General features: G+C 33.7%; 1 protein-coding gene across 3 annotated transcripts; it reads right to left on the bottom strand.

Annotated features, from left to right (window-relative positions):
- Positions 1-24,476: 24,476 nt before the first annotated feature.
- LOC143239063 (iroquois-class homeodomain protein irx-4-A-like) lies at positions 24,477-70,877 on the bottom strand. 3 transcript variants are annotated; one of them, XM_076479853.1, is made up of 6 exons: positions 70,283-70,877; positions 66,442-66,705; positions 51,827-51,933; positions 46,957-47,420; positions 40,027-40,720; positions 24,477-35,597 (listed from the first exon to the last, which is right to left on the bottom strand). In XM_076479853.1, the coding sequence occupies exons 1-5, from the start codon at positions 70,331-70,333 to the stop codon at positions 40,029-40,031; spliced, it is 1,578 nt and encodes a 525-aa protein (XP_076335968.1). In that variant the 5' UTR covers positions 70,334-70,877; the 3' UTR covers positions 24,477-35,597; positions 40,027-40,028. The 3 variants fall into 3 exon arrangements, with proteins under 3 accessions (XP_076335968.1, XP_076335967.1, XP_076335969.1); XM_076479852.1 differs by having other exon boundaries at positions 24,477-35,594; positions 70,283-70,875; XM_076479854.1 differs by having other exon boundaries at positions 51,827-51,921; positions 70,283-70,875.
- Positions 70,878-72,089: the final 1,212 nt, after the last annotated feature.

Below are 72,089 nucleotides of genomic sequence, written 5' to 3'. Positions count from 1 at the left end.
AAGAGTGAAATATGTTAAATATAAACATGAATTAATGATACAAATAGTATTCATATATTTAAAAATTTCGCCTGGAATGTACTTTAAGTTTCTATATTCATAAACGCATAATACTCGAAATTCTATACTACACATACATCTTACATTTTCAATATCATTTTAAAACACAAAAAAGGTTTAAGATTGAATATCTGATCTTAATCAACTGCTGTTACTGTTGTTGTTTTTTTAACAACTTTGACTCACCCGAAACAAACATATTGGGATTACGGCCGAAAATATCTCAATCTCTAGAAGCAAGATATGAACAAGGTATTTTATTCATTATAAGTCCTTGTTTTATTTTGCTATATACTTTCAGTTACGGCATATTATATGACTTAACGCTATTAATTACTAGGTTAACTTATAGTTCTGATCTATGTAGGCAGCTTGCTTTCATAAGACCTTAATGGAAAACTTAGCTCATTCCACTAGAAATATTTTTCAAAACTTCCTTTAGCTTACACTAACCCCTTTACTTACATATCCAATGCTGTTTCTAACTGATAGTTTCATTGAGCTTCAATCAGTTATTTCATTCTTTGTGAGGATCAAGTTTTACTAAAGCTATAATTTATATATAAAGTGATTAATTATAACCGATGGTTAAGAAATATGCTAGACAGAATTCTAAACAAACACCCGAAATACATACTTAAATATAACTTAATGCGGAAAGATGCCAAATACCAATAACCAGTATAATTCGTCGAAGAACATTACGTGATACTATATGTTTATAACAGGTAGCCCCTCCCCCTCCAGTTGCACAGTGGTATTTCTTCGGACTTATACTGCTAGAAACAAGGTTTGGATACTCGTGGACAGAGCATATATAGCCCCTTGTGTAGCTTTGAGCTTAAATACAAACGAAAACAAAACAAACAAAAAATTCTAAACATAAATATAAGAGACACTATTATGAAACCCTAATAATATATCCTTTAAGTTATGGGAAATCAAGTAACTTATCTATGTCTGTGAATCATTATCTATGTGTTTATCTGTGAACGTTTTCCTTTCAACGGCATTGCCAGTTACTAAACAACACTGATGTAATTGCTTTTTATCGTGGCAAAACTTTCTGTAATGCATAGTTCGTTTCATGAAAAGTAAGTTGTTTGGATGAGCGGTGGTTGTTTGGATGAGAAGTATTTGGTTGGATGATAGTTATTTCTTTGGATAAGAGGTAGTTGGTTGGGTATGTGATTGGTTTTTGGATTAGAGGTAATTGAAGCATTAGTAGCTGTTTGCATGAGTAGTAATTTGGAAAAGTGATAATTGTTTGAATGAATGGTAGTTATTTGGATGAAAAGTAGTTAATTGGATAATAGTTATTTGTATGGATGAGAGCTGGCTGTGTGGATGGAAGATGTTTGGTTGAATGGTAGTTGTTTAGATGACAGGTGGTTGATTAGGTAAATGGTAATTGTTTTCATGAGAAGTAGTTGGATGATTGGTAGTTGTTTGAAAGAGAGATAGTTGTTTGGATGAAAGGTAGCTGGGTTGCGTGAGTGGTTGTTTTTGGATTAGGGTTAGTTCTTTAGATGAGAGGTAATTATTTGGATGAGTGGTAGTTGTTTAGATGAAAGATAGTTGGTTGGATGAATGGTAATTATTTGGACCAGAAGTATTTGATTGGATGATAAGTATTTATTTGGATAAAATATAACTGGTTGGATTAGAGATGGTTTATTATATAAGACGTACTTGAGTGAATGAGCGATAGTTGGTTGGATAAGAGGTAATTGGTTGTATGATGACTATTGTATCATATCACCACATTCCTTCAGCTGAAGACACAATCATCCAGTTGACTACCACTGTATGGTGCTGTCACAGCCACTTAGTTAGTAACAACTATACAGTATTGTCACGCCAATCAGCTGATGATTACTATGTGATACTGAAACAGCTACTCAGCTGATGGCCACTGTATGATACTGAAACAGCTACTCAACTGATGACACTGTATGATACTGAAACAGCTACTCAACTGATGACACTGTATGATACTGAAACAGCTACTCAACTGATGACACTGTATGATACTGCCCGAACCACTCCGTTTGTGACTACTTTATTATCATTCCATGAATACTCAACTGTCGGCCTATGTTTATAGTATCATTGCTATTTAACGAACTGGTGGCCACTCAGCTAATAAGTACTGTGTAGTAACAACACAGACACTTACTTGATTGCCACTGAATTATAGTGTCATATCATGTCTCTAGCTTTCTGGTCACTCTATTTTAGTATTGCAGTCACTCAGCAAATTGTCACTGTACTGAAACATCAAATTGGCTCAAATAATGTTCAAAATATTGTTATTACATATTCAAAACTACCCGGTTGATGGCCACTATAATAGAGCATCACAACTATTATTCTTAAGTTTAGACTCTTAAAGGATCTAGACACTTAAATTATAGTATATTATAGCATCGCACTTACTCAATGGAATTTCAATATATTGTAAATCAGATCCTCTTATCTTATGGGCACCGAATTATAGTGTTCCAGCCTCTCAACTGATAGTCAGTGCATTGTAGCATCAAAGATACTCATCATATAGTGAATGTATTATAACTACTTCCTTATAAAAACACATACACTTAGCTCATAACCACTTTTACAGCGTTAGAGACATTCAACTCATAATTACTCTAATATAGCATAACAGAAACTCCGCTGATGGCCATTCTAATATAGCATTTCAGACACTCAGCTGATGGCCAATTTAATATAACATTACAGACACTCTAATTATGACCATTATAATACATTACTGACACTCAGCTCATAATCAATTACTACAGTGTATATATAGTAATTAATGGTTTTTTATGTTTTGAATCACTATAGTTATAGGCACAGCACCGTGTTATTATAACCTCTGAAAAAAAAACACGTCGTATAGTCTGTAGACTATTAAACGTCAAAATGATATGTTTGTGTTTCCAGAACTTACTGAAAGAATTTTATTTGAGGGGATTAAAAAATTCATTATCTTTCTTGTCGATGGAACCATGCTTGTCTGTTTCAAAATGTCCACAAACACTCACCAGGTGGACCTTGCGACCTCAACTTCTTTCCTATCATTGTAAAGTATTTTGATTTTTGGTGAAGTGTGGATAGTTAACAGTCCAAAATTCCCGGATGTTACTTTCATAACAACACAAAGAATGCTGCTGAAAAATTCTTGAGGATGTTTTATGAATTGATGTTTTGAGGAAACCATTCTGAAAAATATTTAATATTCGTTTGTACAGATATTGTTTCTGAAAGGATCAAGCAAGTATGCTGAGTATACAATTAACGCACTTAATATCAATAACTGTAGACAGATACCCTTTGTACTGGTTGTTTGTTTTTGGCTTTCGTGCAAAGCTACACGAAGATTATCTACGCTAGTCATCCATAATTTAGCAGTGTAAGCAATTAGTCATCACCCTCCACCGCCATCTCTTGAGCTACTTTTTATCAACGATTGAAAATTACATTATAACGCTCCCACGGCTGGAACGATGAGCATGTCTGGTGTGACGGAGATTAGAACCGGCGACCTTTGAATTACGAGTCGAGCGTTCTAAACACCTGATTGTGGTTATGGTACTAAACTCGTAATCTGAGGGTCGCGGGTTCAAATCCCCATCACACCAAACATACTAGCCCTTTCAGTCGTGGGGGCGTTATAAAGTGATGGTCAATTCCATCATTCGTTGGTAAAAGAGTAGCCCAAGAGTTGGTGGTGGGTGGTGATGGCAAGCTGGCTTCACTCTACTCTTACACTGTTAAATTAGGGACGGCTAGCGCAGATAGCCCTCGAGTAGCTTTGAGCGAAATTCAAAACAAGCCAAACTAACCACCTGGCCATGCCTTGTCACCCATTGTATATTAACGTATTATATGTTTTGTAGCTTTGTTTTATACTATTGATTTTTTATCGGTTATTGTCAGTAAGTTTGTTGTTTTTCTTCATTTGAAACTGTGAAAATAAGACCAAGGAAACAGGTAAAATGTAATAGTCCGTGACTGAAGTATAAATACATTTCAAAGTCCATATTAAAAAGAAAAATTAAACATAGAGAAAATAACATAATCCCAGATGTTTTATTTTTATTTCAGACATCCAAAAATGGAGGCAATATATCACCGTCACTCTTGTTCGGAAGTTGATTAAGGTCGCACAAGATTACCAATGGTCTGAAGTCTCGGTTCCGTGACGTAACTGTAACTGGAGAGAAATCCAATATACATAATCCACAAACCGCAATCAGGGTTCTTATGACTCAATAAATAAAGTCCTGGCTTCAAAAATCCCTTAACAAACAGAAAATTAATCAATAGAACCAACATATTGATCAGTCCTTTTTTTTAACGCTCCCCAGTGGCTCAGCGTTATGTCTGCAGACTTACAACGCTAAAAACGGGGTTTCGATACCAGTGGTGGGCAGAGAACGCATAGCCCATTGTGTAGCTTTGTGCTTAATTCAAAACAACAACCTTTTTTTTATAATATTGTAAATCTGCATCCTTGGACAACTGATTGAAATAAAACTACCTCAACTAAAGATATGTCTGCCCTTTTATAACCAGAAATCTGAAAGTATGGTTGTTTACCAACTCGGCATCTTGTCGGAAAAATAAAACTACTTGAACTAGCGATATGCCTGCCATTTTATATCCAAAATTCTAAAAGTATAGTTGTTCACCGACTCGCATGGTCGGAGAAATAAAACTACTTCAAATAGAAATGTCCCCCGCTAGTACAACGGTAAGTCTACAGATTTTTAATGCTAAAATCAGGGGTTCGATTCCCCTCGGTGAGCTCAGCAGATAGCCTGATCTGGCTTTGCTATAAGAAAACACACACACACTCAACTAGAGATATGTCTGCCCTTTAAAAGCCAAAAATCCGAAAGTATGGTTGCTCACCGACTCAGCATCTGTCGGAGAAGTTACACTACCTCACCTGGAAATAAGTCTGCTTTTTCCAAACCAGAAATCTAAAAGTTTGGTTGTGCATCAATTTCCACCTTATCGGAGAAATAAAACTGCCTCAATGGAGACATGCCTGTCCTTTTCAAGTCTGAAGTTTGAAAATATGGACTATGGACCCAAAAATAATTTTAGTCCCGTTACATGATGAAACTTTTTTATATACCTGAACAAAAAACAGTTCTTGCTTTTAGTAAACTAACTAATCAAACACTTTATTAATTCCAAGAGGTGTCCATTTCCATTTTGTATCTCGGAATTCAAAGCACAGTAATTGGATTAATTTACTGCATATTAAGGAAATTTATTTCACTTTGTTTTCGAGGCACCATTTGAGCTCACTCAGATAATGTTCACACTTATGTATTTAAAACATTTTAACATTTTTTTTATCATTATTACGGATGTCGATAAATATTTATTCAAGTATGCATAACATCGCTAAGATAGGCTTTAAAATTATTTTGTAATTTTTTGTCTGTCTACGCTCCCTTCCCTTATTTTCGGAACTTTTAGTTGTACACAAGACGAACCTTACGTGTGACAAACAGCGCAAACAAACAAAGAAAGAAAAATGTTCTCGTTGATTGATGTAATTGAGTGAAACCAGTTAGTAAGTGAAGAGTTTCTTTTTCCCGGCATGGCTAGGTGGTTACGGCGCTCGACTTGTAATTTGAGGGTTACGGGTTCGAATCCCCGTCGCGCCAAACATGCTCGCCCTTTCAGCCGTGGAGGCATTACAATGTGACGGTCAATCTCACTATTCGTTGGTAAAAGAGTAGCCCAAGAGTTGGCGGGGGGTGATGACTAGCTGCCTTCCCTCTAGTCTTACATTGCTAAATTAGGAACGGCTAGCTCATACAGCCCTCGTGTAACTTTGCGCGAAATTCAAAACAAACAATTTCTTTGATGGAAAAAAACGCGTCCTAGTTACGATGGTGTTCGTTTTAAAACAAAGTAAAGAACATTAGTCTGCGGAGTTGACTTCAGAAAAGTTTCGTTAAAATAGACCTTGGTAATCACAAAGTTTGTTTGTTTTGTTGTGGTTTTTTTTTGTGTATTAGCTCAAACGCTGGCTGTTCTCTGATGCTATAATTTGAACTTGTATAACAGTGGCACACGAACACACTCGTGATATCATGAAACATAAAGTTATGTATTTCTGTAAAATGATTACATGTCCTCCATTTCAGTTATCTATCTACAAGGTTTATAGCTTATCAGAGTACTTCAGTTTGTCATCTCTGAGAGGCGCATATTTGTCACAGTTGTGTTGTAAGAGTTGCTATGGCAACAGTTAAATTCTAATTTCTATAGTAACAGCCGAGGCCCTGTCAAATTAGTCAGTTATAACACATGGTAACAGCCGAATATCAAGTGATAAAAGTTTGATCGCTAAAGAAATACCCATGTAAACAATATTTAATATAAAGTCGAACTCTTGTGTCGCAAAAAACACGTAAATGTTGCATTTAGTAAATATTACACTGAGTGTCTGCAGACAATCAAATACACAGACATATTAGAATTATAGCAGTGGGAAGGCAGCTAATCATTACAACTCACCGCCAACTCTTGGGGTATTCTTTTACCAACGAATAGTGGGATTGACCGTCACATTGTAACGTCCCCACGACTGAAAGGGCAAGCATGTTTGATGTGCCGCAGATTCGAGCCCGAGTTACTCAGATTACTTTAGGTAGAGAACATATACGGGTTGCAAGTTCGAATCCCGTGACCGAACATGTTCTTCCAAAATTAAACAAACACTTAACTATTGTATTAGCGTAGCCTGCTTCCATTTATAAATACTCTTTTTATTCCACCGAACAGCGGAATTTCGTTTTTATAGCACGCCCATAGCCCCAAAGTGAAAAACACCTCACAATACTGAGACACAAAGCCCCAAAGTGAAAAACACCTCACAATACTGAGACACAAAGCCCCAAAGTGAAAAACACTTCACAATACTGAGACACAAAGCCCCATAGTGAAAACAACTCACAATACTGAGACACAAATCTTGGATCATCGGATATACATACTAGGTAAACCTTAATCAGAATAAGACTGATTATTCTTGAAGTAAAAGTTACAACAGACAATCTAATGTAATTGGGTATCACCTCCTTTTCAGTGCTTCGAATTAGATTTTTATTTGGTTTTACAAGAATGTTCGAACAGTAAAGACCATTCGCACTTTCAGTAACCAAAAGTACTTATCTTTGAAATATTATATAAGTTTAGTTGTACTGAGAAATGAGTTGTAGAGAATATTACGTCAGTTTTATGGAAACCAAAATAGCAACAATAATGAAAGGATAGGAAGGATCTGATGGCATTGAATAGAACATATAATGCTTAGCAGCAGCCAACTTTCAATGTTTTTTTGATAAGTAATGACCAAATGTTATATGTGGCTCCATCTGTCCGTAGCTAAAATAACATATACAGACGGAATGAAGAACAAACGATTGAGCAGCGTTTCTAACAAAAAAAAAACATTGTACTCAGAAAACAGATAACATACAGAAGAGGAAATGTCATTCTTCATTAAAATCAAATAAATTCTCAAAAATCTAGCGTATACTTCAGAAGTTCTTTTTGAATGGTGTGTTTATATGTTTATTTTAAGTATCGCTTAGGAACGAGTGTGGTGTATGGTGATCTCGTGCCCCTTTCTGTAAAACCTAGGATTCGAGCTCCCAGTTATAGTTGCCTGTAAAAAGACAAAAAAAAACATGTTCCATACCCTGGGGCCGTGACCGTGGTTGTTACCTAAACGTTCCAAGCAAATTCTACTGTTGTCAGGCAAAAGTATGTTTGACTTCCCTCTTGTCTGTCAGTTGAAAATTAGAGAAGGCCGTGTAACTTCGCGCAAAAATCTAACCCAAAGAGTCAAGACTCCTTGTACGTTTACGAATTACGACGCTATTTTTTCAAATAAAATGACCTCGTGCTCTAAAAGAAATTATGATTCGTAAAAAATTCCATGTTTTTGAGAAGAAATGATACATATATTCATATTAAAACTCAAAAGGAAAACAAGCTTTATTAGCAAGTCAAACATTATTATTCATCAGGGTAGCATGACAACGTTTCTGAAAACGTTGCCATAAATTCATCCGCCACAGGTGATTCCTCAAAACGTTAACGTCAAAATCAGGAACACGTTCCTTTCTTATACGCCAGTCTGACGTAAATCTTTTGTTTCTCTTTATTTATTTTCACTCTATCCGATGCAAATTGAATTGCCTCTAATTACAACCCCCATAACATGATGGAGTTAATAAATCTGACAGCATGTTTGAAAATTGCGGCGTCTTTAAAGTTGAGTTGGGCTGGTTTACTGTGGGTAATTTTTAACGTGTTTCTTTGACCTTTAATTGGTAGTTGCATTGTATAGTCAGATAGCATGAGAAGTGGCCTTTTTAAAAAAAAAGAATATTAACACCTATTGTTAGACAAATCGTTTCTCAGAATATGTTTTGTAGGAATATAAGTTTACTTCTTTGGAAGGTGACATACGTTCGTGTTAAAGAAGGAATAGAACCAGAAGACCAACACAGTATGGTAAAGAATTAAAATAAACACTATGTTATGTAGGCTTTATTTTCTCTTTGTTTATATATTCATTTATCGAAGGACCAATCCACTGACTAATCTATTTATTCAAGATTCGTAGTCTGAGGAACATTTGTAAACTACAAACACAAACCTGCGTTTCTAGAGCTCAAAGAAAGTCATATAATCCGGTAGTTTAGGAATATTAGAAACTTACTATAGTCCTGTAAAACCAATAATTAAAATGTTATATTTTTGTTGCGAATAACTGAAACATTTGTGTTACTATTTACCTTACTGTTGCTTCTAAAATAGGCTACACAGTGAACTATCTGCGAGGAACCGCACTACAGATTCTCACCATTGTAACTCTAGTAAACTTGTCGCTGGCCCACTAGGAGACATTAGTGTTAGACCTAGCGCTCCCTTGACATAGGAAGTGTTGGATGAGAAAGTGTTAGAGATAAGTTCCCACAAAAGTAGTAAGAATCGGACTCCAGGATTATTCTATCCTAGAAGCGTTGATTTTGGGATAAACCTCCATACGAAAGATAATTATTGGTCTAAGAAATGTCAAGTTATGATGAACTTATTTAATAAAGTAATTTTCAGACTTCTTGATCGATACAGTGTTCGTTTGGGATAAATTTCAATAAGATATTTGGTTTATTTAGAATTAAGTACAAAGCTACACAACGGTTTATCTGTGCTCTGCCCACACAGGTATAAATACCCTATTTCTGGCGCTGTAACTCAGTAGATATACCGTTGTGCTACTGGAGAACAATTCCAATACAAAAGGTAGTTATCAGACTTTAGACTTTCATGATGTAAGAAATGTTAGTTTATGATAAACTGCAACAAGAAAAGTAGTTATCAGACTACTTTCTTTGTCTAAAAAGGTTTAGTTTAGAATAAAGTGCTAAATGATAACTGAGCATCTGACTTAATCACTCTCTTGATCTGGGAAGTGTTAATTTTTTAAAGTGATTATCAGTTTTCATTTGTTCTATTCATTTGGAATGTGTTTTCAAAGAAAAAATAAGGAAATTGTCAGACCTCAGAATCTTCGAAGTCTAAGACGTGTTAGTTGGGGATAAACCTTCACATGGAAGATAGATCCAGACTTCAGCGCCTTATTAATATAAAAAGTGTTGGTTCGTGATGAACTACCACTAAAAACGTAGGTATCAGACTTTATTATTCTCTTCGTATAGTGTCATGAATCAAACTTGGTACAGGATTTAAAAGAATTACACAGTAGTATTGTAGTATGAAGAATCGCAATGTTATGTATCTCACTAGTTTCACAAATCACAGTCGTATAGTGTGTATTAGAATATGACAGCTTACTACAGGGAGTTATTCGTGGTATATTGTGTATTGTTTGTTTGTTTTTTTAATTTTGCGCAAAGCTACATGAGGGCTATCTGCCCTAGCCGTCCCTAATTTAGCAGTGTAGGACTAGAGGGCATGTAGCTAGTCATCACCACCCACAGCCAACTCTTGGGCTAGTATTTTACCAACAAATAGTGGGATTGACTGTAACATTATAACGCCCTCTCGGCTGAAAGGGCTAGCATGTTTGGTGGGACGGGGATTCGAGCCCGCAACCCACGGATTGCGAGTCGAACGCTTTACCCACCTGGCCATGCCGGGCTGGTATATTGTGTAAAATAGTTAAGTAGTTTACCACAGAACTTTCGGGACTCATAAACACATTAAAACCAAAAACACTTTTTACTTACACGTTCACTAAACTACTGAAACTATTTGAAATGCATAAAACTAAAAGAAAGTGATAGAGTTTAATAAATAGTTTTTGATATACTTAACAATCATGTTTCATGAATGCGGTTGTTCCTGTCTTTGGTAGGAAATTTAAGATGTGTATGTAATAATTAAACTTTAGATTGAAAAAACTACGAAACTTTTGGCTATCATCAGTGGTCACTTAGATCGAAATCTTCATTATCAACACCAAGATGTATCACTTGATGACGCTTCGTACTGGCTTGTTAGTGTGTGTGTGTGAGTGTTTTCTTATAGCAAAGCCTCATCGGGCTATCTGCTGTGTTCACCGAGGGTAATCGAACCACTGATTTTAGCGTTGTAAATCCGTAGACTTACAGTGGGGGATGGCTTGTTAAATAATATGAAGGGATTCTATGAGTATTAATCTCTGTTTCGGCCACTGCTATGGAAACAGTTTAGAAAGGTTAACAAAATAGTCTAATTTTGTGCTAGACTGAATTGCACTTAAAAATCCACATGAGTTCAAAATATTGTGGAACCTTTTTTTCGAACAAGATAACTGCAATACCTCTAAGGATATTTCTTTGGTTCTTTACCTGTTCATTTTGTGTTAAGTATCTTTGAAATGTTTAAGACTCCTTTCCTGACATAAAATATCAATTATTTCCCAAGGTGCAGTAAATATCCTCATTATGTCTTTAAGCAGGATGCTTCAAACACTAGAAATAATTGTCCATCTCTTAAAAACGTGAATGCTGATTCCGGAATGCTTTCTTACAGAAAAGACTGTTACATGTCCAAAATTCCTAGTCTCACGCGCCCTTTTCATTTTTAGCCTTTCCACTAAACTACAACCCTTCACCGCTGTGAGGCGCTGCCCACTGAGGTCTCAAATGTTTGTTTAACCTATATGATCACTAGCCACCCCTTGTTTCACAGAAAATTGATTCACCTGGCGCGTGACACGGTGTTGTCCCACGCAGAGTAAACTCCACCTTATCGCAAGCTTCATCTCAACGAAGGAAAACAATTTATAAAACTGCACTCTCCCCACTGAGTCTTGGTAGGGAAGCAAAATTTTGGCCCTCTTGGAAGGTTCAAATAAATCCTCCGCCGAATAAAGACGATGGAGCTAAAACTGGTAATGAAGTAGCGAAACGCCCTTGTTGTCTCGCTCCGTAGGTGACTCAAAATTATTGTCACTGTAGATACGTCTGAGGCAGATCGTGAGATTCCTTAGCGAATCCATATATTGATTGAGCTGTGTTTTTAGTTTACTGTTTGATATTACTATATAATTATATGTTCATTTCTTAATATCATAATTCATGGGATATATACAGAATTGAGGGTAACTGATCATCCTCAGACAACAGAAATGGGTGTATGTGTTACATTAAAAATTGCTTAGACAGAAATAAAAAATCACCTATTTCAATGAATGGAATTACGTGTTGTTAAGATGTCAAATTCAGGAAATGTGCAATACAACGTTTTACGTTGTAGGAAACTTAAGACTTGAGATCCTGATGAAACTTCATGTGCTTTATTTCGGAAAGAAAATTAGTGTCTAGAAAGAGCGAAAAAACAGGAACAAACAGTTATACGTTTTTAGCTATCTCTAAATTCTAAACCTAACACTCCGAGTCACATCTTCTCATTTCCCATGATGAGCCGATTCAGGAGGCGACAGTTAGTCTGAAGGAAAAGATAAATGCCACCATAGAGGGCGTTTTTCCCACCGTCCCTTGTGGCTGCTTCTGAAAGGTCAGAAATGAGTGATTAATCATGGAACTTATGACGCTCAGCAAGGAGCTCTTTTCGCACTTTAGTGTATGCAGATGGTTTTGTCGTTTAAAGAAACGATGTCAGTAGATGTGAGGAGGTGACAAATTATAGATAAATCCTCTAATAATTCTATCATGAAGATCCGTTTTTATTGTTTATAAGAAGAACACGAGAACAATGCGTGACATAATGACCAAGATCTTTATAAATAAAGGAAAAGAGTTACGTCGACAAAGCTGATTAAACACGATGAAACTTCGAGTAAAAGTATGTTAGCATTGTGAATAAATAACAAAACCATTTCTCATTTACATAAACGAAGGGAAAAAAAACCAAAATGCCATTATTTTTCAATCTGAATAAACTGAAACGAATAGCTTTAGAAAATTCGATTAAATCACGAGAAAATTATTTAAGAACGAGAGTGTGTTTGTTTTGAATTTTGTGGAAAGCAGCACGAGGGCTACCTGCGCTAGACGTCCCTAATTTGTAAGACTAGAGGGAAAGCAACTAGTCATCACCACTCACCGTCAACTCTTGGACTACTCTTTTATCAACGAGTAAAGGGAATGAGCGTCACATTATAACGCCCCAACGACTGAAAGGGCGAGCATGTTTGGTGCGACGGGGATTCGAACCCGCGAGTCACGGATTGCAAATCGATACCCTATCTACGTGGCCATGCCAGACCAAGAACGAAATTGAAAGAAACATTTGATAAGAAAATAAGAAGTGTATGAGTAAAACATTAATAATAAGAAGTGCATGAGTAAAACATTAATAATAAGAAGTGTATGAGTAAAACATTAATAATAAGAAGTGTATGAGTAAAACATTAATAATAAGAAGTGCATGAGTAAAACATTAATAATAAGAAGTGCATGAGTAAAACATTAATAATAAGAAGTGCATGAGTAAAACATTAATAATAAGAAGTGTATGAGTAAAACATTAATAATAAGAAGTGCATGAGTAAAACATTAATAATAAGAAGTGTATGAGTAAAACATTAATAATAAGAAGTGTATGAGTAAAACATTAATAATAAGAAGTGTATGAGTGAAACATTAATAATAAGAAGTGTATGAGTAAAACATTAATAATAAGAAGTGCATGAGTAAAACATTAATAATAAGAAGTGTATGAGTAAAACATTAATAATAAGAAGTGTATGAGTAAAACATTAATAATAAGAAGTGTATGAGTAAAACATTAATAATAAGAAGTGCATGAGTAAAACATTAATAATAAGAAGTGTATGAGTAAAACATTAATAATAAGAAGTGTATGAGTAAAACATTAATAATAAGAAGTGTATGAGTAAAACATTAATAATAATAAGTGTTTGAGTAAAACATTAATAATAAGAAGTGTATGAGTAAAACATTAATAATAAGAAGTGTATGAGTAAAACATTAATAATAAGAAGTGCATGAGTAAAACATTAATAATAAGAAGTGTATGAGTAAAACATTAATAATAAGAAGTGTATGAGTAAAACATTAATAACAGAATCAGTGCAGGACGTAGCTTAATGAATAGCGTGACAAAATTCACGGTTCGCATCCCGTAATTCTTTGGTGTCGTAAGTGAACTGTAAGAATGACAGTCAAATCCCGTTATTCGATCAAGGTAGACAAAGCTAGATAACTAGCGGAGATAGCTTGTATGTCGCAAGTAGAAACACGAAACGTATGCTGTCTCTGTCTGTCAAACTTAAAAAATAATTGAAAGTATCTAAGCATTTAGCTGTTAGAAAGTTGATTTGTATCCATTCTTTCTAAAATCCAGTAACAACATATCTCGATGTTCAATAGCTCGTCCAATTTCAAATAAAAAAAAAAGACATAACTAAAGGTTTTCGATTAGTTAAAACAAAAAGCAATAGAAATAAATATTTCTACTTCAAAGGTATTTTAAAATAAACTCGGGTAAATCCATAGCCATAGACGTTTGAACTACAAACTTAAGTCAACATTTGTGTGGAAGCACTTTAAGAAACAACTATAACACCTATAGTCTGAGTATTTCATAAACACATATATAAGTAAATAGTTGCTTTAAAATACTTTTAATATAGAAAAGAAACGTTTGCAATATGATTTTATTTTAATTATAAAAGCAAAGGTAAATATTGCGTGCCAGTATCATGGAGAACGCCGCATACATGTGTAAACGTTATTTATTAGGAATGGTATAAGTACAAGGATATGTTAACATTTGTATTTATGAACCAATCTGAAATAATCGTTTCTTGTACCTGTGAAAAATAAAATATAGACGTTTCATTCCTCTTGTTATTTCTAATCATATTATTAAACCAAACATTAAAATAATTAACAAGGCTTTCTGCTGGTCAAAACGAGCAAGACGAGTTTATTTAATTCGTGATGACAAGAAACCCACTTGAAGTAAAAATATATCTCAGGACGGGTGTTGTGGGTATTAACACTTTTACTAATAAAGCAGAGAACAACGTTTCGACCTTATTAGGTTAACCTCAAGATGACCTAAGAAGGTCGAGAAGCTGTTCTCTGCTTTACTAGCAAAAGTGTTAATACCTATACCAGCGGTCCTGAGTTTAGTTAAACCTAATTCTCATGCAAAAAACGAAACAAAAGACGAAACTCTATACTTTAAGTGTAACCCAATTTGGCACTCTCAAAAATGTTAAAGCCTGAACAAAAAATCGGCTTTTAAAAGTGACTTTGTGGTAATGTAATTGGTGAAAATAATAGTCCCAGTGAAGCTAAAAGTAATACATTGGGTCGTTAAAAATGTATTTTGATGGACATTTTGAGACCGTTGTGTACACAGAATGAATGAGTTTGGTTGTAAGACATGACATCAGTTCCTTTGATTAGTGGATCCAGGTGGCAATGGTTGTCAACTAGATTACTTATCACTGTGAGTCAAATCTCAAGGAAGTTCTGGCGAGAACCACAGTTTTGAAGCTAAATAATGAGTTTGCTACCATAAATTCAACAACAACTGGCGTCTAAATTAATTTCCTATTTCTGTACCCAAGAATTCGGCGAAATTTTAGAAAGACGATTTGGATACAAACATAGAAACAAAGGGAAAGCTGAAACACCGAGAGACTAAGAAAAAGAACCGAAATAGCAGAACAAACAAGACAGCTTCTAAACAAATAGGCCTAAAAGGTTGAGGTTAACACATTTGTGCTCCACTTAAAACTTCTGTCAAACAAACCTAAATGGACTAGTTGACATATGCAGTTGTTGAAAAGCTTTCACGGCTAAGGCATCTTCAAAGAAATGAAAAACTGGTGATTGTGAAAAGCCATGAAACACTGCTACATCATTGTGTTCCAATGTTAAACAATAACTATATTAACCTAAGCCTTAAAAATACAAATTCTTGCTTGAATCGAAATCGTTTCGCCCCTGTCCCTCAATGTACTTTATTATATGATTCAGTCAATTTTTTCATTGCATTTAGCATAATTTATTCAAATATGTTTATTTTAATGATTGTAATTATGATTTTGCGATGTCCTTATTTTCAGTCCCAGAGGGAACCAAGTAAAATTTAATAAAGCTTCTAATTTTCTGAACAAAAACGATGTCATTGTTTTTTGGTTTATTTTCTAAAGTAAATAAATATTTCTCGTGGTCTTACCAAAACTAGTATTTAAATTACTCATATCAGTAATGACAGTTATAAGATATCATTGATTTATAGCTTTTATCATAATGTTTAAAGTACTAATGCTTAATTCAATAATCATTTTAAAACCTGCAATTCTGTTTAAGCATCAAGTTATCTTTAGAATAAATAAACCTCACTTTCTGCTGCAAATATTCAGATGAGGCCAGGAAAAAAAAAGAATTAAAATAAACTTAAGGTTTCGTGATGATGAGAAATCCATTTGAAGTAAAAATGTATTCTCAAGACAGCTGGTATGAGTATTAGCAGTTTTATTAAAATAAAGATGACCTTAAAAGGTCGAAACGTCGTTTGTTTGTTTTTACTTTATTTTAATTAAAGTGCTCATACTCATATCAACCGTCTTGAGAATACAAACTTAAGATTTGTTTCTTTCACGACAGAATATTTAGTTTCTAGATACGATAGAAGCATTGTATTTCAAACAATTTCAGTTTTTTTACTAGATAAAATTGGCCCATTGTATTTTAAAACAAGTTCAGTTTTTTTCAATAGATATGATGGAATTATTGTATTTCAAATAAGTGCAGTTTTTTCACTAGGTAGGATAGGATCATTGTACTTCAGAGAAGTGCAGTTTTTCACTAGGTAGGATAGGATCATTGTACTTCAGAGAAGTGCAGTTTTTTTCACTAGATAGGATAGGATCATTGTACTTCAGAGAAGTTCAGTTTTTTCACTAGATAGGATAGGATCATTGTACTTCAGAGAAGTTCAGTTTTTCACTACATAGGATAGAATCATTGTACTTCAGAGAAGTGCAGTTTTTCACTAGATAGGATAGGATCATTGTACTTCAGAGAAGTGCAGTTTTTTCACTAGATAGGATAGGATCATTGTACTTCAGAGAAGTGCAATTTTTTCACTAGATAGGATAGGATCATTGTACTTCAGAGAAGTTCAGTTTTTTCACTAGGTAGGATAGGATCATTGTACTTCAGAGAAGTTCAGTTTTTTCACTAGATAGGAGAGTACCGTAAAATTTTTATTTTAACACTTTTATTTTTTTTCACTAGATATGTGACAATTTTCCTTTTACCACGTTCAGTTTCCCACTGGGTGGGATAGGACAACTGTACTTCTGATTACTTAATTTTTAGCACACTGAGGGAAAAAAAATTTTTTTTGGATGGAAGTAAAATCCAGTATTTTAAATCTTGTCCTTTAATACTGAAACGGTGGACAAGAGAAACGTCACCAAACCTGAAATTTAAATTGTCCTTCTCTACATTTGTCTGCGTGTCTGCGCGATTATTTTAAGACACAAAATAAAAACAAGTTTTTGAATATATTTTTAGGGAAGTGAGCCAAGATTTCATCTCGAATGCCAAGTACGTTGGCAAAGTTTCAATTTCTTTAAGGCAGATTCTATGTAGTGATTAGTAATAATTCGTTTAGGATAGTGTAACGAATCTCATCCGCCCTGAGTAACTGAAAAGAACGTTTCGCACTGTTAGCTCCTAACTTCATCTGTTACTGATGATCGACGTGATTATAATTAGGGCTAGTAATTCAAAAATTCGTCTAAAAACGCCACGCGAGCGGTAGAGGCAGTTAAAGCGTCATAGATAAATATTCAAGGTTATTTAAAGAGTAGAGTTGTGATTTTATAGATACTTCACAATTTGACGACCGGATTTTTTTATTTTTTTTAGTTTAGTAACTCGTAATATTTGTGGATGGAACAAGTCTATAAGCTGAAAACGTAAAAACAGCACTGCTATAAAAAAAAAGTAATTGTTACAAGTCTATAACGGCATTGCTACGAACTGGTATTGAAAAATTAGCGCTGCCATAAGCCGTTAACAGGAAAATTGCACTGTTATTAACTGGTAACGACAAAATTATCACTGCTATAAACTCATATTAGAAGAATAGTACTGATATAAGCTGGCAAGGTGAAATTAACAGTTAACAAAAGAATAACACTGGTACAAGTGTTTGTTGTTGGTAAACACAAAGTTATACAATAAATTATCTGTACTCTACCCTTCACAGATACTGATTTTTTACCGTTGTAATCTAGGGTGTGGGGGAGTATTAGATGTAAAGCTGGTATTTGTAGGAGGAAGAGATTTCAATACAATTGATTTATGTCATATAGAAGACATTTTTATATATGTAATAGAGGCCCAAGAAACAAATAATTATTTTAATATTATACACACATTTAGGTTCGCGAAATATTAAAATATATAACGAACCCTAAGTCCAAACACCTTCAAATGTCATCTTCTCTTCGTAAATAGTAAATACATGTAGGCTTCCGTTTTCAAGTCGTGGTAACTTTCTAATGTATGCTGTACATTTGCGGGCCTGGCATGGCTAAGTGTGTTAAGGCGTGCTACTCGTAATCTGAGGGTCGCGGGTTCGCATCCCCGTCGCGCCAAACATGCTCGCAATTTCAGCCGTGGGGGCGTTATAATGTGACGGTCAATTCCACTATTCGTTGGTGAAAGAGTAGCCCAAGAGTTGGCGGTGGGTGGTGATGACTAGCTGCCTTCCCTCTAGTCTTACACTGCTAAATTAGGGACGGCTAGCACAGATAGCCCTCGAGTAGCTTTGTGCGAAATTCAAAAACAAACAAACAAGCTGTACATTTGTCATTCTGTTCGTGACAAATGGGAGGATATTCAGAGAATTTTTTTTAACGTGTAAGTTCATGCGCTACCTATTGACTTAAAATTGTAACCAAATGAACAAGCAGCATGTAGTCATGATGTCCGTGGTCATTAAGGGATTTATTTGGACCTTCCAATGAGATAAGTTTCAAACCTGCCAAATGAGTTCTAACTTTCGCTTTTAGTAACTTTCTATTGTTCAATATTTATATCCTAATAACTTCCTGTCAGGGTCTAATATTAGAATATTTTAATCATAGATTACAAAAAAGAAGCAACTGAAGTATTAAAGGTATTTTATAACTTAATGTGTTATTTGTATTCTTTATCAAGGAAACAAATCACGTTTCGAATATTATAGAACATAGCAGTAAAGCACTTGTTTAATGTTGCGTGTTTTAACTGTTTTTAACGATTAAGATGTGTTATTTAGTGTAGTTTAATGGAGTGGTACATATGCAACTTACTGTAATAATTACGTATCTAAAAAACTTATGGCTATTTCTAAACATTTGATATCTAATGTACTTTTCTTTACAGCTTAAACCAGAAATAATTTATAAGAACATTTGAAGTTCGTTCAGTAACATTGTGGCTTAACGCCAGTATAAAATAGCGTATATTCAACCTTCTATATAATCGTCAATACATGGTTGCTTTTGTGTGAATTAGAATAAAGTTAGCATATGTATTTGAAACTTTATAGAACGGATGTTAGGCTTAACATTATCTTATCATAAACATATTATTTGTTACTCATACATAAGACTGAGTGCGTAATATCAAAACGGTTCTGAATATTTAAATCAGCAAGTCGCATGATAATTATAGCCGATTTAAAGTTGTAATGGGACAGAATGTACAAGAACTACATCTATGAGTTGCAGGTTCGACTCCCATCGCTGAAAATGATCGTTTTTTCAGCCGTGGGGTCGATATAATGTAAAGGCAAATTCAATATTCGATAGAGTAGTTTGAGAGTTGGTGGTGTTGACTACTTACTTTCCCTCTAGTCTTTCACTGCTAAATTATGAACGGCTAGCGCAGATAGCCCTCGTGTAGTTTTGTGCGAAATTAATATCAAACCAAACCTCTAATCTATCATTTCAAAATTAGGAATGGCTAGCACAGATAACCATTGAGTAGCTTTGCGTGAAATTAAAAAACAGCAACAAACAAACAGAATTATATTTCGACATTGTTTTGTAGGTTTGCAAATAGCACACAGCAATCCTTTCCAACTAGAAATATTCCTACACTCATACCATAAAGATGTATTTAAAGATTTAGAATTTAAAAGATGGAAATACACTTTGTACTCAATGACAAAACAAAGGAATATCGACAATTCAAAACAGACCTGCTACAAGTTGTATACCTACCGTGGTTAAGTAAAGTTCAGCGCCTTGTAACAGGTGAAAATCCAAGAAACACAAAGGTCAGTGGTAAAAGCTGTCCACCTACCTGAGGCAACATTACGAAACATTGCCACGAAAAATCTCATCTGGGAAAGCGATACAGGTCACGTGTACACGAACTACTTCCACGAAAGTTCGAGCTTAACATATCTCAAGTAATGGGAGAATGAAACAGGTATCCACGCTATTCCATACGAAGACATACTAATGAATGGATGTCTTGTGACTTTTGAAATTGAAACTTGGAAACCATCGTCCTAGTACACTGGAACCAATGTGGACCAACATGGAAGAGGAAGAGTGAGTTTTGGACATAACAAAGTGTGTCCACGGAGTGTCCACGTGGTGAAGCTCTAATACCGATTTAATACAAAGTATTCAGTTCTCAGACATGGTTATTTATACTCGAAATTGACCATTAGTAATCCTTGTACTCTTGGTAAATCGGGGCGGTTTCGAAACTCATAAGACTTGTTTGTTTATTTTATAATTAAGCACAAAGCTACACAATGGGCTATCTAGACTCTGCCCACCACGGGTAAAGAAACCCGGTTATAAGTTCGCAGGTATACCGCTGTGCCACTGAAGGGTACTCATAAGACATTCTTCTGCATTCTGAGCCACTCAATGGCACAGCAGTATGTCTGCGAACTTACAACACTAGAAACCGGGTTTCGATGCCCGCGGTGAGCAGAGCACAGATAACCCATTGTGTAACTTTGTACCTAATTTCAAAACAAACAAACAAATAGTATTCTAAAAATCTCTAAAGTAGAAACAAAACAAAAGTTATTAAAAGATACCCAGTAAAATGTTAAATTTTAAATATTTAGAAGTAGAAAAAATCCTAATACAATATTTTGTGGTTACTAAATATATCTGTATAATTATTACGAAGTAAACAAATTAATACATAAAGTTTAACATTTTAATGATAAGGCTGTACAGCATTCTGTCATTTAAATTTATGTAAGAAAGTTCAGTTGTATTAGAATGAAGACTTTTACTACTGAAAGACCGTTTTATTTTGTTTGACCTCCCCAGGCGACTCAGCGGTAAGTCTGAAAACTGATAACGCTAAAACAGGGGGGAAGAATACATGAACACGTGTAAATAAAGAATAATATTGTCTGAATGTATCTGTGTTTATTTCATATTTAAAATATATAAATTAGAAAAATTGATAGTTTTAATGAAAGGTAAGGATAATATGACGGCATTGTTATGAACAGTTAAAATAACTGAAATTAGAATATATATACAATTAAACGTAAGTTTTAAAAAAAAGTTAAACCTATTGCAAGTTTAATTAAATTAATAAATGTTATTTTTAAATTCTGTTAATAACATAATATATCCATTCTCATAACCAGATTGGAGACTAACAAGTAGAATAATTAAGTTTAAAAATATAATCATCCACATTTTTATCGAATTTAGAATGTCTCTTTTATGTTTACATTTTGTGTCTATTCTGTATTTAGCCCTTTTTTTCCATGATTCTCCTTAAAGAATTATCTTTAATTATATCCAAATATCCACTAATAATACGCTTATTAAAAGAATCTGCTAAGAAATTTAAGTAGCATTCACATGATAAACTTTTCACATTATTTGTACATGTTATTTAAAATGTCGTATTTTGAAGGAAAAATATTTTTTATTACAGAATCACACACAATTTTAGGTAAATCATTAACAATTTTATGTTTAAAATTGATTAATATATACGATGATTTTTTTATAGATAATTTTGAATATATCATTTTAATTAATTACTTTAAGCCTAAGTTTCATAATCCCGGAAATTTAGTCTTTAGTATGATTATTTTGAAAAATTAAACTTCATCAGTTGAAGTGTTAAGTATATATATATATATATATATATATATATATATTCTTGTAGAAATAACTACGAATATTAGCTATGGTACAAAATATATTATCTAAATCTGTACAAAAATAAATAAAATTAGCCCATTTCATTTTTATATATTCCTCTACTTTTGGTTTCCTATTAATACTAGCTAAAAAATTTACCAGTGTAATTACTATTAATTAAATTTATAGCCGTAGTACCATTATATTATTAATTCAAAGAATAAGGACGTAAAGTTTATATATAAGAATGTAAACACTTTCATTTTGTTATCTATTTGTATCAATATTAACGATTTCTGAAACTCTAATTACTGCTTAAAAAGGATAAATAAACTCTGTAATGTTCTAATTCTACCATATTTGTCACATTATTTTTAGTTAGAGATTTATCCAGATTCATGCAAATATGTAGAGGATTAGAAATTTGTTCCACATATTGCATATCACATGCTAATAAACCTTTTCTTTGCAAAAGGAATAGTTATAAGTAATTGGATGAAAATGCCTAAGAGAAGAACATATGAGACATCGCTTACTATCACATTTTATAACATCTGTAGCTAGAATACAAAGACAATAGACAGCTAGCTAGGCTAAATACAGTTGACACATGATGTATAGTTAGTGTTCATAAATTAAATACAGTTGTATATAAATAATATGTAATAAAATTAACGTGTGTGTAAATTAATACAGCATCACACAACATTCATTGGTACTAATTATTTATGTAAGCTAAAAATTAAAAAAAAGAGAATACATCAAAAGGAAAGGTAGAGCGAATCTTAACTTTTACAAATATGTGTGTGTGTGTGTATTTAGTCCCACAATAGAAAATCAATTGAGTTAAGTCATTCAAAATGAAACACAAAAATACGGTAAGAAGCTTAAACTTTGAAAGGCAGAAATGAATTATTTTAGTATTTTTAAAGGAAAATAAATATTTATCAAAGTTTCTAGTAATATAATATGAAAGTTGCGTTTGGATTGCTATAGAACCGGGGCGTAATAGAGATATGAATTATAAATGTGGACAACTGGATTCGTACTTCTATGTGGTTTTACAAGATATTATCCGCACTTCAAATTGTGGGTGAGTTATAAGAGTGACAATCAATCCCTTAGCGTGATTTTGATAGGTCACTGGTTCAAAATTAAGGCCGATGACTGACAGTCTTAGCAGCTTTGCTATAAATACAAGATACAGATAAAATACCAGTGTTTGCACACTTTTAATTCTTCAAAATTGTCTTTCTCTTTTCCTTTTTTGCTTTATTTATTTCGAATAATAAGAAAGTAGTGACATTTTTCCATGAAAGTAACTAACCATTTAATAAGCTGACCTAAGTCAATAGTTTTTAAAAGTTTTTCACGCATTATAACATAAACATCAAACCATGTATTTCTTTGCAGCATATAATGAAAACGAAAAATTAGTCAATATTTAACATGTAAAGCTCATTTTAACATTTTTTTTGCCATTCTACTTTTGAGCGTAGAATGATAGGTCGTGTAACTTTTCTTGTGAGCCTGCGAATATATATTTTTTCTTTCTTTTTTTTTTACTTTTAGATGCTAAGCCTAACACATTACACATTTAAAACATAAAAATAAATATTTGATAAACTTAATTTGTCGGAATAGCAAATAAGAAATGGTTATTTCAGTAGTTACCATAATAAACCCTTTTGTACATTTTAATATTTCAAATTTTGTTTGTAGTTAAATTACATAATAAACTCTTTCTGCTGTGATCACCAACATATCAAAACTCAGATTTCGGAGTACAACTCCGCAGAAGTTTCGTTGTGCCACTGACGTTCAGTGCCTAAACATTAAGTTCGTGTAAAACAGAAAAAAAAAACTTGAAACTTTTAGTTTAGGGCATAAAAATAAGTAAAACTAAATTGAAAAAAATTGAATAAATCCACAAATGTTTGTTAAACTACATTTATTTACATAAATATAAAATTTCACTAATATTGAATAGTAGATTTAAAATAAAAAATGAAAATGATAACTCCTACTTCAGACGTATTGTTCAGTTTTAAAACAAGTTCGCTGTAAAATATATATTATTATCAAATTTGAAATTTTCTTAAAGTGTTTCTAATTGTTGTCTTGATGCAATGATAGTGACGGAGAAAGAGGTTTAAACAATATTGTTCATTGGACATTTTAATAGTAACTGAGTTGTTATAAGTTATATAGTCTCAGTACTACAGTAAGGTTACCAAAACGTTTCACATTTATATTGTAATACCGTCAGTTTTGACTTCAATCCACAATTATTAATTTTTTTATAAATTAGGATGGATTAAAAAATCGAAGGTGAAATTAAATATTATTACATTACTACGTCATTAATCTTACAGATATATATATATAATACAAAATTATGTACTTGTTTTAGAAGAATATATATGGTAAAAACTGCTTACTTTTAAATTTGTTGTATAGGCCAAAAATGTTTTTATTTTCTGAATGATGTAAATCATTTCACAGCTTTTAGGCAGTAACAAGATATGTATCTATATATTTTCCACAATTTCAATTATTAATAACCATGAATATACATATCTGTAGCACAGAAACTCTTGGCCAACAACAAACTTAGCGATGCCACAGACATTCTTGGTCAATACAAAACGTAACGTTGGCACAAACAGACATTTTTGGTCAATGTTTTATAAGTAACAGTGGCAACTACAGAAGGTACTGAAACTCCCTTTATTAAACAGTCACAGATATACAATAAAGTTCACCTCAGATTGATACCCTGAACCATAAGTATGTTTTATGTTTTGTTGGGTTTTTTACTCCCTGAATATGTACAACGTGACAGAAATACACGTTCTGATACAACTAGTATATAACAAAAAACCCTATCAACAATGTGAAATACTAGACATTTTGTATGACAAATTAAAACAAAGCGATGACAGACAAATGACATAACATTAGAAGATAAATGCTAATATTTATGAATAAACATGATTTTATTATAAACACTATCTGAAAGCAAATACTAGAAAATATTAACAGTTGTATCATATGAACATAAGTTACCGATATGAAATCACATGTAAAAAAAAGACAAAATGAATGCTAAAATTACATCTTTAATCATAATTATAAAGAGTATCCAATAGTAAGTGTTTCAAAATGCATGAACTTGTGTCATATAAATCCTTTATAGCTTGAGGTTTATATGTCGTCGAAGTGCATAAACTTTCCTAGTTATAAAAACAGTAACGACATAATTCAGTTTCTGTAATAATAAAAATGATTCACTTCTAAATCACTGACATTAAGCAACCATTACTGTTAAAACTCTTCATATAAAGTATGTGTATATATATACGTTGTGTGTTTACAATCAGCGTAACATAAAGTAAATCATATCATCCACTTATTTCATCCCTACAACAAACTTAAGTTTGATATTAGCAGCTTCGAACCTTGCAGCGTTTCATACAGTTGGATATTTATTCTATGCAAGCGATGCTTATAATTCAAGATATATCTAGAAGTATAACATACATTACCCCATATTCGTTAAACATGCCTTCAAATAATTACACTAAATAAACAGATAACCACACTAAATAAACATATAATTACACTAAATAAACAGATAGTAACACGAAATAAACAAATACTCACACTAAATAAACAAATAACTAAATAAACAGATAATCACATTAAACAAACAGATAATCACACTAAATAAACAGATTATCACATCAAATAAACCAATAACCACACTAAATAAGTAGATAATCACACTAAATAAGCAAATAATCACATTAAATAAACAGATAATCACATTAAATAAGGAGATAATCACACTAAATAAACAAATAATTACACTAAATAGTTTGATTTTACCCAATACAGAAGAGTAAAGTCCAAAATAATACAAAACCTAACTAGTTCATGTTAAAATATTTAATTTCCAAAAAAATAGAAAAATTAATTAGTTATTCAGTTTTGTTGTTTATCGAATTCCTACTTACGTTGATCGTGGTTATCACGTTTTGTAAAAATATGAGGAAAGTAGCACACACAAATAAGTTTGTTTTTTGAATTTCGTGCAAAGCTACACGAGGGCTATCTGCGCTAGCCGTCCCTAATTTTGCAGTGTAAGACTAGAGGGAAGACAGCTAGTCATTACCATCCGCCGCCAATTGTTGGGATACTCTTTTACCAACGAATAGTAGGATTGACCGTACCATTATAACGCCCCCACGGCTGAAAGGGCGAGCATGTTTGGTGCGACGGGGATTCGAACCCGCGAACCTCAAATTAAAAGTCGAACGCCTTAACCCACCTGGCCATGCCGATCCTCCACACAAATAAACTTTATTGGAATCACGGGTAATTAAACATGTTGGCGGGTCAAATAGAAATTGGTGTCTTCTAAAAGGAAAAACAAATTTACATTTTGTATGTACTCAATAAGGCTTAAAACTTACGCATTTCAACACCAAGATAGCTGTTTTAATAACTAATGCATTGTTCGTTTCAGCTTCTCGGGTTATTAAGTATAGTTTTCAAAATATTAAATTAATATGCGCCACATTATAGAAACTTTGATAATTAAATGTTTGCAGTTTGATAGGAACAACATACTTGTTCGTAGATTTTACCTACCACTGCTAATACTCCGCAGTGGGCTGTACCTTTGTGATTAGCAATAAACAAATAAATCACTGCTAGTAAGCGAATTAATATTATTTAGTTTCTTTATAGGCGAATTTGATACTAAAATTTCACATGGATAATTCTCAAAAATACACAAAACGCATTTTGTAAAACAACAAACGATCACAAATATATTTATGAGGATAAAAGCATTGCACTTCTGCAACGTCCTAAACTGAGGGGAAAAAATGAACTTTGAAAGACATATGACAAAACCTAGAGGTAAATACAGATACATGACCACTAGGGACTCTCATATAGTCATTCAAACTTTTATTAATAGGCTTATTAACAGGCTAGTAGATACAGTACTGTGCAATAAAAGTGTTAGGACAGGAGAATATTTTATCATTATTTCCCTTTTATGGAATTAATTCTTCCATGCCATTACAGAATGTAAATTTTAACATTATCTTAATGCTTTACTGATCCCTGTTGACAACTGAATGGGCCAATGTTGAGAACGATTATTCTTCAGAACTCTTACACACATGTACCAAGAGCATGTCATAATGGTTCTGTTTGATGCATGTTTCCTTATAGCATAGCCACATCTGGCTATCTGCTGTGTCCACCGAGGAGTTATGCTTAAATGAACATAATTATCAAGTTTAGGGTCTGAGATAAGTGTCATGTCTTAACTATATAGAAAGAAGCTAGCATAAAAATATCGGTATATGCTAGAAGAAATCAATTTAAAACCACTCCACAAATAAACTTTTATAAAAACATTGTTTTATACTGTACATTAAATTTTATCATGTCACGACCCCAAAAGCATAGATAGTTGTTAGTATAACAGAGAGTTCGCATAAAGCTTTACGTGATGTTAGTTGGACTCTCCGATAAATTGCTACAGACTTGAAAGTCTTCCCAAATACTGTCAAGTACTCCCTAGGTTGTGAGACCGAAACAGGTAAATTTGAAAATAAAAAAGAAAGAAACACAACACATAAACTCATTGATATTGGTGTTTAATGTCCTCGTTTATCCAGCTTTCAGGACATAAGGAAGACTGCCACTGATCTCAAGCATGAGATAAACAACCATGTACCAATTGACAGGAAAGTGTCCAGATCTACAATATCAAAAAGAGCCAACGGGAATGGAATATTTGATCATGTGACAGTTAAAAACTTTTACTTGAATCTTCAAATATTGTCAAGAGATTAAAAGTTGCTTAAAAGTACAAAAATTGGATTGTTGATGATTGAAAAAGGGTGTTATGGACGGATGAGTCCAAATATGTAATATTTGTTTCAAAGCGTGAATTGTGTATCCGGCGGAAGAAAGGTGAAAGATACTTACTTCAATGTATAGTACCTATCAAGAAGTATGTGTGATGCAATGTGATCGTTTGAGAGACTTTTTTCTACCGAAGTTACAGGATATTGTAAAAAAAAAACTGAATAAAGAGCCAGCGAAAGTATCATGAATTACTGATCCGTCATGGTATACCCAGTGGTTTAAATATTGTTAGTAAAGGATTCTACTACCAAACAGATAATGACACCACACGCTCGTCCAAACCATGCAGAAATTACTTAGCTAAGATAGAAACTACTGGAGTCATTTAAATGATGTAATGACTTCCACAAAGTCCCAATCTCAACTCAATTGAGCAGATTTGGGACTAGAGATACAAAAAACTTGACAAATCAAAATTTATTTTCAAAGAAACTTTATGGGAGTGTATTAGAAACATATGGAGTAAAATTCCAAAAGATACTTTGATTAAATATGTTACAACAATGACTGAAATACTGTCTGCAGTTATTAAAACAACAGGGAAACACACGAATTATTAACTGTTTGCTGAACTCAAACACTTACCCTGAGTTTTTGTTCTATTAAATATGAAAATTTAATAAAATGTTTTACACGTGATTTACCTTCCAATGTTGATGTTTCACATGTGATTTACCTTCCATTGTTGATGTTTCACATGTGATTTACCTTCCATTGTTGATGTTTCACATGTGATTTACCTTCCATTGTTATTTGAAAGTAGCCTAAAATATAATTTTGTATTCTGTCTTAAAAACTTTTTTGTACAGTACTGTAGTTCTTTAAAATATCCCACTAGAATAATCAGTATTCTAAAATACACTACTAGGATAGTCAATTTTCAAAAATACCCCATTAAGATAGTCAGTTCTCTGAAACATACCACTAGAACAGTCAGTTTTCAAAAATACACTATTAGTAGAGTCAGTTCTCTAAAATACACCACTAGGATAGACAGTTCCTTAAAATATTCCACTAGGATAGCCAGTTATCTGAAACATACTACTACAATTGTCAGTTATCTAAAATATACTATTATGATAGCCAGTTCAGTAAAAAAAATTAAAAATACTAGCATAGATAGCCTAGTTGTTTAGCGCCATAAAACGCCAAAAATATACTACTATGTTGGTCAGTTCTTTAAAATATACTACTAGGCTAGTAAGTCTCTGAAATACAACTAGGTTAGTCAATTCCCTAAAATATACTACAAGGCTGGTCATTTCACTAAAATATACTGCTAGGTTAGTCAGTTCTTTAACTTTAGACAGAGTTCGACGTTGTAAAACACTGAATAAACGTATAACATTGATAACAACCCATAATTATATTATTACACATACATATGATTATGTTTCACGACAAATATGAGAAGGGTAAAGCACTTACAAAAAAGTAATTAGAAATATCCGAACAAAAGTCGTGTTTCAAATATCTTAGTGCTGAAATAAGTACGTGTGATTATTTGTCGCTGTTGTTATTAACATGAGACAGCAAGTAAGAAAGAAACAATATGAAAACTTAAAATATACTGAATGCACTTCGGACAACTAATTTAGCTGGCCATTAGGAAATAACGTGGTTACTCACGTAAATATAAGTTTAGTTTTGCTATGTCTTGTATGTTGTGAAGTCAGTGGGTAGATTTTAATGAAAATCGAATTAAAATTTGTCTGTAGATATGCATTTTTTTTGTTGATTTCGTTGTGCTTTGAATTTCGCGCACAGTTACACGAGAGCTATCTGCGCCAGCCGTCCCTAATTTAGCAGTGTAAGACTAGAGGGAAGGCAGCTAGTCACCACCGCCAGCTCTTGGGTTACTCTTTTACCAACGAATAGTGGAATTGACCCTAACATTAAAACACCCCACAGCTGAAAGGGCAAACATGTTTGGTGCGACGGGGATTAGAACCCGCGACTCTCAGATTACGTATCGAACGCCTTAACCCAACTGGACTGGGCCTGGCATGGCCTAGCGCGTTAGGGCGTGCGCTTCGTAATCTAAGGGTCGGGGGTTCGCGCCCGAATCGCGCCAAACATGCTCGCCCTCCCAACCGTGGGGGCGTTATAATGTGACGGTCAATCCCACTATTCGTTAGTAAAATAGTAGCCCAAGAGTTGGCGGTGGGTGGTGATAACTAGCTGCCTTCCCTCTAGTCTTACACTGCTAAATTAGGGACGGCTAGCACAGATAGCCCTCGAGTAGCTTTGTGTGAAATTCCAAAAACCAAACCCAACTTGACATTCCGGGCCTGACTTCGTTGTGAAAGTTACTCAAGTTGTCACCACGCTTGCTTTTTTTTTACTAAACAACACTCTAAATAGAAAAGTCTCAAACAGGTGATCCCTAAATATGGTATAAAAAACTTTAACAGTTCAGTAAATCTAACACACTGTTTACAGGCAGTAATTTTTATTGTACGAGTTAACACTTTCTGATAAAACATCAATATTGTGAGGTAGTATTAAATGTAGTTATTTTTTGGCAGTAATTTGTAGGACTACAGAAAACTCAATACCATGAACATTTCTTCTAAACCATTCATTTTTATGTTAGTCCTGTAGTTCCTAACTTGTAATATGTAAGGAACTCACTGAAAAAAAAAGGCACTTTTCAATTATTATAAGGCAAGTTTGTTTGGTTTTTTTTGTTGGGGTTTGGGGGGGGGATACGTGTTAGAGGAAACTATGAGAGACTGTAGGCTACCTTTGGTACACACAAGGTAAAAGCAATAGAAGCAAAGATTCTCGTTTAGTTCTACTCAATGAGTCGTACTAGCTACTCTTAAACAGTGAATTATGGCGTATTAAAAACTGATATGATATCAAAATTATTTATTTACATTTAAGACCCCCAAGTCTCAATGTGTCATCCATTTTAACACTGAAATCTTTTATTTATTCATTTTTTCATAATAATTCGTAGCAAGGAAGGTACTGAATCAGGTGTATCACTTCATAGTTGTTGAACATTTTTTATGAAAAGAGGAACTTCAAGGGCACAAGTGCAGACAAAGGGTTTTAAGCCCTCGTCACCTGTATACAAACCCGACATCTTTCAATAGTAAATATTTCTCACTTTACAAAACTATTATGAAATACCCCAAAAATTCTCTCTCTTCACCTTTCTTGAGTCACAAGAATAGTAACAATATTATAAAACATACCGGCATCAACTAATTCATTAAAACTGTATTACAGTTAGTGATGATATAAATATATAATATCAGTATATAATATTAATCTATCTAACTTACACAAACACTGAAACTGTAAAGAGCAAATATGTTATTTTTCCGGATTTTACACCCAAACTTTCTCCGTGAGATATAATGTGAATGAATATCATTCGTACATACATGCATCTTAAAATACTTGCATAAAGGGAAAACATGGGGATTTTTAAGCCTCCATGTTACACCTGCCTAGATGTTTAGCACCATAACATGTCAACACGTTTCTGTCCAAATTTGGACAAATTAAGAAAAGAGTTTTGGTTATTTTTTTAAAAATACCTTCAGTTAAATGTAGTTTCCATCACATATTTTAGACCTAGTGAATACTATAACATTAAAACTTTTGCTTTTCAAAACTTTACGCAAGAGGAATATGAGAAAACATCTGCAGTCAAAATGTCATTTTTACCTCATTTTGTGAAGTCTAATAAGACTCATTGATTAAGCATGTTGGACTTTTAACACTTTAATATTATTAAACATTCTTAAGCATTGGATGCAGATAGCATAGTTGCTTTGCGCCAATAAACGCCAAACAACCAACTTAAGCTTTGCAGAGAAGTGTAACGCCTGGGTGATGTTTAATACATTCATACAGTCAACAATGTTCTATATGATGAAGGTGGCTTATTTAATCATTTTCTTTTTTGTAATACATTACAGGAAAAACTTACAATGTTATAATGTATGTTTAGAATTTTATCCTTAACTAAATATAGAAACACTCTACACAAATAAATATGACCCATATATATAATTTACCAGCTTAATTGTAATGGAAAAATTAAAAACTAATCGCCAGCGATGGACGTCCCTTATTCACACCTTACAGCTCATCAGGAAATATTCATGCAGTATTTTAGCCATGAAATCAGCGTGTCATAAAAAAACACATTAATTTGAGTCAATAGTTTAACTTGTTCCCAGTTTCGATACGTGTTTATTACAAGACAAACCAATAGTTTGTTCGTTTCAATTTCGCGCAATGATACACGAGAGTTATCTGCGATAGTGGTCAATAATTTAGCAGCGATATAATAAAGGGATGACAGATAGTTAACATCAATCACTGCCAATGAATTGTGGGATTGCCCGTATTTTATAACATCTCAAAGGCTGAAAGAACGAATATTTTCGGTGACGTAAATTCGAACGGACGATCCTCAGATTGAGAAGCAAGCGTCCTAACCATCAGGTTATGCCAGCTCTGAAAAGCCAATAGAGAAAATCTAAATTAAGCCAATTTCTTGAATATAGTAAGTACATGGTACATATGTAGCTGAATGTTTACTTAAACACAAACGGTTCTGGTACAGTGATCTGAATAACAATAAGTAAGCTTGAACTGGATCATAACTAGAAGTATTAGCTTAATGTCTCCCTTTGGTTCAACGGTAAGCTTCGGGAGTTATAACGTCAAAAATCATGGTTCGATTCTAGAGATGAGTACAGTGCAGATGGCCTAATGTGCTGCTGTTACATTTGAACAGAAACAAATGAGCTAATTTAGACAAAAACACGTCTGATGCTGAGAAATTTATAGTAAGAGCTCAAAACTTTAAAATCACAATTTTTGTGTAATATTAAAAAAAACTTCAAAACATTTTAAAAGATTACATGCGGAAGTCTGCGATATGCACATGGAACTAAGTTAAATTTTCCTAAGTTACTAACAGGGCTTTGGATAAAAAATTACAATTTTTAAAAGACATAATTAGCAGTTGTAAGTTTGTCAAAAATAGACATGTTCAATGCTTAGTGAATAAATGACAGAAAAAGAGAGATGACGTTTCGATGCTCTGAAGAAAACTAGTAGCACTTTACTAATCGGTCGTCCTCCAGGTCGTCTGGTCAGTTTCTCAAAATAAAGATTTTGTTAGCTCTATATTAAGCTGGCTTTGAAATGCAGTAATCTATAAGCTACCAAAAGCTCTAATGAAAATATGTGTGCTAATTAAATCAATTTTCTCTCAGAAATAGGCATGAAACTTATTTTCTGGCAAGCTGTAAACTGTCCTAAACGTCGAATATGACGTTTTAATTCACAAGAGCCACTCGGAGCTCTTTATACATGTTAACCACTTAATATTGGTTGAAATGTTAGGGTTACAATCTGACAGGATGTTACCTGATTGGGTAACTTTGTGAATGAATAATCATGAAGGCTATTTTAGTTGAATGTTATACATCTTTCTCAAGTAATGAAAACAAATGTTTGTTTTAATAATTTGTCTCCTGTGCACATGGTAAATGGCAAAACAGTGTCACCTAAACTGTCTCCAATCTGTTTACAGAAATGATCTCTCTCATCTACAGATGGCTCACTCAATCCCATAAAGTGGGGACAACTTCTGCTCCAATCTGTTTACAGGAATGAGCCCTCTCGTATAATTATGGCACACAGAATCCCATAAAGTGGGGGGTAACATCTTCCCGAATCTATTTACAAAAATGAATCTCTCACCTAATGATGGCACACAGAATCCCATAAAGTGGGAGTAACTTCTTCCTCAATCTGTTTACAGGAAAGAGTCCTTTTGTATAATTATGGCACACACAGAATCCCATAAAGTGGGAGTAACTTCTTCCCCAACCTGTTTACAGGAATAAATCATCTCGTACAAAATTATGACACACACAGAATCTCATAAAGTGGGGGTAACTGCTTCCCCAATCTATTTACAGAAATGAGCCCTCTTACTTAATCATGGAACAAAGAATCCCATAAAGTGGGAGTAACTTCTTCCCCAATCTGTTTACAGGAATGATCTCTCTCATCTACAGATGGCTCACTCAATCCCATAAAGTGGGGACAACTTCTGCTCCAATCTGTTTACAGGAATGAGCCCTCTCGTATAATTATGGCACACAGAATCCCATAAAGTGGGTGGTAACATCTTCCCGAATCTATTTACAAAAATGAATCTCTCACCTAATGATGGCACACAGAATCCCATAAAGTGGGAGTAACTTCTTCCTCAATCTGTTTACAGGAATGACTCCTCTCGTATAATTATGGCACACACAGAATCCCATAAAGTGGGAGTAACTTCTTCCCCAACCTGTTTACAGAAATGAGCCATCTTGTACAAAATTATGACACACACAGAATCTCATAAAGTGGGGGTAACTGCTTCCCCAATCTATTTACAGAAATGAGCCCTCTTACTTAATCATGGAACAAAGAATCCCATAAAGTGGGAGTAACTTCTTCCCCCATCTGTTTACAGGAATGAGTACTCTCGCATAATTATGGCACACACAGAATCCCATAAAGTGGAAGTAACTTCTTCCCCAATCTGTTTACAGGAATGAGTCCTCTCGTATAATTATGGCACACACAGAATCCCATAAAGTGGGAGTAACTTCTTCCCCAACCTGTTTACAGGAATGAGTCCTCTCGTATAATTATGGCACACACAGAATCCCATAAAGTGGGAGTAACTTCTTCCCCAATCTGTTTACAAGAATGAGCCATCTCGTACATAATTATGACACACACAGAATCTCATAAAGTGGGGGTAACTGCTTCCCCAATCTATTTACAGAAATGAACCCTCTTACTTAATCATGGAACAAAGAATCCCATAAAGTGGGAGTAACTTCTTCCCCAATCTGTTTACAGGAACGAGTACTCTCGCATAATTATGGCACACACAGAATCCCCTAAAGTGGGAGTAACTTCTTCCCCAATCTGTTTACAGAATCTCATAAAGTGGGGGCAATTGCTTCCCCAATCTGTTTAAAGGAATGGGCCCTCTCAGCTAATGATGGCACACAGAATCTCATAAAGTGCGGGTAACTGCTTCCCCAATCCATTTACAGGAATGAGCCCTCTCACCTAATGATGGAACATAGAATCCCATAAAGTGGGAGTAACTTCTTCCCCAATCTGTTTACAGGAACGAGTCCTCTCGCATAATTATGGCACACACAGAATCCCATAAAGTGGGAGTAACTTCTTCCCCAATCTGTTTACAGGAACGAGTACTCTCACATAATTATGGCACACACACAATCCCATAAAGTGGGGGTAACTGCTTCCCCAATCTGTTTATAAGAGTGAGCCCTCTCACCTAATGATGGCACACAGAATCCCATAAAGTGGGGGTAACTTCCTCCTCAGTTTGTTTACAGGAATGAGCCTTCTAGTATAATTATGGCATGTAGAATCTCATAAAGTGAAGATAATCTCTCTTTAGTCTGTTTACAGGAATAAACTCCCACATCTAATGATGGTTTACAAAATGCCATAAAGTGGGGGTAACTTCTAAATTACTTCATGTTAAATACATTCAAATATTTTTCCTTGTCTAACTAATTAGGTAAGGGATTTTTTATGGAAAACATCATTGAGAAAGGGATATTCTAGGAACATTCTCCTTCAACAAACACTGAACATTTTCTACAAAATTGCAGACCTATTCAGTTTCATGTACTAACACGTTTATTGTGTCTTTACATTGAAGTTCAGTAGTTTGCACAGTCCGAACCGTCGTAGATCATGAGGTCTCTTGCTTTATAGGAACGGTACGCTCTAAATCTGTCATCACTTTTAAAATCCTCAGCAAGTGGTCGTGTTTGTCTTACTGAATCTACATCTGCTGGAAAAACCAAGAACAACAAAAAATTAAGAATAATTAAGAATAAAAATATTTTTGTTTAATTTTGTTTTAACCCTAGTATTACAACCTTGACACATTATTCTGAGTTTTCAGAAAACATTAAGCTCTTTAGTACTATTCTTCATTTTATCTAATATATAATATGCATTTATATTACTATCAAGATGTAGTATAAAACAAACGAGATGGAACTCTCGCCAAATCAAAATAACTTTATGGACGAATACGAAACAAACATGAAAATCGAATGGTTTTTATAACAAATATAAACACAAATATAGTGATAATAATTATTTGGTTAAATTGGAAGAAATAGAAAAATCATTAGAAAAGACAGTAAATTAGAGTAATGGCATATTAAACAGGTTACTACTACTATTCCAATTAAAATATAAAAAAAAGCAATCTATAAGGTTCCTTCTTGCTCCAGCCCATAAACTACATGTTTGTAAACCACTGAACTTCGAATACAAAAAGCAGTGATCTCACGGTGACTGAAAAGTTTCATGTCTTGTCTAATGACGCCACTGATATTACTAGCATAAGGTGCAACTGAAATTTATTCATAATCTTGGAAGAAATTGGAAATAGCTGAACAACCATGAACAATGTAAATATTATCATGTTTTCTCATGACGAAAAACCCACTTGAAATAAAAATGTATCTCAGAACAGCTGGAACGGGTACTAACACTTTTAATATTAACCTGTTTGTTAACCTGAAGATGACCTAGGAAATTCGAAACGTTGTTCTCTGCTTTAATATTAAAATTGTTAATAGCCATACCAGCCGTTTTGAGATACATTATCATATATGTTCCAATATGAAATTATATAAATTTGAATGAGATTCATATGTAACTTATAAGCACCGTGCAGTATTGCATAAGTCTGTAATTCATATATGAACTCCAGCTAAGTATTGTACAAGTCTGGTATTCATATATATATGCCAGCTCAGTAATTTATAAATCTGGGATTTATGTACATACACCAGTCTAGTACTGTATGTGTCTGGAAGTGATCTATTTAAAGCATATAGTTATTCCTAGTATCTTATAATATAAATTTATAATTGGTATACATACGTACATACATCATCGCCGGGACTCATGTCGTCTATACACCAACACAATGTTTTTAAAATTGTATATAATCTATCCGATATTGTTTAAGTCTGAAATTTATGCCCATTTAGGTGTATACGTATTTTTATCAGACTGCTAATAACTCTTGTTAAAACATTACAATCACAAAATAAGAAGTGAATGAGATGGCTAGTTTTTAATATAGGTAAGGTCACATTTTTTATAGACTAAGCGAACTGTTGTTTGTATCATTGACCTAGAAAGTTCTCCCTTTTCAAGAGAATCATTATTAAACGTTTAGCTCCAGACAATAAATTCATAAATCCAAGGAAACCCACCAATGCCAGAACTGTTGTCACAAGCAAAAGACTTATAAACATTAGTTAACTCATTGATATCAAGTGTTTTGTCTTTAGGGGAATATTTATAAGTATTAAGGTAACACATAAATAATAGCACTTTTGCCTTTGGGGAAGGTTTATAAAAATCAGATAGCCTCTTGATACCAAAACATTTGTCTTTGAGGAGATAATTATAATCTTCAGGTAACTCATCAACAACAGGACTTTTATCTTTTGGGAAGATTCATAAGCATTACGTCATCAATTAATACCAGGACTTCTGTCTCTGAGGAAGATTCATTAGCATTATGTCATCCATCAATACCAGGACTTTTATCTTCGAGGAAGAATCATTAGCATTATATCATCCATTAACACGAGGAATTTTGTCGTTGGAGAATATTAATTAGCATTTTGTCATTCTTTAATACAAGGGCTTTTGTCTTTGACGAAGATACATTAGCATTATGTTATCCATCAATACCAGGACTTTTGTCTTTGAGGAAGATTCACTAGCATTATGTCATTCATCAATACCAGAACTTTTGTCTTCGGGGGAAAATTATAAGTATCATATAACTCATCAAGAGAAATTACAGAGAAAAGGTTCTAACGTTGGGCACTGACGTAACCCACTGGTAGTATTAATCCAGTTTAACTAAATCAATTTTTGACAACCTTCTGCTTTCTTCCTTTCAGCTACTATTCCATCCAATGAGACAACTTATCCCCTGCATCTTGTCAAATGTTTGCTGACGTTCCACATATGTTCCCATCGATATAAGAAGTGATCTCTTCAGAAAATGTCAAGATATTTTTGTAAGGCAAGATATTCCCCTAATGAAACTATGTTGATCATTAACGACAATTTTAGTCTTTGTTAAATGGCTTTGCAAAGGATCGTTATCAGACTTTTAAAGCCGTTTCCCAACAGTGGTGTAAAACTAATAGGTCTCTTATCACTGCGACAACTTTATCACCCACTTGATAGAAGTAACATAAGCCAACCTCTAATCTTCTGGGGCATGGCTCCTTTTCAACGTTTTGGAAAAAACAGTATCAAGTGGCTCGTATATCGAATCCATAACTTCCTTTAAAATCCCCGAGGAAATATTATGTGGCCCGGAAGCTCTAGCGTTCTTTAAACTTCCTAAAATCTATATACACATGGCCGAGCACCACCCTGTGGTTAGCGTGCTCTACTGTGGAGCTGAGGTTTCGCGATTCGCTTCTTATTACCGTTAAAAGTAAATCGTGCTTGCACGAACTACAGGGCCGTAAGGTGCGTTAAGATAAGAGTAGCCAAAGAAATGGTGATGGGTATTGTTGACTAGCTGCCTTACATTTCATGATGTCGAGAAAACCCACTTGTAGAGAAATATATATGCAAAAACGGCTCGTTTGGGTTGAGAAAATATTTTACATAGAAGAGCGAACAACGTTTCGACCTTCTTCGGTCGTCGTCAGGTTCATAAAGAAAGAGGTAACTGACCGGAAGCTGACCACATGTTTGGAAGGGGTTGTGTAACTGAGTGTCGGAATGTAGAGGGCGGTGTTAGATGTTTAAATATATAATTATATATTCGTAAAATGTCTAGAATAACGAATAATACTCTTAAAAGGTGTAAAGGTAATTAATTAATAGATACCGTGAGTGTTAACAGTGTTTGTTTGTTTTGTAGTTAGAAGTTCTATCACTATACACTACAGTTAACAGTTGATAACTCTAGCAGTTTATAAATATAGTGTAGTAAACATAAAAGTTACAAATTTGATATGGTAAGCATATAACTAACAGGTAATAACTGAAAAAAAGAGGTAAACATGCTGTTTATAAATATAGTGTAATAAACACATAGTAACAGTGAACAAACAGGCGATTACTATAGCATGGTAAACAAGTAGTCGATCTCTCATTGTGGTAAACAAATACTTTATACCCCTTGTATGGTAAATAAATAGCTGATAGCTGTATTGCGGTACATAAATATTTGGTAGTTCTAGTACGGTAGTTAATAACTGTAGCTCTTATGTGACTAGCAAATAGTTGACAGTTTTATTAATATTAGAAAAAAGTTGATAGCTGTCGTATGGCAAGGAAATACTTGATAGCTCTGGTACGATCAATAAATAGAGAATATGGTAAATATACAATTTATAGATCCAGTATGGTAAATAATTTACAGATTTAATATAGCAAAAATATTTAATGATGATGACCTAAGAAGGTCGAAACGTTGTTCTCTGCTTTATTTTGGTAAAAGCTTTAAAACCGATACCAGCCGTCCTGAGGTATATTTTTACTTGAAGTGGGTTTCTCGTCATCACGAATTCTCAAGATTTGGTCTTAACCCTAAGAATGACTTAATCAAAGAAATTTCAAATAAAAATCACTCTCAGATACTAGGTAATGCACTGATATCGCGTTTTCATTTACCATAGGTATTTATTGCGAGACAAGAAAACTAATTCAGTTAACTGCTCATTAACTCTGAAACTTATTTAAAACACGCGGGATACGCAAGTAACTGACCAGAACAGCACAATTATGTTGTTTCGTCATCACATTCTGACTCGTACAAACTCAAAATTGCATCGAAGGAGAGCAGACGCCTAGTGATAGTGCGCGTGACAAAAGTTGCAATATTTCTGTGTTCTTAACAATTATTATGGTCACTTTCTTTATGGTTCCCTTCTTTCTATTTCAGTCCAACCTAGGAACCAGTCTGAATGAGTACTGCCCCTGCAATCAAAGGCATGATGTGGTAATGCACACAGAGTTAACTGTATTATACACAAGGCAGTCTTATAATGTAATATTAATGAGCATGTGTGTGGCAGAACAGTTTTGTCACCAAGAATTGTAAGGACCACAATTCGCAAAATAATATATGTGTACATAATGTTTGTTTATGTAGCTAGTGATTTTGTAATAGATCCGCCTATCGTTTTTTGTTATTAGTTTTCATTTACACTCACTTTTAGTTTGAGAAAAAACGACCACTGTGAGGCGCTGACTGTCCAAATAAACTATGTTGGGATCCCATGAAACTGGAAGGAAAAGATGACCCCAGCTGTAAGGATAAAACCAAGTTTGGGGGTGTCTGAGGAGGAGTATCAGCTGGTGAAAGTACGGGGTTAAAGATATGGGCTGGGTTTGCTCCACTGTAGGCCACAATGTTGCACGAGTCTGGCTGGTCACTACGTGAACAACTAAGTTCGTGAGGGTACCCACTAGTTAGATATCCGTTTATTGTCGTGCTGCGAGCTCGGAAAGTAACGCTTGGTAAACTCTTTCTATTTCTAGAACTGCATTCGACCGACATAGTCTCGGACACGTGACTGCGCGTTTCATTAAGATTGGGAAGTTTTTGCTGAGGTGGGGTGGGATGTTTACTAGTGGCCGTGTCTGCAAGAGACCAAATCCTAGGTTTGTTAAGAGAGAGAAATCTGCCTTCGTCATCAATCGCTTTCTCGTGGGGACTTTCTTCACGTCTCAAGAGGGTGGTCAAGTCGGGAGATGAACTTTCGGATGACACGGAAGGGGTGAAACTGGTGGAGACGTTAGCAGAATAAGGTTGACACCTAGTGTAACCCTCAGAAGAGACGCAGGAGTCCAATACACAATTATCAATTGCATCTTCTTGGCTGTTCGTCCCAGTTTTCTTTTCTTCTGAAAACAAAAATAGTTGATTTCGTGTAAAATATAATATATATATAATAGAGTAGTCCTCTACTCATGAGGACGACTATATATACTTAACCAATAAATAATTAATTTTAATAGTGAATCAATACAGTGATTCAAAAATGGTTAGTTTTAATGATGTTACAATGATGTTAGTTTTAATGATGTTTCCCCTCGGTGGGCTGAGCAGATAGCCCCTTGTGGCTTTGCTATAAGAAAAACACACACACACACACACACACACACTTTAATGATGTTACAACAAAATCGATAATTGTTTTTAATCGTAGTGTTTCTATTTACAGAAAAAGATGGTTTTTTTTCCATTAATCCCTTGAGTTATTTTTGTTGGTTTAGTCTTCATTACATGTTGTTCATTAAAACTGTGCAAACTTTCGTGTTTGTTTGATTTTTTTGTTTTCCATATCACAACATTACTCAAATTATCCAGTGACATACTTCTTCAAAACCTGTACAGGACTCTTAGTTGGCAAGTCATTTATATAATATTAAAAAAAATTAACTCACTTAGAGGTTACTGAATCATTCATATTTCATTTATTGGATAAAAATAATTTTAAAAACTTCCTGAAAAAAAAAAGCTTGTGTTCCTTAAAGTTTTCAACTTTATACCGAAAAGGATTTGCCAAGTTACCAAAGACGCTAATTAAATCTCCGCGTGACATAAAAGAAAAAAGAAAAGAAAAGAAGGCCATTTCTATTTCCTATGGCAGCAATAGGCACATCCGTCATGTTCACTAATGGGCTAGTATCTCTTTCTTTCCGACAATGGATATACTATTTGTTATTTTTTCTCCCCCCCTCTGCTACCCCCTGTTATCGGTTTTAAAGCTAGATAACCAATAAACGTACTCTTTCTCTAGTACATGTGCTCCGAATGTCAATTCATATTCAACGGTACAGAATTTAAAGAAAAGGGAAAAGAATATGTAAGATATTTGAGCAACAGGTCCAATCTTCAGCCAGAATAAATAGAATAAAACATTGTCTTGGTGACCTCTTCCAACAGGCACGGCATCATTCATAATTTAAGGTGGAAACAAGCTGAAATGGGGATTTTTGTTTCAGAGGTGCCAAACAATCTTTTTTCATTTACATTTAAATTAGATAAAAGGCGTTTCGAATACTTGTCATTGACTTAAGTGGTTTGTTAACTTCACATTCGTCGAGCTAAGTCTAAAAAACATTAATCATGGTGACAAGACGGCAGCTCAACCACGCACTTAAATCGGAGGGAAGTTTCCAGCAGCCTTGTGGGTCATTAATTTTCTTCAAAATCTTTACTTTTTTCATTTTATCTTCTTTCTGTCAACAGAATATTAGAGTAAGAAGCTACTTAGACATACAGAAAAAAAACAATATCTATTTCAATTAGGTAAAAAAATAGCTTTCTGAAAAGTCGAAAAGTTTCAAACCATGGTTTTGGTTGAAATAATGTATGTAATAACAATAAAAAATTTCATTATCAAATAGACTTAAATCCAAACATTTCTGAATTAAAAGATAAATTCTCAACTAGAAGGTCCCCGCTGAAACAGCGATACGTCTACAAACTTACAACGCTAAAATCAGGGGTTCGATTCCCCTCGGTAGACTCAGCAGATAGCCCAATGTTACTTTGCTATAAGAAAACCCACACGCACACACTCAACTAGAAAAATTTGCAACTGTTGGAACGTTGTCTATTCTAAATAGGAAATTAAGCGCCCTCTTCAAAATGTACTTGTAATTTATGTTTGTTTGTTTGTTTGTTTTGGAATTTCGCACAAAGCTACTCGAGGGCTATCTGTGCTAGCCGTCCCTAATTTAGCAGTGTAAGACTAGAGGGAAGGCAGCTAGTCATCACCACCCACCGCCAACTCTTGGGCTACTCTTTTACCAACGAATAGTGGGATTGACCGTCACATTATACACCCCCACGGCTGGGAGGGCGAGCATGTTTAGCGCGACGGGGGCGCGAATCCGCGACCCTCGGATTACGAGTCGCACGCCTTACGCGCTAGGCCATGTAATTTATGTGTTAGACATACACAAATATATATATATATATTTATAACTAAGTATTATGTACAGAAAATACAAGGAACGTAACTATTTATAGAGTTCAATATGTACTCCTTAAAAAAAATATTTTCTCCCTTATTATTTCATCAAATTTTACCTCCATCTGATTTTACACGTTATCTAACTACCCTGATTTATATTCAAATATATCAAAGTATATTTTGTTTCAATTAGATGTTTCAACTAGCAGCTCTCGTTCTTACAACTGTGACGTTACCTTCTCGTGAGAATTTTAAATGTTATTAACATTTAACTATAATTTCGGTATACACCAAAACTGCTTCAAGACCGATGTTTCAAAGGTAATCTCGAACAGATCATTGTCAGTATTCTAAAACTGATAACTTCGTCTTTATGTCACTTGACTAAGGATATGCTAACTAAACACAGAATGTTTTGGTTTTTCTGTTCCTTTTCAAAGCAAAAATACAAAGTGAGCTCTCTGTGTTGATCCGTCGCGGAATGGAAACCGGAATGTTAGCATTAAAAGTTCTGAATCATACCGTTGAGTCACTGGGTTTCAGAGCACAAAAGAAAACGAAAGCTCATATCAATGGAAATTAAGCCGAGGAAAAGGAACATAAAAAGAAACCAAAACCTAGTGCGTGTTTGTTAAACGACTAATGTGTCCTACTGCGAAGACGTCTTGCAGTGTTACTGTCAAACAGTACGGTGGGACTCGTAAAGCTGCTTCACCTCATCGTGGGAGGTACGGGATGGCGTTAACCCCAGGACTTCGTCAACCTGGTACCCAGCAAAGTCCATAGACTTTCAGAGAACCAGAATGACTGTATAACAGAGATACCTTGAGTTTCAGCAAGTGCTTCAAGTAATGCTGTTCACTTCACGAAGTGGTCGAACCTCTTCACGACATACTATAAATTTTTATTACTGCAACCTCTTACACAGCCACACCTGTTTGCGTTTAGGACAAGGACAACTGCACGTGTCACGTTCGTGCACACTTCGTGACTCCACCTCATTTCTAGCAAAAGATCCATCATCAAGAATATCAGATTACAATGGGGGAAAAAATTACATACCTACTGCTTTTATATGTATAGGTACGTATGTGTGTTAAGCACGTATTTGAATGAACATTGCAAGTTTAAAACAGTCGCTGAATTAACAAGTAAAAACATGAAACACTATAATCATATTTGTATATGCAAAAGAGGAATAAAAGGGGCATACATCCTTATTTGTTCGCATGCATGTAATTTCGAAGGTTTCAACAAAGAATAACCCCTCCTTATTGAACCATAGTTGTAGACTAGTCGAGTACATCTTATGGCCGTTACTTAACAAAGTAACAGGAAAGTTTATACGTATTTACACATAATTATTATCTACATTTCAATGTGCCTTTTCTGTATTTTGCACGATTTAGGTAAACTTTAACCTGAAAGGTGTTAAAACTAAAATCGACACTAAGAACGATTTAATTCATCATATTTTTGTTCTCAGTAGTCATGGTAAAAGTACCAAAGTAATGGGGCCCGGCATGGCCGAGCGCGTAAGGCGTGCGACTCGTAATCCGAGGGTCGCGGGTTCGCGCCCGCGTCGCGCTAAACATGCTCGCCCTCCCAGCCGTGGGGGCATTATAATGTTACGGTCAATCCCACTATTTGTTGGTAAAAAAGTAGCCCAAGAGTTGGCGGTGGGTGGTGATGACTAGCTGCCTTCCCTCTAGTCTTACGCTGCTAAATTAGGGACGGCTAGCACAGATAGCCCTCGAGTAGCTTTGTGCAAAATTCCAAAACAATTAAACCAATTATATTTGAAGTTTTTGTAAATATCTTGTAGTTACCAGTTTATCTTACTTGGGTAAATATTCTTTAATTATCAAGAAAATATAAAATTATTATTAGAAGAATGTATTTGCATAATCAGTTGAGATGTGTGTTTAAACCTAATTGTCACTTGTGGTTTTTACTTTGACTTAAGGACTGAAGCCCTGCTCTTACTCTCCTTATTTATAGTTTATTTATTTATTTACTTGTGTTTGTTATTATCAGTGTTATACCAGTTCTAATAAAAGAAAGTTGTTAATGTAAGTGAAAGAAAATACTAATCTAAGATCTTCTATTAAGTTTAATGTATACTTTAGCGCCCGCGTCGCGCTAAACATGCTCGCCCTCCCAGCCGTGGGGGCATTATAATGTGACGTTCAATCCCACTATTTGTTGGTAAAAGAGTAGCCCAAAAGTTGGCGGTGGGTGGTGATGACTAGCTGCCTTCCCTCTAGTCTTACACTGCTAAATTAGGGACGGCTAGCACAGATAGCCCTCGAATAGCTTTGTGCGAAATTCCAAAACAAACAAACCAAAAACCAAAATAATGCTTTTCTTATTGTGTCACACTGCTAAATTAGGGACGGCTAGCACAGATAGCCCTCGAATAGCTTTGTGCGAAATTCCAAAACAAACAAACCAAAAACCAAAATAATGCTTTTCTTATTGTGTCACATGGTGTATAACAAACGACTGTTGTTGTTCGATGTTTTCGTTGTTGTTGTTTTTTAAATTTTAACTAAGTTTACACAAAAGGGCAATTAATCTCTGCATAGTCGTCCCTGGCTTCTAAGAGACTAGAAGCAATGCAACGTTTGGACTACTCTGGTCTGATCTGTATGTCACTCTAAATTGCGCAATCGCAAAAAGGTGCTATGCTTTCACCTTTTTTAAACCAGATGTATTTTAAACTTGGACTCATCCGTCCGTAACACCCTTTTCCAATCATCAACAATCCAGATTTGGTACTTTTTAATCAAATTTTAGTCTCTTGCCAATATTTGAAGATTCAAGTAAAAGTTTTAACTACCACACGATTAAATATTTCATTACCGTTGACTCTTTTTGATATTGTAGATCTGGACACTTTTCTGTCATTTGGTACATGGTTGTTTATCTAATGCTTATCTCTTCCGTCTGTCATGAAGGCTGCATAAACAAAGATACTTAACATCAGTATCATTGAGTTTAGGTGTTCTGTATCTTCCTTTCCTATTTTCAAATTTACCTGTCTGAGTCTCATGATCCAGGGCGTTGACAGTGTTTGGGGAACATTTTAAGTCTGCAGCAGTTTACAGAAGAGTCCAACCAGCATTACGTAAAGCATTTATGTGAACTCTCTACTCTAGTGACAATTCTTTAGGCGTTTTTGAGCCATGGCATAATAACAAAACTTAATATATATATAGAGTTAAACACTGTTTTTATCAAGGTTTTATTTGGGTAGTGATAGTAAGTTGACTTCATCTAGGATATACCGGTACCATAAGCTAGCTTCTTTCTATATAGTTAAGATACTGAATGGAGTATCATGACAGTTACTTCAGACCCTAAATTTCATCAGTATGTTCATTTAAGCATTACTTTTATGTGATGCCCTTGGTACAAGTATAGGGGAATTCTAAAGAATGATAAGTATTCTACTCTGGCTCATTTGATTGTCAACAGAGATCAGTGAATCATTACTACAGTGTTGAAATTTATCTAATGGCATGGAAGAATTAGACCCAGAAAATGGAAAGAACGATAAAACATTCTCTTGTTCTAACACTCTTGCACAGTACTGAATGTGACTTAAATTTTCTTAAGTTAGACTAGTGTTAGAAACTCGCACAGCGTAATGTGATTAACAAAGTGTTTGCTCTATCTGTATATTACCCACATAATTATACGCAACAGAAGACATAAATCTCTAAAAATGAATAATTTCATATTTCCAAAACCGGAAGTTGTTTCATACGGCAAAAATTGCAACGTGGTAAAAATGTGACAAAACATTCGATTCATCATATACCTTTGGTAAATAATTTGGTATTTGTTAAATTTTATTTTCTCAACATCTATTTCATAAAATCTAGGAGTGTTTGCTAAATATGTACATTACATATTTAAAACACATGATATAACATATACACTCTATAAATAATTTCGTATTCGTTAAATTTTATTTTTTATATATGCATTTCATAAAATCTAGGAGCGGTTTTGCTAAATATGTGTATTATAACTTTGAACGCGCACAAAAGTGGTATATTTATTTTGTATCTCTTTAAACGAGCCTTATGTGTAACTGAACATCGATGAAACGAATATTTTCTTATTACTAATAGAGCATTAAATTACCTAAAGGCGACACCTGGTTACAGCCCTCTTTCCACGGGGTTCCAGCGCTGCCACCTTTATCTCCAGAGTCACAAAGTTCTTTTCCATCATCCTGGGGAACTCTATCGTCTAAGTTGCCGACTTCGTCACGAAAGTCACGTTTTTCTTTTTCGAAGCCTTGGTGAATCTGTTCTTCGTCGCTGGTGTCATCGCTATTTTCGTCACTATCGTCTTCCAAACTTGATTCTTTTTTAGTTCTTTGTTTCCATGTCATCTTATTATCTTTCTTCAATCGTCTCCGAGCATTAGCGAACCACGTGGACACCTGTGTCAGTGTCATCTTGGTAATGATGGCCAGCATTATTTTCTCTCCCTTGGTGGGGTAGGGGTTTTTCCTGTGTTCATCCAGCCAGGCCTTCAGGGTGTTCGTAGAATCTCTTGTTACGTTCTTCCGCCGTGCTCCATTGAAATCCAGGTTCCCGAACCTAAAACAAGTAGAAAAACATTGGGACACTGAACTGTTGAACTTTACTATGTTTGTGCCTTATATTGTCATGGTGTCTATACAGTCCGTATTAATTAATTTCTCAGCATTAGAACATATATCTGTCTCATTTATCATATATGGTAACATAACACACTGTAGAACATATAGAAAAAACAAGTGGCTTAAATCAAAAATAAGTGGCCGCAGTTACATGAGAGTTTAGCATCGAAAAAATAAAAATATGACATGATATTCAGAAATCCTCGTAACAACACTTTCAGTTAATATCGGTTTCACCAATAAGACAATACATGTAGTTCACTGTCCTTGTTCATTCAATACACTCTCAGTTAAAATCTGTTTCACCAATAAGACAATACATTTAGTTCACTGTACTTGTTCACTCAACACTTTCAGTTAATATCGGTTTCACCAATAAGACAATACATATAGTTCACTGTTCTTGTTCACTCAATACACTCTCAGTTAAAATCTGTTTCACCAATAAGACAATACATTTAGTTCATTGTACTTGTTCACTCAACATTTTCAGTTAATATCGGTTTCACCAATAAGACAATACATATAGTTCACTGTTCTTGTTCACTCAATACACTCTCAGTTAAAATCTGTTTCACCAATAAGACAATACATTTAGTTCATTGTACTTGTTCACTCAACATTTTCAGTTAATATCGGTTTCACCAATAAGACAATACATATAGTTCACTGTACTTATTCACTCAACATTTTCAGTTAATATCGGTTTCACCAATAAGACAATACATATAGTTCACTGTTCTTGTTCACTCAACACACTCGGTTAAAAATTGGTTTCACCAATAAGACAATACATGTAGTTCACTGTTTTTGTTCACTCAACACTTTCAGTTAATATCGGTTTCACCAATAAAACAATACATTTAGTTCACTGTACTTGTTCACTCAACATTTTCAGTTAATATCGGTTTCACCAATAAGACAATACATATAGTTCACTGTTCTTGTCCACTCAACACTTTCAGTTAATATCGGTTTCACCAATAAAACAATATATGTAGTTCACTGTTCCTGTTCACTCAACACTCAGTTAAAATCGGCTTCACCAATAAGACAGTACATATAGTTCTTCCATATTCAGGTTATTTTAACTCAGATAAGATAAGAGTTATTATGACAGTCGGTCAAATTTCCAGATGTGGCAAAAATAGTCTGTAGAATACACGATGTTAACATGATTTAAGCAAATCGTAGGCAGAAGATGGATCAACAATGTCAACATAAGTCAAGTAAATCACAGATAATAGTTTGAGTTACGTGTAATCTGTCTGCCTTAATTTCGTAATAAACTTCTGTACAAAGAAAAAACGGGAAGTCTATTAGCATCTGTAACTGAGTAGCGTTATTCGTATTTTGTAATTTTGGATAAAGAGTTAGGGTGTTTCTCTTCATAATGTTATTTTAATAACACAACACAACATTACTTCACATTAAAACGATGTGAATTGTATTAACGAAACACGACAATACTCCATATTAAAACGATGTGAACTAAATTAGAGAAACACAACATTAAAATGATGAGCTGTATTAGCGAAACACAACATTACTTCACATTAAAACGATGTGATGTGAATTGTATTAACGAAACACAACATTACTTCATGTTAAAACGATGTGAACTGTATTAGAGAAACACAACATTACTTCACATTAAAATGATGTGAACTGTATTAGCGAAGCACAACATTACTTCACATTAAAATGATGTGAACTGTATTAGAGAAACACAACATTACTTCACATTAAAATGATGTGAACTGTATTAGACAAACACAACACTTCTTCACATTAAAATGATGTGATCTGTATTAGAGAAACACAACATTTCTTCACATTAAAATGATGTGAACTGTATTAGCGTCTACACGTTTCTTCTTAATTCACACAACGATTATCTTTATCCAGCTCTGACGACAGAAACGAGCATTCTTTACATATTCGCTATAGATATTAAATCCATACTGTTAAAGTAACTATCCAATACCCAAGAATAACTTTCTGTCTACTTTTCTACACATCTCCTCCTAAACAACTTGGTCGATCCACACCAAATCTGGCATGCTACCTTTGTACCAAAACCAAATTCACAATAAACTTTCTCATATTTTGAAATATACGTGCACTTCGTAGTATAAATCATATATTGTTACCTTAGTAACTATTGTCAAGAGTTGAGTTTGAGCAAAACACATACTATAATCTGATAGTAAAAGTCAAAGGTTGTAAATAAAAATTTCAGCACTTTGGATTGCTTTCAATAATATTTAACATATACAGTAATAAAATATCCAGTTACATAACTAAAATATACAGTGATGAAATATCCAGTTGCATGACTAAAATACACAGTGATGAAATATCCAGTTACATAACTAAAATATACAGTGATGAAATATCCAGTTGCATGACTAAAATACACAGTGATGAAATATCCAGTTACATAACTAAAATATACAGTGATGAAATATCCAGTTACATAACTAAAATATACAGTGATGAAATATCCAGTTACATAACTAAAATATACATGATGAAATATCCAGTTACATAACTAAAATATACAGTGATGAAATATCCAGTTACATAACTAAAATATACAGTGATGAAATATCCAGTTACATAACTAAAATATACAGTGATGAAATATCCAGTTACATAACTAAAATATACAGTGATGAAATATCCAGTTACATAACTAAAATATACAGTGATGAAATATCCAGTTACATAACTAAAGTATACAGTGATGAAATATCCAGTTACATAACTAAAGTATATACTGATGAAATATCCAGTTACATAACTAAAATATACAGTGATGAAATATCTAGTTACATAACTAAAATATACAGTGATGAAATATCCAGTTACATAACTAAAATATACAGTGATGAAATATCCAGTTACATAACTAAAGTATATAGTGATGAAATATCCAGTTACATAACTAAAATATACAGTGATGAAATATCCAGTTACATAACTAAAATATACAGTGATGAAATATCCAGTTACATAACTAAAGTATACAGTGATGAAATATCCAGTTACATAACTAAAGTATATACTGATGAAATATCCAGTTACATAACTAAAATATACAGTGATGAAATATCCAGTTACATAACTAAAATATACAGTGATGAAATATCCAGTTACATAACTAAAATATACAGTGATGAAATATCCAGTTACATAACTAAAGTATATAGTGATGAAATATCCAGTTACATAACTAAAATATACAGTGATGAAATATACAGTTACATAACTAAAATATACAGTGATAAAATATCCAATTACATAACTAAAATATACAGTGATGAAATATCCAGTTACATAACTAAAATTTACAATGATAAAATATCCAGTTACATAACTAAAATTTACAATGATAAAATATCCAGTTACATAACTAAAATATACAAGAATAAAATATCTAGTGATATAACTAAATATACAGCAATAAAATATCCAGTTATAATGTAAAGAATAAAAATATTGCTTTGTTTAAGTTTCTTGTTCTTTTCTGATTCACATCATTTTATTTTTCCTTAAGCCTAAATTACAGAAGAATTTCATAGATACAATTCGAGTATTTCTTACTTCTTGCTATAGAATACAGTTTATCCGTATAAATAAAATTCAAGATTACTATTAAATTTAATGCATTAAAGGTACAAAATTTAAACAGTAGAAATCTTGACCGCATTTCTACCGTGAAATGGGTTGCTTTGAACAAGATGTGAAGCAACTGCTTCGTCATTTTTGCCAAATTTCTCGACTCGACTGCTACTTAACGTTACTGAAAATATTATCGAGGATATTTTCCTCATTCTTAGCCAATGTGTGGTTGTGTTCTGTGTTTTCAAGAGAAGAAAGATGGAGAAATGTAATCTGTTTAAAATAACCTAAAAACTGTTAGGGTAAAACATTTAAAGTATAAGAAAGCCCATTACAGACTGAAAGTTCACTTTTACTTGCAGACTCTCATAAGATCTGTCGGGCTTTCCCCTTGGCAGAGCTTGGAACAGAATTTGCCACTTAATAAACTAGTCACATTTCACATCTACTTAACTATTGTTTGTTATGTTTTACTTTGGATGACTTGGCTGTTTAAATATTTTAAAATTCCAATACAGAATAGAAACCTAAAATGTTAAATAGGCTCTAAAGCATAGAAAATGTACGTTTTTCTTTCATGGGGTACTTTCCTCAACCTAACAAATTCATAAGCTTAAGTTTAACAAATATCAGATGACACAATTAAAAGCTAAAAACATAAACGCTTATTTTATCATACAAGAACTGTGGTCATAGAAATTGAAAAATGTGACTTACCTATATCCAGATAATGAATGGTCGTAGCAATACGGAGCTTGTTGGATCAGTCCAAGCCATGAATCTGTTGAATTTTTATCTGGATATGCTGGATTCTGGAAGCAACACTTCAGTTTCAGTTAGAAAGCAGAGCCCACAAAACACATCCAAACGTCCCAAATTGTAATATTCTTGAACTTACGTATCACAGGAAATTATGATTTAATTTTTAACGAACATGATTACAATTGTATATATTTTCAAAGTTTCTGGCTCTGTTAATTTTTAGTCGAGAAAAATTCGGTTTTCAGGGGAAACACTGCAGTTTTCATGACGTGAAATTTTATTGTTTTCATGAATTACTTTGGCTCAAACAACACACGTACTCTCATATTTATTAATAAAGCTACAGCCTGTAGAAACGTATTTGATATTTTCAATTTGAACGGCACCTTATGCGACATAAGATTTAAATACCTACGTCAGAAATCCTAAAATTCATGTATAGCCGTCCCTGATTTAGAATTGCTGGCCAGAGGAAGGTCTTTCAACCAGAAACACCTGCCGCCTATGCGGCTACTCTAAACCATTTAGTAGCGTTGACTGTTATGATTATAACACCATCAGAACGTAAAATACGGTGCAAGTTTAGTGATATATCGTAAAATGAATATTGGGTCTTCTTAGCACACTAACCTCTATGTCACACTCGACCCACAACAGAGAGGCCCAATGATGTTTGGTTTCTAAAGATGTAATTTACATAATTAGTAGTCAAGTTTAAGGCGAAATTTACGTAAAAACTCATAACTAGATGCACAGTTCTCAAAGAAGCACAGAGGTCTACAAAATCACATGAATCATCGATGAAAATTTACTTATGTCCAGAGCCCATAATTCAATTGCTATAAAACAAAACAAAAATCACAGAAACATTTAAGAAACCACACAGATTACTATTAACTCCAAAGCACATACATGTTCCTTAAAAGAAAAGAAAACATTCAGAAACTGCTTACTACTTGTTCTTATGAAGTCGTACCTCAAACTAATGAAGTACACGTTATAAACAGTTTTCAATCAAGATGGTAACGAGCACACCAGAGAGAACAGCGCAACGTTTTAAAAACAATATGCGCCATCTGTTACCAGTTTTTCATCCAGAAGGAGAATTTAACCATCATAATTTTAGTTAACACGCGGAATAAAGTATTTCAGTTCATCATTGTCTCCTTAATCCTAGCTGAGTCTGCTTTAAGGTAATAAAAGCTCTAAGTACATCATTGTCTCCTTAATCCTAGCTGAAGTCAACTCTAAGGTAATAAAAGCTCTCAGTACATAATTGTCTCTTTGAGTCAACTCTGATGTAACAAAAGCTCTCGGTACATCATTATATCCTTGAGTCAACTCTAAGGTAATGAAAGTTTTCAGTACATCATTATCTCCTTAATCCTCGCTAAACTCAACTCTAAGGTAATAAATGTTCCTGCATATTTTCTGTTTCTATATCATAACTGACGATATAAGCCTAACATCATAAACATTTATACCACAATATTTACCACTCACAGCGAATTTTTAATTCATCACTACAATTAAGCTAACAAGTTCGCAGTATATTATACTGACACAGTATCTTGCTACATTGATACAATATATTAGGTTAACACGTTCACAGTTTCTAACGCTAACATACACAGCATATTATACTAAGTTGCATTAATTCACCTAAAGTTTTATTTATATTTTAAATTCATGATGTAGTGAAATTAACTATTCTGCCTTCGAACGTACGTTAAACTCAGTGTTATTTTCTTCAAAACATGTAAAAGGACCTTATGATGAGGCCTTAAAATATCCCTGAATTTTTAATTTTAGTCTTGCTGCAATTTATAAATCAATACAGAAATTTAACATGCAAACTTACACACACACACACACACACACATATATATATATATATATATATATATTACTACAATGGACGAAAAATATATTACTGTTTAACCACTTTCTAGTTGAAACTCAACCAGAGCATCGAACAAAATGTTTTGGTGATCACTACCGGTTTCAATTCGTTGTGTCATAGGCCTAGCTCATCTGATAGTATGACGAGTATACATAATACCGGTTTCAATTTGTGATGTCATAGGCCTAACTCACCCAACGGTATGACGAGCATATATTTATGTAGTATAAGCATATATATATTAAGATAGTGTAATTGATATAATGGGGCTTTTATTAATATTATATTTCACCAGTATTAACGCTCGTATTATATTATCCATGAAACTAGTGTATAGAAGAACAGCACATGAGATACAAGATGGATACCTAGAAAAACTCTAATGTTATAAGAAAGCCTGCCACTCAGTAACAGTTGCATGGCTTTACGAACACAATGTAGACATAACATTTCAGAACATAACTAAATACTGTTTGGTTTTCCCTAGACATTCAAAATATAAAAGATACTATACAAGGAAGACGTCTACATAGAGGTATCATGGACGAGCTTGAGAAGCAACTCGAATTACAATAAAAAAACACATGAAACCTGAGAGATAACTCGGGTCAAAAGAGGTAAACAGCATGAACCATGAACACACAGTACGGACACCTTAACCTCAGGGCAAAGTTCCAATTCTAGTTTCAGACAAGAATAATAAAGAAAAAACACTTTAAATATCACAAAACTCATAAGATATTAGTTTAATTTGTTGCGGTTCGACATGCCTAGGTGGTTAGGATGGCCTAGTTTGGCATCAAGTCCACGAGTTGACTGCAATCTTTACTAACTTTTGGATCGCGATACCACACCTCAATTATGGCTTCAATTAACTTATCTTTCGTAGTACAGTCTTTTCCCCAAAGTCTTTCTTTACAAATCGCCCAAAGATTATCAATAGGATTTAAGTCCAGAGAGTTTCCAGGCCAGTCCAGCACCTTTATTCGCGTTGTAGTCATAAAAATTCTTCACAAGTTTCGATGTGAGGCACGGAGCCAGATCTTGCTGGAAAATGCCAGATCCATCTGCAAATCTCTTTTTAAATTCTGGAACGACTTTTCTCTGCAAAACTTCGATGTACTGTGGTCCTCGCATCATACCTTCTACGATATATAAGCCTCCGACGCCATAGTAGCTGAAAAAGCTCCAAAACATCTTCTTCAAGGGATGTTTTACGAACTGATTGATGTGAGATTCTCGAAGTTTCTCACCTGGAGATCTGCAAACATGCAGACTTCTTTGACCCTGTACGAAGAAATGAGTCTCGTCACTGAATAACACCTTCCTCCATTGTTCTTGTGTCCAGTTTTGTATTTTTGATACCGTTTTTTCTTCATTGAGTTGGTAAGAAGTTGTTTTTTGACTGGTCTCCTTACCCTTCTAACGAAATTTCTAATGACGTAATATTCCTCAAAATTTCGTCATATATCCCAAAAATGACGCCGTCTGTGTGAAAAAATGACTATTAAAGGAAATTAGCAGGTCCAGCGAGCGTACACCGGCCGCCATGCTGAAAATATTGTAAAATGATCATTTGTTTCAATTAATTTGCACAAGGGTGTACATCGAAACTGGTACAAGTTTAAAAGGTTTAATATGGGGCAGCTTACAGACATCATGATAAACTTATACATCAAGAAATATCCATTTGGTGTGCCTTTAAAACAATACTAAACTAAAACGACTATACCGGAATGTTTTATTTACTGCTATATTAAGTTGGCAGTGTTCAACTTATCTTAAGTTGACAATAACGAGTTGTTAATATATTCAACACGTAGTTTTCTCTTTCCTTCTTTCATCTGCCAATGTTCAGTTTTCTATCTGCAACTTATAATATCTTATAATATTAATTTGTGGTTTCTTTCTTAAACTAGCGTTGTTCAATGGTTTCTATCTTCAGTTAGCTTTGTTCGTTTGTTTCTATATTAAGATGGTATTTTTCAATGGTTCATATATTAATATGGTATTGTTCAGTAGTGTCTGTATTAAGATTATATTGTTCAATGGTTTCTTATTACGATGGTATTGTTCAATAATGTCTATATTAAGATAGTATTGTTCAGCAGTGTCATTAAGATGGTTTTGTTTAATGATTTCTATATCAAGATAGTATTGCTCAGTAGTGTCTGTATTAAGATGGTATTGTTTAATGATTTCTATATCAAGATAGTATTGCTCAGTAGTGTCTGTATTAAGATGGTATTGTTTAATGATTTCTATATCAAGATAGTATTGCTCAGTAGTGTCTATATTAAGATGGTATTGTTTAATGATTTCTATATCAAGATAGTATTGCTCAGTAGTGTCTGTATTAAGATGGTATTGTTTAATGATTTCTATATCAAGATAGTATTGCTCAGTAGTGTCTGTATTAAGATGGTATTGTTTAATGATTTCTATATCAAGATAGTATTGCTCAGTAGTGTCTATATTAAGATGGTATTGTTTAACGATTTCTATATTAAGATGGTATTGCTCAGTAGTGTCTATATTAAGATGGTATTGTTCAATGTTTCTTATCCCCCACCCCCAGTGGCACAGCGGCGTGTCTTCGAACTTCTAGAGTTGGTATCGATACCTGTTATGGGCAAAGCACAGATAGCCTATTGTCGAGTTTTGAGCTTAATTAGAAACAAACAACCATTGGTTCTTATATTCAACTAGTATTGTTCACGGTATTCTATACTCAGCTAGCATTGTTCACTGGTTTCTATATTCAGCTAGCATTGTTCACTGGTTTATATACTCAGCTATCATTGTTCACTGGTTTATATACTCAGCTAGCATTGTTCACTGGTTTCTATAATTAGGTAGGATTATTTAGTGGTTCCTACATTAAAATGTTATTGTTTAGTGGTTTCTATCTTGAATTGGCATTTCTCGGTACTTTTCATATTAAGTTGCTATTGTTTTGAGGTTTTTATCTGAAACTTATATTGTTTTATTGTTGATATACATATTTACAATATATATTAAATTACTCTTTTCGTCTTACATTGCTCGCATGTTTTTGTTTCAAGCTGGCTTTGTTTAATGATTCTTATCTTAAACTGCATGACCTGCTTAAATCGTTCTATCTTGAATTGGCACTCTTTGTTTCTAGTTTTTGGTTGCGTTATAATTTGAAGCTGGCACCGTTTAGTGGTTTACGTCATAAAACTGGCAATGTTGGGAGTTTCCTAGCTGAACCCGACAACATTGTGTATTTTAAATCTTAATCTGGTAATGTTTGATGGGTTTTATCTTAAAAGGTTGGGTGTGGTGTAGTGGCTATTGTGCCTGGACTGCGAACCCTCATATTACGATTTGTAATTATTTCTGCACTTTGAAGCCGTGGATATGTTGTGACAGAGATGGTCAAATTCTGCTACTCAGTCGCACAAGAGTAGCTCAAAAGTTGGCGGAGTGTGTTATATATAACTGCCTTTCCTCAAGACTGTCAGTTCCAAATTAGGGAGGCACGTTCTTTGTGAAGATAGCTCTCGTGTAGCTTTGCTCGAAATTATAAAACAATCATAAAAATCATATAATATCGAACTGCAGTTAGTGTTCGGTTGTCAATGTTTTAACTTAGTACGTTGGAGTGTTTTCTATTATATATATTTTTTCTTAATTAATCTGTCATTGTTGAGTGTTTTGAATGTTAATATGGCATGTTGGATTTATTCTCTAGTGAGTTGGTCTTTTTTTTTATGGTTTCTATAATAAATCAATCTGGTAATGCTTTATATCTTTTCTTTCTCAAGATATGTCGCATAGATGGCGTTTGGTCTCATTCTGTAATTTCTTTATTTACCCCAACATTAACGCTTTATCGCTGTTTGTGCAGAGTTCACTTTCACAATAATATCAGAATAGGTCATTAAAGGTCTGTCAGTGTCCAACACTTCTCTACCAGTTACTGAATATTGTTTAGGCTCTTCTCAAATGTTTAATAATAATTTTATCACTAATTATATTGTTTGTTTGTTTGTTTGTTTGTTTTTGAATTACGCGCAAAGCTACTCGAGGGCTATCTGCGCTAGCCGTCCCTAATTTAGCAGTGTAAGACTACATTGAAGGCAGCTAGTCATCACCACCCACCGCCAACTCTTGGGCTACTCTTTTACCAACGAATAGTGGGATTGACCGTCACATTATAACGCCCCCACGGCGAGCATGTTTGGTGCAACGGGGATGCGAACCCGTGACCCTCAGATTACGAGTCGCACGCCTTAACCCACCTGGCCATGCCGGGCCCACTAATTATACAGGGTGTTCGGAAAGTCACTGTGAACTTGTATATTTATTAACAGACATGTTTTAATACAGATTACAGGAGGTAAATATGAATGACAATTATAAACAATGTTGAAAGCAATCCCCGTTGGCATCAATACAGGCTTGGATCCTTCTTGTTTTGTTTCTAAACACCGCTATCAATTGCTGGCTTGCAATAGGCTGAATGAATGCTGTTATCGCTGCTTTCAAAACTGCAAAGTGACTTTCCGAACACCCTGTATAATTAAATATTTATTTATAGAAAACAAAACCAACTGAATTACATGCGCTTGTAATATTAGAATACTCTGAATTTCCATACATGATTTGGCACAAAGTATGCCTCTAGTATTCAATTTGCAAGTCGTTGCAATAGAAATACAGAAACATTTTCTTAGCCCTCTCATAATAAGAGTTTTACACAATACATTTATTACACATAATTTTTTCTTTGCTATATCAATTTCTGAAGATCCAAGCAAACATATGAATTGCTTTATACCATTCGAGTAATTAATAACTGATAGCCTTTTACGTTTTATGTTATTGCACGTCCGAATTGGAGAAATTCGACAATATTACTCGCTTATAACATTTGTTACCATTACCTATGGCTAAAACTGTAGCACAGAGTAACTTTGGGTGTTTTTATTTACCACGACTAGCTAGGCAACGTTTAATGATCAAATAACACATATTTAATATATGCTATTAAAATAATCCTGACCGAATTCTCATATAGCAAAATGAAAAAGTAAACTTCACCAACTTAATCCAGTTCATTCTGTAACAGTTGTTTTTTAACATTTTGCTAATATCAATAGCGTCTCAAATACTATTGTCTGTCCGATCCAAGCCGGCCTGAAGAGACCTGATGTTAGATAAAGGATTTATCGGCACTGACACTAAATGTACTCCAGCAGGGTCCATGAAAGTATTATATTTCAAGAGCAAAGAAATCAAAATTATGATTAGAAATATTTTTATTTCTTGTTTTTGAAATTTCTATGTAATGCTTTGTTGTAGCCTAGAGCGCACAATTCTTCTCCTGATTCATGGCATACGCATGTTTTACTGACTTCACTACAGTACAAATTGCAACCTTAAGCGTCCCTTTTATGAAATCATTTTATGGTGTAATGACTTACTGACTGAAAGACAACATACTACTATATAGTGGTGCAAGTGATTAAAACAGGTAACCTCACAAGGCGAGATAACACACACAGTGTAGCTGATATAACTCTTTTTTTATTTTCACCCAGAAATTCTTATTGACAATTTTATCTTGTTGTGCATGATGTTCGGATAATTGACCAGATATTTTTAAACCATACTCTACAGGAAATATGCATAGAGAAAGTTGTATGATGTTTCATGTTTTCTCCTATACAGACAAAGTTTACTGTATCGGTTATCTACTGAAATATGTCATTAAATGAAGGAAAATAAACTTTGCAAAAACATTAGCATCTATTTGACACTGATTTAAATATCTTTTAAAATTGTAGGTGATATATGTACAAGTATTAATTAATTGAGCTCATAATTACATTTCAAAATATTTCATTAATTCCAACTTGAACAAATGCCTTTCAAACGCTATTGTGTTAATTTTAATGGAAAGCAATAATATGTAGCCTTTACAAGAAAATGTACTTTACACACATAGGTGATACATGCACAAGGAAAATTAATTTATTAACTACACATGGATATGATACCTGTACAAGAACAATTTAGTTTGTTAATTATACATGGAGATGATACCTGTACAAGAAAAATTTAGTTTGTTAATTATACATAAAGATGATACCTGTACAAGAAAAAATGAGTTTATTAATTATTAATTAATTCATATAAATCACATATGAAGGTGATACCTTTAAAACAAATTATTTATTAATAACACATGAAGATGATACATGTACATGGAGAATTTCTTTATTAATTACATATGGAAGTGATACCTGTACAAGAAGAAATTAGTTAATTAATTAAACACGATGTGTGTGTGTGTTTTCTTATAGCAAAGTCACATCGAGCAATCTGCTGAATCTACCGAGGGGAATCAAACCCTTGATTTTAGCATTGTAAATCCGAAAACTTACCGCTGTCCCAGCGAGGGAGAATTAGACGTACACGTGCTATGTGAACAAGAAAATAAACTAAATATCTATATTTATAGAAAATTAAATAAGTGGCACTGGGTTAATTGTTTTAAAAGAAAGAAAACCTTAACCTACAGCGTATATGTGTGTGTGTGTATATATACATTTGTAAAATTAAATAATACATTTAAATGAAGTTAAATAAGTAAATAAAATCATGAGGAAAGACTAGATTAAAAACAACAAACCCCAACCTCTGATTAGTTATATTATAACCATAATTTTTAAAAGCCAAAACAAAACACATTAAAAGTAAAAAAATTAAACAAATTACACTGCAATTAAAAAGAAAAGATCCTATGGTACAATGTGGGATTGAGACGGTATATCCCCACCCCAATGTGGGTCTTACTTCACAGTCGCATACACTTTAAATCCCACATTGTAGCTTGTACCCTAGAATCCTTTTATAAAAATGTAACTTATTTTGTTTATTTGTTTTAATTTTAATGTATTTTGTTTTGGCTTTTAAAAATTATGTGTGTGTGTGGTGTCTGTATATACATAAGTCACTGTTGTTGTTGTTTTTTTGTATACGAAAAGTACCTAAGGTTCAAAGTGTACTGTAATTATAAATCTTTAGTTATTTGTAGCCTTATATGAAATTTGGGTTTTATATATCTCAAACACCACGGTATAAATAGAAATATAGTACTATAGTATCTACTATCAAAAACTCTTCAGACATTTATTAAGGATTTCATTATCCAACTTGATATATTACAAAAACGTAGGAAAAACTGTTATAGAGTGATAAATCTCCCAATAAAAACAGCAAAAACAATTTGCAATTGAAATAGTAATTTTACTGAATATTCTAGAAGTGTGTATCATTTTTGTTTTAGATTCTCCTAGAAAGTTTGTAGTGTTTAATTACCACTTGCTTTCCAAAACATCCACAACTATGTAATAGTCCGATTTTTGCTTCTCCCGTGAGTGTTTTTCACAAAAATTTGTAAATATGAAGTAATCCCAGTTTTATATCAACCGCGAAGGTATCGAGCATACCAACAGAGATCTCTACTAACTTGGCTAATCAACAAACCTTCTACTAATTCCTAGTGAAGGCACTTTTAGCAATTCACTCATAATAATTGCAAACGCTTTACAAGTCAAAAGTAATCACTTTTTAACAATTCAAAAGTAATAAAGTCTAGATATCTACTGACTCCTAGTAAAGTATTTTTAATAAGTTATAAGTAATAAGGTTTAACCCTCTAATTGTAAACTAGCAAATCAAGTTTCAATTAAAGACGTCAACATTCCCTGGCGAAACTACGTCTCCGCCACGCAATCTCAACATGGCTAATTATGATACCAGAAAAATCACGTAAACCACAGCAAATTCTAAAAGTACCTATATCACCGCTTGGAACCTGCAAGAAGGTATCTTTGTACCAAATCCCATGTAAGTCAGTTGACGTACACAATAAATCATGAAAGTCCCTAACCATACTTCCTTCATTGAAAATTAAACAGAAGAGAAATCTCCAAAGTGTTTACATTACTTTATATCAGATCCTAAGTAGAGTGACCGAAATTCGGCGGATTATTGTAAAAAACACAATGAAATTTACATTTTTCTCAGTATCTTGACCCCACTATAATTACAAAAACGGGCAAGTTCAATATTTTTCCTTGTCAATGTGTGTTGCTTGTAGAAAATCATCTTTGTAACAAATTACATGCAAAGTGATTGAAATAATACTAAATAATTGGCCCAAACCCTATAATTATGCATTTATTTGACCTTTTGACAGCGCCTAAAATACCCAAAAATGAGCAAATCCTACATTTTTGTGTATATATGTATGGAAACTATTAAAATATCTTGATACTAAATCCACATAAATTGGCTCGAAATAAGGCATATTTTTGTTGTTGTTGTTTTTGTACTTAGCGCAAAGCTACACGAGGGCTATCTGCGCTAGTCGTCCCTAATTTAGCAGTGTAAGACTAGAGGAAAGGCAGCTAGTCATCACCACCCATCGCCAACTATTAAGCTACTCCTTTACCAACAAATAGTGGGGTTGACCATAACATTATAACGCACCACAGCTGATAGGGCAAGCATGTTTGGTGCGACGCCGATTCGGACTCGAAACCCTCAGATTAACAGTCGAGCGCCTTAACCACCTGGCCATGCTGCACCTAAGGTTTAGTAATTGTTTAAAAACCTAAAATTACGTTTTTGTGGTATCATGATCCCCTAACCTCAGTGGCACAGTGGTATGTCTACGGACTCACACCGCTAGAAAACGTGTTTCGATAGCCGTCGTGGGCAGAGCACAAATAGCTCATTGTATAGCTTTGTGCTTAATTCTAAACAAACAAAGAAACCTGACCCCCTATAATTACTAAAAAAAGAACTTCTTCATTTTTGTTTGTCATGTATGAGATATGTATAAAAGTACATTTGTAACAAATCCCACGTAGTAGTCAAAAGTGGTAAGTTTTAACCCTCTACCAGTTCCTGATAAAGCACTTTTTAACAAGTCAAAAGTAATAATGTCAAAATACGGCAAATAATTGACCAAAACTAAAAAATTATTATTTTTTGTGAGCTATGGACTCCCCTTAAAAGATTTAAAATGGTCAAACACAACCTTTTAGATCAATGTGTAGAAGTCATTGAATATTTATATTTATACTAATTTCATTTGATTGCTGTAAATACGGCCGAACATGCAACTAGAATATTCATTTTAGAGCCGTTTTACGTTTAATAGGGTTCAAATTGAAAGAAAAACAGGTTTCTTTGCTTATTAGAACACGTTTTAACACTACCAATTTTCAAGCCAACCTGCAGAGAAATGAAAGAGTGTCGGTCGAACGAAAGCTGTTTGGAATAAGAAGAGACCCGGCATGGCCAGGTGGTTAAGGCGCTCGACTCGTAATTCAAGGTTCGTGGGGTTCAAATCCCCGTCACACCAAACATGCTCGCACTTTCAGCCATGGAGGCGGTATAATGTGACAGTCAATCCCACTATTCGTTGGTAAAAGAGTAGCCCAAGAGTTGGCGGTGGGTGGTGATGACTAGCTGCCTTCCCTCTAGTCCAGTGGTTCTTAACCTTTTTCAGTGTTTGCACCCCTTTCAAATCAGTAATCATTTCTCGCACCCCCTGGAAACTTAAATATAAAAAAAGCTAAAAATACAAAGTTGATGTAATCAAAATTTTTTTTAATCTTCATACATACAGCATACCTTTTTTCAAGACAAAAATTCAGGGTACATAATGAAAAATTAATTTCAATGTTTCTTCTTAGGAGAAATATAAAGCATACTCTTATGTAAAAATATAGATTTGCTTTAATTATTCATGGGCATCCTCGCACCCCTTGGGAATCATCTTCGCACCCCCTAGGGGTGCGGGCACCCCTGGTTAAGAACCCCTGCTCTAGTCTGACACTGCTAAATTAGGGACAGCTAGCACAGATAGCTCTCGTGTAGCTTTGGGCGAAATTCATAACAAACAAACTAAAATTACGTAAGATGCGTCACAGATTAATTGAAATATTTTACGTACCTTTGACCTATATTCATATTGTATAGTTTCAAAGTAATTTCAAAGCCACTAAATATATTCAGTTTTAACATTTATATATCACAGAATGTGTTTTTCGTTCGTAATACAAACTGACCAATAGCAGTATTTCATATTAATGATTCTCTCATCCTTATAACGCACTATATTTGACGTTTGCTGCTTCTCCACCAACAGTAATAATATTCCCAGTATGTATTATATCCCCTTAATCCAACATTATTAACATATGAAACGTAACTTGTCTAAAACACAGACATTTCAGCATTAAGTTTCTAGCTATTGTGAACACTAATTTCGCCTAACTTATGGGTTTAAAAACACATAATAGAATTATGTATTGTGTAAAAAAATTCTGGGCTATTCTGTATTATCTAAAAGCACTCCACATTATTATTACGTAAAGCTATTCTTTCTGCATGAATCTGTATCACCTAAATGTATTCTGTATGAGTATGTATTACCTAAAGGTATTCTGTATTAGTCTGTATTACCTGAAGATATTTCATATAATTTAACCGTGTAATTATAAATATCTCAAGTGTTTTTGTTTGTTTTAAATTAAGCACAGAGCTATATAATGGACTAGCTGTGCTCTGCACATAACGGATATCAAAACCCGGTTTTTAGCAGAGTTATTCCACAGTATACGGCTGTGCCACTGGGAACACATGTCAAGTATCTCTTTATTCCGTGAAGGCATTTGGTATTATTCTATACTAGCAGAAACACGCAAAAGATTTACGGGTAAATTAGTATCTTTATTACTACTTTACATCTTTTAATACATGATTTCTAGAATAATACAGAATAATTCTAATCGCAGACACAGAAATCTATAACTTATAAGTTCACATATCTTAGGTCTAACATTAGTCAGGCCTTTATTAAGTACGACCTATATTTGATAAATAGGTGAATTGACACTTTAACCTGTAGGCGTTTTTTTCTTTGTTTGCTTTAGTTTAGTTAGTAGTAAACTTTATAGTACTTAACACTACAAGTAAATAAACCTATATTATTATTCTACTACATAACGTTAGAATTTTTAAAAATATTTAATATATTGATGTACAAAATGTCTACTAAGGTATTTTCAAGACAGACAAAACCTGAGTATTATTATAACAAATTGTCTAAAGATATCCTGTATAATTCTGTGCTATCTAGAAAAACACTTTATCAACTCAAAAGTAATAAACACTAAGCCTCTACTAATTACTGATAAAGCAATTTAACAGCTATATAGGCAAACTTGACGTATTTCTTTGTCATTTAAAGATTTTTAACATTATCAAAATAAATCTAACTTAACATGTGATTATCTTCATCGGTAAACATGTTCTGTAACCTCTAATTAATGCTTTCTTCTTTTAAATACATCTGAGTTTTCTCAATTACGTTAAACAGTAATTAATGTTGTATCATGAACCACGTTGGTGATTCATAATAGAGATTGCAAGGAATTCCACAAAAACCTAATAAAACGTTCAGGCAAAAACGCGCCTTAAACAGTAAAGATTCAATTCAATCAACACCTTAAAACTTTTACTACTGACTGCCAAGGCTGTACAATATAAAAATGCACAAAAAATATTCATATTAGACTTACGAAGAAAAGAAAAATCTTCTCAAATTGGCCGATTTGTAATTATTATTACTATCTTGCTAGCCTACAAGAAAATCGGTTGGTATATTGCACCTAAGCCTCTTGTAGAATACTCAATAAGATATTGCGAAGGTTGTATACATATTGAAAAATCGGTTTGTTTCTTCTATATTTTACACAAGTCTAAGTGCATCATAATTCCAACGTGAACGATTTATCATTATCCCTTGAAGTTAGCTTTCTCACATATACCTGTTGTTCCTTTCAAAAGAAATTACCAGTCACTAATAGATGGAGTAAAACAAATCAGTACATATAATATTAGATTTTCTTGCACATATTCATAGAATAATTACCTTAAAAGGCACAAAAGTTTACTTAAAACGATGTTTTAAACGTATATGTTTTACTTGAAAATGCTATTTTTCTACTGTAATTTGTTCGCACTTAGTGGAGGTTGTGTCTTTGTTTAGATACATATTTGCTTATTGCTATGCATCATAAATTGAGAATTTAGTTACACAGAAATTATAAATGCTTACTATATTCTAAGACGAATATCCATGATAATTGCAAACTGCACTTTAACATTTTACATCTCGAACTAATGTGATCTAATAGTCCATAGCTACAGTAAATCATCATGCACCGTATCAGCTAGCTATTAGTTTTGTTTAATATCATTACAATATATTAGGTTAGCTACCATTCTAAGTAATATTTTGCCCATAGTTGAGCATAAAAATGCCTATTGTGCATTTCAATCTATTGAAACATCTTAAATTTGAAGATGAACAGCCTGACTACACTGTTAAATAGTTATACAGTAACAAAATCAAATAAAGATTTTAGAAACTTTTAATTCCTATATGTAAAATACAAAACAATACAAAATATAGTGAGAGAGTCAACTTTCACGCTTTACTCTTTCTCTAAAAATTTACAGTGTGATGTAAGGTAATTGAAAATAAGAATTTATATTTCAATCCTAATAAGCCTTTTAATAATCAACGCGACAATAGAAAATTAAATCTTACTAAAACCGTTGCCGGACAGAATGCCGGGGCGTTTAGCTTTGGAATAATACCATAGCTGCTCCGGTCTGTGGAGTAAGACAAACCATTATACAGCGGAGAAGAACCCGTAATCGTCGTTGTCAATTGAGGGTAAGGTGAAATCAGACGGTTCTCGTAAGGAAGTGTAGAAACAGCCGGGGCTGTATGGGATTGACCATCCGTCGTCAAACTTACACGCGTACCGTCACAACATACCGGGCCTGCCTGACCTGAACTCCCAATCAGCTAGCAAGAGAAACAACAAGGTTATATCTAATTAATGCAATTTTGTTTAATACGAAAATATAATATAGTAGTATGTGCTTACGTAGAAACAACGGGAAAAAAACTGTAATCACAACTATGTTTCTGTCCTCGTCACAAGTTCAAAATATTTGCATCTTCGTTCAAAAAAAGTTTATAAAACACTATATATAAATTTATGAAGTCTCTGTCACCTTTAAACAAACTCTTTTAAGTATACCAAGTAATGTACAGACTATTATAACTAGAACTTGAAGTTTCTCACATGCACGTTTCTTCGTAATTCATTCAGACAGAGATCAGTCACTTAATTATCTACACTAGCGTCTTATGTCAGGTGGTTTACATATAGTACCTAAGTTTATTGGACACATAAACTGTCTGAATGTTATTTACATACATGAGTTATTTTCCTGCAGGATATTCTTTACGTTTTTACAATTAAAATGCAAGCAGTATTCACTCGTTAAGTTGTAACAATGTAAGCTGGATTATCATATATATATATATGTATATTAATATATATATATATATTAATTTGTAATTTATATTGTCTCTTATGTTTACCTTCGTGGCATACAACATATTTTTGAAGTATTTAAAACCCTAAAAAGGTGGGCTTGTTGTATCCATGTCTATCACAACTTGTGAGAAGGCCGATCGGTTACTTATTTATACTCAGGTTTATTACCCTATAAAAGTCCTATTTAAAATACACAACTCAGTAAGAAACCAGACAGCGCCTAGTTTATTCGGAGTTTAGTTTTCTCTGTTGCATCTTATGTACATTCAGTATTTATTTTTCTTATTAACACACATCAGATATATTAAGCCTTTTCTTACCATTCTGTCTGACAGCCTAGTTGCTTTGCGCCATAAAACACCAAACCATTCTGTCATATTGTTTAGATTGGCACGCTGTTACCGAATTAAACTTAGGCCAATGCCTAGTGATATATCTCTGTGCGAAAGAACAGTAAGTAGGCTTAACTTTACTATTACAGAATTTACTTAAGTTTAGAAACCAAAATATATCTATAACGTTTTGAGATAAATTATTTATATATTTCGTATAAACACAAAAATAAAGAATTAAGTGTATCTGTGCATTTCAATATGAACCCGCGCATTTATATGTAGTTTATGCTGTTTTTATAAATTTCAACCATAATTCAAGAAGTGATAGTATTAGAGCGATTGATTTTACAACAGTACTTTGACGATTTAAATTATTTGATGTATGGCTTAAAACACCGTTTATTTACAACAATATAACTACTGGTTTCATGTTTGTTGATATCATATATCATTGTGTATATATGCGTGAGTAAGTTCATAGGTCTTTGAGACTTTATGCTTGAAAAAAATTGCTTAATTAATGTATAGAACTCCAAAATAGACTAGGTTTACTATAATCTTTACATTTTAGATAAATTAAATCTAATATACATAACTACTCTTAAGAAACTAAACATACTATTTTGTTTATATATATATGTTCTAGATGTTTTTATCTAAAATTAAAACTATATATAAAACTAGGCATATATTTTGTATCCATATTTACTCTACTAAGGTTGTATTTGAAATACAAAAACTAGGCACAGTATTTTATATCCATGTTTACTCTTGAAAAATTGTATCTAAAATAAAAACTAAAAACTAGGCATATTATAATTTTGTTACTCTCTATAAATGTTGTATCTCAAATAAAAACCAAAAATCAGGCACAATATAATTTTGTTACTCTTTATAAATGTCGTAACTAAAATAAAAACTGAAAACCAGGCACAATATAATTTTCTTACTCTCTATATATGTTGTATCTAAAATAAAAACTGAAAACTAGGCACAATATAATTTTGTTACTCTCTATAAATATTGTATCTAAAATAAAAATTAAAAATCAGGCACACTATAATTTTGTTACTCTCTATAAATGTTGTATCTAAAATTAAAACTAAAAACCAGGCACAATATAATTTTGTTACTCTCTATAAATGTTGTATCTCAAACTAAAACCAGGCACAATATAATTTTGTTACTCTCTATAAATGTTGTATCTAAAATAAAAACTAAAAACCAGGCACAATATAATTTTGTTACTCTCTATAAATGTTGTATCTCAAATAAAAACTAAAAACCAGGCACAATATAATTTTGTTACTCTCTATAAATGTTGTATCTAAAATAAAAACTAAGAATCTAGGTGCACTATCTTGCATCCATATTTACATCATACAAAAGTTGTACCTAAAATAAAAACTCCAAACCATTAGAAACACTATTTTATAACCATGTTTACTCTCTAGAAAAGCCGTGTCTCAAATAAAAATATTCCGTAAAACCTAGGTCACTATATTTTGTATCCAAACGTAACCTCTAGAAGAGTAACAATACTTTATATCTGTGTTTATACTCTAGGAATTTTATATTAAAATATATAACATTGTAAGAGGCTTGGCATTATTTTGCATTTGGATTTATTCCAACTAAGTATGCAACAAAAATGTGTAACTCTCTTCTATGCTCGACACAATATTCTGATACGAACAGTTACTATAAGAAATAGTGATAAACATTTTGAGTTTCAGGTTTATTTTCGAATTTTTCACGCTAACAGAGGCAACACTATAAATAGCTATAGCCCTATCTTGGTAATTTTATATTCAGTTTTAAAATTCTGAGACGTTTCAATTTTTACCCCTGTACTTTACTTGTACGTCCTTCTATTCGAGCAGAACTACCTTCATCCTATTAAAATGTTTGTCCAGGCTCAATTAGTCTTAATATACGTACACTTAGGGATGTCATGCTCTTTTTCAGGTCGTCGATTTGATTGCATAGTACTAACTTATTGGTCATTGTTAAGAGCTATGTTCCAAACATAAGTAGTGCCTAAAATAAACATTAGTGTTAGTATTATGTAAAGCATACTAAAACCAGTAAAGGATAATACGAATGTCCACAAAGTGTTCACGTTCATGTTGTGCTTGTTTTCTATTCATGGAGTACAAAAATAGAAGAACGGATTTCAGTTACTTCAAAACATTTACCAACATCTGTATAGGGCAATATTTTTTTTTTTTTAAATCTGCAAATTTTAAGCTATATTTATTTCTAATTCTGTCATTTAGATTTTATAGCTTACTGAAAATGAAATGAGATCGATGCTTGTTCTTTATAATAAATGTAACTAGGCCTACACATTATTGTTTAATACTCTTCATGTGGTTAAATTAATATGTAGTATTATAAACATACTTTTTTCTATGTTAAAATATTTTTATTGCGACCTCTGGGCCATCTTATCTTGTTGCCCAGTGAAAGCTCCAGTAAGAGGGCCGATACCTCGTAATAAAATTATTTTAACGTATAGAAATGTTCGTTTATAATCTACATAGGCCTACATATTCATCTGTCAACAAATATAGTGGAATGACTTAACCCCCCACACGCTAAGCGTATTATATTCACTCTGTGTAAATTTAGCTGTTACTCACATTTCTGTATTTTTGACAAATATATACGTATATATATATATATATATCCTACGAACCTGAGCATGCGAAGGGTATGTTCCATACCCAAACTGCGTATACGACATCATTCGTTCTAACAACTATTTTAGTTTCTTTAACGGGCAGTTCATCCAGTTAACATGCTTCTCTTTCTTACACTTTTACCTTTCAAGGTTTATTGACAAACTGTTTGTGTTACTTTTATTACGGTTTCTAGCCTCTGGACACTTCAGTTTTAGGTTAACTTTAGTTTTATCAGCGTTCCATCCAACGTTCGTGCTTGTCAGTAAAGTTACGCTGTTAAGATAAACCACTAATGTAGTTTACACATACATACTGTGCATATGAAACAAACTACAGTGCACTTCTGTTCACAAAACACTGGCAGCCTAACCAGACGTCACACTTAGAGCTGCGAAGATTAGGGACTTTTTCTCCGATTCTCTGTTTACGCAGGCATGTTAACAGAAAGACATGACAAGTGTCAGACCACATACAAATACATCATGTCCACCATAAACACAATTTGATCGACAGCTGCTGATTGACTAAACCTCTTAACAAGTAATATCAACACATACCAACCTTGTTGCTCAACAAACTTAGGTGTGTTCTACTGAAACTGATTGATAGGTCTAAAGGCCGTTACTACCGTAGCGCCGGCCTACATAGCAAAAGAAAAACTCTCTTGTTCCGCCTATTATTGAAATTGATTGACAGCTTGCTGCTCCGCCTAGCCAATAAGAGCAGTTTTCTCACTAGTATATTGTATCTCGGATAATATTAATTAAAATAATAATATAATTACGGACCACCAAGACACAGAGAAATATAATTATATTACTTTATCGTTTTCTACAAGTTTGGCATTCTTTTTGTATAAAGCATCTTCTGTGTTGGACGTTGGTAAACGTTCGTACTATCAAAGCGTTAGACAGTGGAGAAGACAAGTGATAAGTAGACTTCAATATAAGTTGAAAGCTAGTTAGTGAGATTGGCTGTTATAACGTACGACTGAATTCAACATCAAGTCAAATAAGGTGGAGAAGACTTCTGGATTAGACAGAGTTCGTCCCGTCTCAGGTCGTCAAGTCCGGCGGGGCTAGAAAGGCAAATAAATTCGTGGCGCCAGCTTCTATTAAAGATAACAACTAATGTGTTGGAATGGAATGTGACAAGTCGATAGTCATCACTAAACGGGCTATGGTTGGCAGAGACAAGACTAACGACCCTTTGTTTTTGTCCCTTGATTTTATTGACGTTGCATCTTTAACGTCTAATTGGAAGAATGGTCGCGCGTTCTAATTTCAGTTTTCTAGGCTTAGACAGAGAACCAGTATTTATATCGCGCAGGCTGCAGTACGTTTAAAACAGAGTAAAAAGCCTCTGTATTCGAATTATTCTAAACACAATGAATGAACGCGATCGTAACAAACATTGAAAGTTAATAGTTTTATGGTTCAAAAGTTTTATTATTTGTTCAGAATTGCTAATAGAATTTTCTTTGTTTCCCTAAACAAAAGGTATGTGAGGTAGCTACGGAAAGAATTTATTTAACACAGTACACAAATAAGCTATCTTTGTAGTAAATTGTCTACCGGGAAATATAAGGTTAGATTATGAAGAGATAGGGGTACTCCCGTTTCCCCCCACATCAAAATCTTCAGGCATTGGATTTCTAGATCCCAGCCCAGGCCTGGACAGAATCGGCCGTTTGATTTGATCTGAACTTGAATGAATTACATTCATGTTCACATCTACCCAACTTTTTCTTTTCGAGACAGGTCCCGACCTTTCCTTCTTTCCACTCCACCTTGCCTCCACCCAAAGACCATTTAGTGAGAC

The sequence above is a fragment of the Tachypleus tridentatus genome, chromosome 13 (assembly GCF_004210375.1).
Source record: "Tachypleus tridentatus isolate NWPU-2018 chromosome 13, ASM421037v1, whole genome shotgun sequence".
NCBI classification, from domain to species: Eukaryota; Metazoa; Arthropoda; class Merostomata; order Xiphosura; family Limulidae; genus Tachypleus; species Tachypleus tridentatus.
Note: the sequence above shows the minus strand (reverse complement) of the source record. Positions and strands in the feature narration are given on the sequence as shown.

Bases quoted from the DNA above. Each gene is read 5' to 3' on its own strand.
- LOC143239063 (XM_076479853.1), bottom strand. From the start codon at position 70,333: ATGATGTCGTATACGCAGTTTGGGTATGGAACATACCCTTCGCATGCT. The intron at 47,421-51,826 runs GTAAGTCACATT...TACTTGTTTTAG, and splicing joins CATTCATTATCTGGATATAG to GTTCGGGAACCTGGATTTCA. The intron at 40,721-46,956 runs GTAATTTAATGC...TTTTGTTTTCAG, and splicing joins TAACCAGGTGTCGCCTTTAG to AAGAAAAGAAAACTGGGACG.